Source organism: Oncorhynchus tshawytscha, linkage group LG10 (assembly GCF_018296145.1).
Source record: "Oncorhynchus tshawytscha isolate Ot180627B linkage group LG10, Otsh_v2.0, whole genome shotgun sequence".
Lineage (NCBI taxonomy): Eukaryota > Metazoa > Chordata > Actinopteri > Salmoniformes > Salmonidae > Oncorhynchus > Oncorhynchus tshawytscha.
The window spans coordinates 54,309,807-54,376,466 of record NC_056438.1 but is presented as its reverse complement, the minus strand read 5'-3'; the positions used below and the strand labels follow the sequence as shown (position 1 = coordinate 54,376,466).

Genomic DNA, 66,660 nt, shown 5'->3' with positions numbered 1-66,660 from the left:
GAACCCTTCACTTTTTCTACATTTTATGTTAGAGCCTTGTTCTAAAATCGATTTTAAATCGTTTTTCCCCCTCAATTTCACCTACACTCAATTCCCCATAATGACAAAGCAAAAACTGGTTTTGAGAAGGTTTTCATCAAGGATCTCTCAACTCTCTCTCATCTTTCCCTCGATCCTGACTAGTCTCACAGTCCTTGCCGCAGAAAAACATCCCTGCTGCATGATGCTACCTCCACCATACTTCACCGTAGGGAGGGTGTCAAGTTTCCTTCAGACGTGATAATTGGCATTCATGCCAAAGAGTTAAATCTTGATTTCATCAGACCAGAGAATCTTGTTTCATGGTCTGAGTTCTTTAGGTGACTTTTGGTGAACTCCAAGCAGGCTGTCATATGTCTTTTACTGAGGAGCGAGTGGCTTCCATCTGGCCACTATGACATAGAGGCCTGATTGGTGGAGTGCTGCAGAGATGTTTGTCCTTCTGCAAGGTTCTCCCATCTCCACAGAGGAATTCTGGGGCTCATTTAGTTTATTAATTCAACAATTTAAAAAAAACAAGCACACATAAAACTTAAAAGCCATACATGCACATGTATAAAATCATTGAGGATAACACAGTCTGAGACTTATTTCCATTGTGGTCCTCTTGAGACAAGATGGATGACAAGATCAAACACAGCATGGCAGTGAAATAATAAAACAAAAACATAGATGTTCTTCTATCTCATCATAGGGGTTATTCATATGGGCACAGAAGACATCAAACATTTTTAAAGCTGTCCAGAGAGGACATTGTTTTTATAGGCAGAGGCAACTCATTCCTTTCTGAGGCTCCAGCATTCAAGGAAATACCTTTCCCAGCATTACTCCTGAACCTGTATAAGCACACATTAGCAACACCTGATCTGGTGCTGTGATTGTGTGCATACCTAACACGAGGAAAGTAATCACTTAGATATCTGTGCGCAGGACCATAAATACTCCTGTAAACCAAACCTAGTCTAATCTGGGACACACTAGCCTCAACAGGCAGCCAGTTTAGTTCCTGAAAGCAGCTCCTGCCTATGTGAGTACGTGGACTCCCCTTCAATACTACCCTGATCAGCTTATTCTGGGACATCTGGAGCTTCCCCTTCATACGTTTAGATAAGCCCCCAAACCAGGAAGTACTAGCATAGTCAAAATGGCATTGAATGAGGGCTGTAGCTAGTGCTTTCATGGAGTCCTTATCAAGCAGCTTGGATTTTCCAAAAAGTTAGTCTTGGCATTAACCTTCCCTAGTACCTTATTGGCCATGCTCACACCTCCCAAGCTTCCTTCAAGGATACATCCCAAGTAGCTAACAGAGGTTTTAGTAGTCAGCACCTCACCCCCTAACTCCTCTGATTTCAGACGACCTACACAATTTAGGTCTGGATCCAAAAATAATTGCTTCAGTTTTCCCTAAGTGAACCATTAACCTTCTACTACTTGCTCCCTTCCTGATTAAATAGGACTTTACCCAGCCTAGAGGGATACTGCTTAACCCCAGTGCCTCCAGTTTGGAGATTAGAAGACAGTGGTTAACTGTATCAAAGGCCTTCTGTAGGTCGAGCAGTACCATTCCACACACTCTGTCAGAGTGATCATCGGGTTCTTGGTCCCCTCCCTGACAAGGGCCCTTCACCCCTGGTTGCTCAGTTTGGCTGGGCGGCCAGCTCTAGAATGAGTCTTGGGGTTTCCAAACTTCTTCCATTTACGAATGATGGAAGCCACTCTGTTCTTGGGGACTTTCAATGCTGCAGACATTTTTTGTTACCCTTCCCCAGATTTGTGCCTCAGCACAATCCTGTCTCTAACAATTCCTTCGACCTCATGGCTTGATTTTTTGCTCTGACATGCACTGTCAACTGTGGGACCTTGTATAGACAGGTGTGTGCCTTTCCAAATCATGTCCAGTCAATTGAATTTACCACAGGTGGACTCCAATCAAGTTGTAGAGACATCTCAAGGATGGTCAGTGGAAAGAGGATGTACCTGAGCTCAATTTCGAGTCTCATAGCAAAGTATCTGAATACTTATGTAAATAAGGCATTTCTGTTTTTAATTTTTAATAAATTTGCTAAAATTTCTAAACCTGTTTTCGCTATTTCATTATGGGGTATTGTGTGTAGAATAAGGCTGTAACGTGACAATGTGGAAAAAGTCAAAGGGTCTGATTGCTTTCTGAATGCATTGTAAATGTACTAAAATGTGAATCAAGTTGAAATTAAAATTTGATTGGGAATATCCATTGTTATAAATTATTCTGTCAATCCGTCATAGAAAACATAGAAATATTGATAATAGAATATACATTCCCATTCAAGTTGACCTTCGACAGCTTTCGGACAGCTTTCTGGTAGTAATTGGAGGTTAAATGTAATTTGAATGTCTATGGTGTACCAGCTAAATTGCAGGGGTCAATTATTTGAATACGTTCTATGAATTCTATATCTATGATTGAAATGACGCCCATGTCTCAACCGATGGTGGGCACAACAAACATTTCAGATGATGTAAAATAGGGTCTAAGCTACAACATATTTGAAAAATCTGAGTTGAAGTGATTTTAGATAATTGATCATAAAACAAAAAGAAAATTGACATTTTTATTAAACTTTTTTTTTTCAATAAATCATTAAACAGTTTGACAACCCTGTTTTGTAAACTTTCAAATGGGTCAAGTTGAGCACCTCTAGCTTCTGAATGTTTTGGCATTCAGGTCCAAAAATCATATGGAATGACCTGACTATCACATACTGTATGTATGGTTTCTCAAAGTATTTTGTGCACCACGTTTACTTTCCCCACCTCTCGCTATTCAGGACAAAAGCATGTACAATACATGTGTGTATGGTCTCCATTTATGCTGTGCTGGTTTAGAATTTGTATAGAAAGTAACTGAAATTAACTATCCATACAATGGATAATTCTGACTTATGTAGGCTTATTGGTATCAAGAAGAACTGAGCACGAACTTTACAGTTTCACACAGACTTGTCACCCTCCCTCCCCACCACAAACACACACAGGAAACCCTAGCTTTCCACACGCGCAAGTCACCTGTTAATATCTCAAATGATTGAAGAGTTTTTGCTGAGGGGTATTTCAGTGTGTGGATTGGGATACCACATTGATTCAAACTAGGTATGAACCTGAACAAAAACTAAAACAAATACAACTGATCACCCGGGCTGGCCTTAGCCACTACCGCTTACGGCCCCGCGCCTCTAAGGGGCCCGCGACCAAAAACAAGCACACTGTTGAGCGTTTGAATATAAGAATACACAAGGTGCAATTTCGACATTTGGTTGTGCATCAGTTTTTCCCTTATGTCAGTCGCAAACCACGTTTCCATCCACAGTTTTTATGCGAATAAAGTCATGCCGCATTAAAAAAAATGTGGCAAGTGTGATGGAAACACGAAGTGTCGGTACAATTTTATAAATGGTGACCGACAATTTGTTCGTTCGACATGGTGGGATCTCTTAGTGTCGGTACAATGTATTATGTGATGAATTGCGCTCAAAACAAGCGATGCTATGAAAAGATGCACAGTTTAGGCTACAGGGTGATGAAAGTGCACGGTTATTAGCTTGCTGCTCCTTTCCAATAAATACAGAGGGACTTTGTTTGTATGCTAGTGACATGATGATCGGTGCTTAGATGCCAATTAACAAATACAATTGATCTTTCTCTTCTCAATTTCATCATTTAACCTAACCTGTCCAGCAGTGTTGTAGTACTCTCGAGACCACGTATTGAGTGTCTTGGTCTTGTCTGTGTCTCGAATACATTTTGATTGGGTCTTGACTTTGTCTCGAACAATGAGGATTGGAGCATGAGGACTAGTAATTTCTCCCTGAGACCAGCGGAGGAGAAAACTCATACTTATTAACCCCTGTTCAGTCAACACATAAAACTGCTTTGCCAGGCCAAATACACGCTTCTTTCATGACACATTTATAAAGTATGGTTCATACTTTACTCATAACATTCCTGTACTTTATTTGTTGAAAGATACCCTCAAACCTTGCCACCCTTGTGGAAATTGTCTTACTCCACTAGTATGAGAGACTGAACAAAACATTTTTTTTCATGCACTTGCTAAGGGGAGACCGGAGGTTGCTTAGTGACAATTTGTTGAGTGGCTCTCTATTTCTCAGCATGCATTTTTTTTAAACCAATTTGAATGCCTAAAGAATCCATATCTACATTTGATTTTATTGTGGTGGCGATCTGACTTAATTACAATCATGGTCTTGACTGTCTCGCTTTAGGTGGTCTCAAACTCAACACTGCTGTCCAGTGTCCACTTGATAAGCGAACTGTTGTATAGAGTGCATGCGCAAACCAGCCTTTTATTGCAACAGTTTGTGTGACAAAATTATCGGTAGAGTGGAAAATGCAATGTACACAGAATTTTATTCGCAACAGTCAGCCAGATGGAAACACATCTCTTAGTGGGGAAATTCTCATATTTTTATGCAGGTTTTATAATATTCTCATGAAAATCTGTCGCGAATTGGATGGAAACCTAGGTAGAAACAGTCACTCAATTAGTTTACAGTATGTAAAAAAAAATGGTTGGTAGGTTAGTTTAACCAACCATCTAAACTTCGAATTACCGACCGGACATCCTATTAACATGTTGTAATGACCTGACTAGATCATAAAGGAACAATTGTCCAGACAGAGGTTTGAGTTTACGAATTGACGGTTTATTAAACCAACTTTACACAGGCTACTGTTTGGCCGTAGCCCACGCCAAATAAATGAAAGATAACCCACAAGCTAATCGTGACCTTCTCTTGTGAAGCGTAAGAGAGAGAACAAAGGCTAAACCTTGTTTTAACTTCCAATGCTCCATCCCCCTGCCCAACCCCCCTCCACGCCACTCCGCCAACCGCCAGGATGCCTGGCATCAGAACATTCCAGGCATTCCCGTGATTGGCAGATAGCAGGTTGATTGGCATGTCGGACCCTGCGAACACTGGGTACTGGTAAGTACAACACGATCACCTACTAGCCTAACACATAACACACAGCTGTCTGTGCGGGTCGCTTCAATGTGTATTATTGCAGGAATGGGAATAATTGCAGGAAATTTGCTGTAGAACTGCATGATATTTGTTATAAAATGCACAATCTTCTCTCAGCCCCATGGAAAAATATGTATAATTGCAGCAAACTTGCTTTAAAACAGAACATGTGGTCTCAACCGTCAAGTGTGATGGAAACACGAACTGTCGGTACAATTTTATAAATGGTGAAAGACCATTTATTCCTTCGACAACGACCACTAAAATGTTTTACCCAAAAGGTTAGGGCTGCATCCTTTGACCATTTACACCTACAGTAAATGTACATAAGGAAGTATAGTTAAACTTTGTTAGATGACACTTGCATTTGCTGCATACATTTTGGGACTATTGATAAGTAGGCTGGCTGCCCATTTATTCTTGAAGAATATAACTTAAAAATACCTCATGAGCTCATGAGCAATTGTCATACACCAACAGAACCCAAATTATAAGCTGGTTTTACTCCAATGTTTGTAAACAGATGTAATATAAACAAACACTATATAGCCTCAAAACATGGTTAAAATTTAAATGTCATGGATGGTCAGTCCTTGCATCCATAGCTCTGTCTATGAATTTGAGAGTGGTTACATTTCTCTAGCACCATCCCTCAGCTTTCTACCGAAACAGTGACTGGGAATGGCTTTGTTATTGTTTCAACTGCTGATTGACGCTTTAAAGGGGGTTCAGACAATGGGCCTGATTCACAAACAGAAAAGAAACGTAGAAAAACGTTTTAACATATTTTTTTTATCATTGACTTTCTAAACTTTTCAGAATGCTAAGGAAATGCTACCTGTCTATCAAGAAACATTGTCATTCTATGACTCCTATCCAAAGGTTGATGATATCAATGTGTATGGGTTTTTGTGCTACGTTTTCTCACAGTGTGGGGTTTGGGATACCACAGTGACTGAATATTCATGTCACGTTGTACAAAAACCCTCAACATAATTTCTATGTTCAGAACCTTAAAAGTCAACAAGGCAACCTGACTCTACTAGGCAAACAAATTGCGCTACAGTTTTGGTAAGTAGTTAGTTCATTATCATTGCAAACATGGCAATATATCTAGTTATTTGTTCAATTTGGTCTTAGCCTTAGTTTTACAACTTTGATTATGAAAGTGTGAAAATGTATTTTTAAAGCTTAAACATGTTCTCGGTTGCCTTCTTGACTCTGCAATTAGTCCCAAACTGTACTTGGAAGTGACATAACGCTGTAATTATACAAACCAGATGTAAGAGGTTTTTGTACGGACATGTTCCACAGTGCATCTAAACTGACATTTGGAAAAGCCATCAATCTCATTGTTGAACCCAGTAAGTAAATTCTCAATTTGCAATAATGAACATGTTAATTAGGTAATTTGTGAAAATCTAAAATATCTAGGGGATGAAAGTGTGTTAATTTGATACAAGTAGCCTATGTTACAAATGTTTTAGGAGAAAGCCTTATATTTGAGATGAGATTTGCAAACAGACTGTGAATGTGCAACAAAAGTTTTAGTTTTGGACCAAGCTCTCAGTTATCACACTATATGTTTTTGAATATTTCAAATGATTTATAACATTGCTGTGCTATTGCTGTATCGTACCATGTCTCATGTAAAATGGATTTATCTCAATGAGCCTGAGCTGGATAGATAATGGTGATGATAATCATTCAGTATTTCAGTATATTAACCACCTACATCTACCACACCAAATGGTTTTATCTTACAGAAAATGCATAATGCTGGAAGTTACAAGTTGATTTGTGATGTGGGGACAGTTTTAATTTTCTTTGTCTGATCATTTAAGTTACTGAAATACTTCAAGCAAACTGTCCATCAGATTATACAGAATTAAAAAGAAAATCTGAATATTAAAATAGATATCAGTTAGACTATTACTGGACTATTTAGATCAGGGAAGGACAACTGGCGGGCCCCCCTTTTGAAGGCTGCTCAAAAAAAAGTCACATTAGTAGAATACACAAAATGCAATTTCTAAATGTGGCTGTGAATCAGCAGTTTTTCTCTTGTTATGTCAGTCACTGATAGTCAGTCAATTAGCCATGTCCGCTAACATTTTTTAGATTGCTAAATTAGTTTCGTGGCCACCTATCTAAACTTTTTATCATGGTCGAATCACTGGCCGTGGGACCCTCATTGATTTTGTTACTCAGTCTCACATAGATATCAATCATATTAAAAACGTCAAATATTTCTCTACACCTTATGGCAAATGTGTAGATTTGCGGAAAATCGGCTGTAAAACATTTTATTTTCCTCTTTCACCCCATGGCAAAATGAGTAGAATAACATGACATTTGTTATAAAATTGCTAAATCATTTCTCCACCACATGGAAAAATGTGTTAAATTGCAGCCACTTGCTTTAAAACTGCAACATTTTCTCTACACCACATGGCAAAATGTGTAGAATTGCACAAACTGTACTCTAAAACTTGGAAAATGTATCTTGCTGTCACAAAGATTGTTTTGCTTGCAATGTGGGTACGCAGACCCACAAGCAACTGCGGTGCCATTATGATGAGTCCAGATTTTGTGTGGCCCCCATCAAAGTTGCCCATCCCTGATTTATATCATATATTTGTACCTGTTTTTTTAATATATTGTGTGACGTAACATTTTTTTTGTGTTTCTGCATATTTACCAACATGTTTAAATCAACCTAAACTTATTGTATTTTCCAGATGGAACTCCTGCCCGCCCAACACTGTCCATCCTCACCCCACACCACAAGATAGAGAATGATGACCAGCCTGAGGTGTGCCTGGCTACAGGCTTCTTTCCTAGGATTGAAAACATGAATCTCACCCTGGGGAATAATGTTACTGTCCCACGCAAAACAACCAAGGCAGCTTTATCTTCCACACGTACCTACTTCTTTGCCGGATTCTCCAAAGAGAATATCAAGCGTTGTGAGATGGATGGCGTCGTCAAGAAGCGTGTTGATGGTGGTTTTCCAGATGTGTCTAACGGTAATCATTTATATACAATAATATCTCACATTATTACTGTGGCTTTGAACAATGAATTAAATAAGTATATTCATCAATGAACATCTCAATCATTCATCGAGAATGGTAAAGATGGCTGTAAATGACACAACGAGAAATAACTTTTAATAATCACTTACTGGCTTTCAGATAAGACCACGGCTACAACTGCTTCTGACAATTGCGAACATGAACGCCTCAACAATGCTACTGCCACCAACTATACCGGTTGGTGATATTTTGCGACACTAAATAAAAACATGGTGTAAAGTCAATTGTTCTGCATGATGCACACATGTTTAAATTTCAGCATGTCTAAGTGTGCAAAACACTGAAATGACGCAACATTTGTTTTTTACAGATTATACCAAGATGAACTTCACATCCTTGGTTGTGTATGGTTTGAGAGTGCTGTTTGCCAAAGCCGTGGCATTTAATGTGCTATTTACTGTCAAGGCCCTGGTGTTCTAGGTAAGTGAAATTAACTCTGTTTTAGTTCAGATTGTTGACATAAATTGATTAAATGACAGCTGTAAAGAAAAAATATAATCTATAATAATTTGCTTAATTGCATTACAGAATAATTCGCAATTCTATTTACAGACCTATTTTCACTTGGACTCCTACTTTTCAGTTCTGCTTTGCATCCAGTTTGTGAAACCTGCCTTGTGGTTTTATCGAGAGCTTCAACAGTATTAGTATCTGACTTTTTCATTGTTGAATGCTGCAATTCCTCTGCTTACACTTTGGAAATACTAGATACTAAATACACATGTTATGCATGTGATTGTTCGGTATTAAACATTAGGTTACATTTTATATTCTATATCATTTTATATTGTGTTATGTTATTTCTATTGACTTGTATTATATCTTTAACTGCAAGTTGTCATCAAAGTGTATAAAGACGTCAAAAATGATTTCAAACAATAATGTAATTGTACATTGATCAAGTTGTGTACGTGGATACTTTGCAGTTGTTTCTAAATGCACAAAACCTGTCGATAGAGAGTTTAAACCACATTTTCAACAGTACATTGAAACCATATGAACAGCCAAACCAAATGAACAGATAAAGATCTATAAGACACCTTGACTTCCAAGAAATGGCTCCATCAGTTACTTTATTTGCATGCGTGCTCAAGAAGTAACAATAGCGAGAAACACGCATGATAGTGAGAAACACACACCTTATAATGGTTGATGAATTGTATTATGAAAATCATTTGCAATTACATGTGTGTCTGATATCAGTCAAACATTTTATAATCGTATATGGGAGCTGTAAATGTATTGAAATAAACAGACACTGCTTTTTTATTCTAATCTAAACCATTATGAACTTGAAAAGGTGGATGTCTATCAAATGACTAAAATGGTCGGAAAGTAGTAGTCAGACTCCGGTTTACCAGAAACATTTGCTTTGGACTAATCATTAGGCCTTCAGATTTAGTAGAGAAGTGCACATTTTAGAATATGAGATGATGTTGCCCTCTGCTGGTTGTAAATGTGTTTTTCTCCGTTGACATTGTGACCACTAAATCACCTGGGCTCAGTTTTTCAAAAGTTATCTGTCTGGATTTCGCCTATTGGATAGGATTAAATGCATAGAAATAGACTGACAGGAACGGGAATCCCCATTCAAGTCAACAATTTGTCTGTTCTATTCATTCTATTTCTATGCACTTAATCCTATCCGATAGGCCAAATCCAGAAAACTTTTGAAAAACTGGGCACTGAGTATTGCTTCACTGCGTGTATCTTAATTGTATTTTCTTGATTCTTCATGTCCTCCCTCCTTGTCTCCTTCTGGTTCCTTCTCCTCTAATGCGTTTTGAGAAGGAGGCATAGAGAGATGATGTGAGAAAAAATGTCATGCAGTATTGTGTTTTCAGTTGTGTATCTTCTATATATGATCAATTGAACCACCGTAATACATTTTGCTTGTGAATTTGAGCTTTTTGGTGTTCAAGTGTTTTATTAAATTAATAAATCCATCATATTTTTCATGTTATTGGTACATTTTGGTGGAGATGCACATGTAGTACACATCTAGATGCCCTATGAGCCCTGGTCAAAAGTACTTCACTATATAGGGAATAGGGTTCCATTTGGGACTCAGCCTGATCTTTTCTCCACCCACATGGTCGAGTAGCCAATAACTGGTCCTCAAAACTATGGTGTTGAATGTCTCAACCTTTCCTAGGTCTACCTGATCTCTTTCAACACTGAGACTGGCACACAAGACTAAGGTCTACCTCATGTAGGCCACAGGTGAGGCTTGGAATTTGTGGTCTCTTCTGTGGAGCAATGTAGGCCAGTAGGTCAAAAGTATGTACATTATATACCTGATATCCTGATCATTTCCTGCAAGACAAAGAAGTATGATAAAGAGAAGTATAAATGAGTCCTGAATGGAAGAACATGCCGGTATTCAGCAAAGAGCACACCAAGACTTAAAGGTACTTTATTTAATTACAGTTATCCAAAGATCATATAGCAAATATTACACATTCATTTGAAACACAGTTTAGAGGTGCAAGTGTATGTATGTAAGGCAATGTAAAACAATCAAATAATGGTGGATTGGTGACACTAACTGTATTTTTTTGGAGAGTTTTGCAGTGTGAGAGCTTTTCCTCAGCCAAGGACTTCATTTCTCAAAGGAACAGAAGAGCTGCAGTCATGTAAGTGCAACAAGAGATTTATGTAGTTATGTAGAGTTCTTGTAGGTGGAATATATGAAAATCACTAAGTGGATATTTACACTATCTTATACTTACATGTGCACATTGCAAGATATAATACTATAAATGATGCATTGAAAAAAATGCTGCATTGTGAAGTATTGTACAGTATCTTATGAACCACATTGATATTGCTCTGATTATCTGAAGTTTTTAAGTTTTTGTTTTTCAATTCTTGTATGTGACTAAAATACTGACTGAGATTGCTTGGTATATCTTGAATAATGTCTTTGACTTGACCCTAAAACTGTTTTGTTGACCCTGTAGTGAAGAAGAGGATTTGTGTACAGGAGTGTAGCACTGTGGTTGGCTGGCTCTAACAATAAGCTGATTTTTGGATCTGGAGTGAATGTCATTGTGCAATCCCGTAAGTATTACTTATTGTTTTCAATATTGTGTAATTTCTCAGCTATGTGTTGCAACAGTGGAGAATATAGCTCTCTCTGAAATTCATTTTACGTTATTGGGAATAAACTGTTTGTTAAAATCTGCTCTTCTGCACAATGCTTAATACTTACTACTTTTCAGTTTTAATTTCATAACATTTAGATTTTCCTTTTCCATGAGACTTTTCTTTTCTAAGCGGATTTGGAAATGGACCATTGTCAGTACAGAGTAATTGTCATGGTCTGTATCTCAGTGTGAATGCTCAGGGGGCAGGAAAGATACATTTTGGGAATGGAATCAAAATGATTGTGGAAACACGTAAGTTGAATATTTTTTTGCTTAATCCTAAAAAGTCAACAAAACTGTGTGTGTTCATACATTTTTCATATATATTTGTTTTAAATATATTTTCCCATTGGTTAAGATGAACTTAATAGTGAAAAGTGAATTCAAATAGTGACTAAAAATATGTAGTCAGGAAGTCAAGGCAAATCAGGTTATTAGTGAGCAAAAATATGCTGTGTCACAAGTGAAAAAAATGTATTTTGCACTGTTTGTAGAGAAAGCTGAGATTGTTTAACATCACTGAGACACTTGTTTTTAAACAAATACCGTAGATAAATAAATAGTGAGATACACATATCAGGTAACCAGTAGCCTAAGCTAACTACAGTGTTGGCTTTTGTGGATAAAGGGAAGAATATCTATATTCAATATTCAAATAACAACCTAAAGTTGTTTTGTTGAGTTATTTCAAGATATATCTGAGAATGAGTTAAAAAATGCATTGTCTCATGAAGTATTACAATATTGAATAGGTGCACAACAAACTGCTGTAATTGTACTGCAGTTTAACACTGTGTGACTACTGGATCAACAGGAAAATGTATATTTGGTAGTGGAACCAAACTGTTCATAAATACTGGTAGGTGATGTATCCATCATCATAATTTAAACGTATTTGTATCTTTTTAGCATTGATTTAATACCGAATCAGTTTGGATAGATTCCGATTGTAATTTTCAACTGTTTTCTGCTGAGATGAGGTGAACTATTCATTGTGTCAGGCTGTGTGAATGATACTATTGTTTTTGAGACAAGCACAAGGCTACTGGCACTAAGCGGTAAACCCAGTTTGCTTTAGAAAGAAGGTCAAAGAAGGTCTTTTTATCATATCATGCAGTCCTTATTCAGTATTTTCATGGTTTTGCATGTCTATAGGCATGTAAGAATGGAAAAGAGGCTTTCATATGGTGTTGCTCAGAGGTTTGCGTGAAGTTCTACACAGATATAAGGGCAGATATTAAGGTTTCATCATGACATTATGAAATAAGTATGTGTGTTGTAGCTTCATGATGATCGTAGGCTTAGATGATAAAAGTATGTCAATTGATACAGAGGAATGTAGCAAAATGCATAATAATATAAGTTCATATTTAAAGATCTTAATTTTTCAATTAATATTTTTAATTTTATCTATGAAAAGCTGATTTGGAAATGGTCATTTTTAGTGCAGAGTAATTGCCATGGTCTGTATCTCAGTGTGAATGCCCAGGTGGGAGGAAAGCTTATTTTTGGGAGTGGAACAAAAATGATTGTGGGGACACGTAAGTTTAATTTATTTATTGCTTAAATACTGAATGAAAGGCATTTTCAACAGCAGAAATATGGTATTATTTGGATTTAACCCCAAAAACTCAGAGTTAATACATTCTTAAAAAGTTTACAAAACATTCTGTGTTCATACAATGTTTTTTTGTTTTTTAAAATGTTTTTCCATTAGGTAACCAAAACCTAATAGTGAAAAGTTACTTAAAATAGTGACTTAAAAATGTCTACTCAGGAAGTCAGGGCAAATCAGATTTTTAGTGAGCAAGAATACACTGTGAGACAAAATTACTTTTGCATGTGGGACTCAACTGTTTGTCGAGAAAGGTGAGATTATTTCAAGTATAACATCACTGGGATTTGTCTTTAACAACTACCATAATTAAATACATAGTTTAGCTACTGTTACCTGATTTGTGTATCTCACTAACTACAGTGTTGGCATTGTGTGGATAAAGGGCAGAACATCTATTCAAATAACAACCTAAAGTTTGCTTGAGTGATTTCAAGATATATCTGAGAATGAGTTAAAAATGCATTGTCTCGTCTGAAGACTTACAGTATTATATAAATGCACAACAAACTGTTGTAATTGTACTGCAGTTTAATGCTGTGTGACTACTCTGACAGCAGGAAAACTTGTGTTTGGTAGGGGAACCAAACTTTTCATAAATACTGGTAGGTGATGAATCCATCATCATAATTTAAACTTATTTTTACATTTTTAGCATTTATTTAATACAGAATCAGTTTGGACAGGTTCAGATTGTAACTTTCAACTGTTTTATGCTGAGATGAGGTGACCTATGCATTTGGAGTTTTTATACTGGTGTGTCAGGCTGTGTGAATGATGCCGGTACAAAGATCATTTTTGGGAGAGGCACAAGGCTACTAGTATTAAGTGGTAAGTACAGTTTGCTTTAGAAAGAAGGTCAAACTGCCTTTTTGAATAATATCATGCGTCCTTGTTCAGTATTTTCATGGTTTTGCATGTCTATAGGCATGTAAGAAAGGAAAAGAGGCTTTCATATGGTGTTGCTCAGAGTTTTGTGTGAAGTTCTACACAGATATAAGGGCAGATATTAAGGTTTCATCATGGCATTGTGAAATAAGTTTGTGTGTGGTAACTTCATTGGGCTTAGCTGATAAAGAATGCCAATTCATACAGTAGAATGTAGCAAAATGCATTATAATATTACTGAAAAGCTGATTTGGAAAGGGTCCATTTTTAGTACAGAGTAATTGCCATGGTCTGTATCTCAGTGTGAATTCCCAGGGGGGAGTAAAGCTTATTTTTGGGAGTGGAACAAAAATGATTGTGGAAACACGTAAGTTTAATATATTTCTCGCTAAAATACTGAATTAAATGTATTCCCAACAGTAAAATATATGGTATTATTTGGATTTAACCCCAAAAACTCAGTTAGTTAATGTTCTCTTAAAAAGTTAATAAAACTCTGTGTTCCTACGTTTAACTTTTTTGGATGTTGTTTCCATTGGGTAACCAGAACTTAATAGTGAGAAGTTACTTAAAATAGTGACTTAAAATGTCTAGTCAGGAAGTCTGGGGAAATCAGGTTTTCAGTGAGCAAGAATACACTGTGTGACAAGAACAAGTGACAAAATTACTTTTGCACGTGGGACTCAACTGTTTGTCGAGAAAGGTGAGATTATTTAAAGTATAACGTCACTGGGACTTTTCCTTAACAACTACCGTAATTAAATACATAGTGAGATACACAAATCAGGTAACAGTAGCCTAAACTAACTACAGTGTTGGCTTTGTGTGGATAAAAGGCAGAACATCTATTCAAATAACAACCTAAAGTTTGTTTGTTGAGTGATTTCAAGATATATCTGAGAATGAGATAAAAATGCATTGTCTCGTCTGAAGACTTACAATATTATATAAGTGCACAACAAACTGCTGTAATTGTACTGCAGTTTAATGCTGTGTGACTACTGGGGCAGCAGGAAAACTTGTGTTTGGTAGTGGAGCCAAACTTTTCATAAATACTGGTAGGTGATGTGATCATAATCCATGATCATAATTTCAATTTATTTTTATATATTTTTGTACTGATTTTATACTGAATCAGTTTGGACAGGTTCAGATTGTATTTTTTAACTGTTTTCTGCTGAGATGAGGTGACCTATGCATTGGGAGTTTATATACTGGTGTGTTAGGCTGTGTGAATGATGGCAGTACAAAGATCATTTTTGGGAGAGGAACAAGGCTACTAGTACTAAGCAGTAAGTACAGTTTGCTTTAGAAAGAAAGTCAAAGTGCTTTTTTGAGTAAATTGTTCAGGATTTTCATGGTTTTGCATGTCTATAAGCATGTGAAAAAAAGAAGCTTTGATATGGTGTTGCTCAGAGGTTTGTGTGAAGTTCTACGTAGGAATAAGTACAGAAATGAAGGTTTAATTATGGCATTATGAAATAAGTGTGTGTGGTGTAGCTTCATGATGACTGTAGGCTTACATGATCAAGTATGCTAATTGATACAGAGAAATGGTCAAAATGCATTACAATATTGGTGGTACGAGTGGATTATTTACCATTTACTGTAATTTACCTTGTTAGAATGATTACATATTGGCAATTGGTCTACCCTCTAACACACTTACATGTTAGAGTATTTGGTAAGGTGTGTAGCTCAGTGTGACTGCCCAGGGGGGATACAAGCTTATTTTTGGAAGTGGAACTAAAGTGATTGTAGAGACACGTAAGTAAAATCTGTAACAGTGTACAGTTTATGTTGTGTGGATTCATGTTGTGCGACAACTGGAGGTGGTTTTGGCAAATTTATCTTTGGGACAGGCACCAGATTACTTATTGAATCCAGTAAGTTCATACATTTTCCCCCTTCACTCAGTCATCATTAATAAAATGCATTTAATATTTGAAAATTGTAGTGAAATATTAGTTTATACTAGGCCTATGTAAAAGAGGCTGAAATAGATTTGAATATACTGAAAGAAAGAGGTAGCTATTGCAACGATCAATAAGCAACAATCAATAAGCAAAATCCCTTCCCAACTGGCACACATTAAATAGATTCAATTGAATTTTAATGAAAGCAAATTGTGCCCGGGATATTTTTCAAAACAAAATAACTACCCCAAAAACATAGATTATGTCAAAATATGCTTCAATATGTTGTGCTTCAATTAGAATCAGATAGTCAGTCAATCAAAATGGTGTGTTTAAAAATCACTCCATGACTAATTGCTATGGTATATACCACTGTGTGTCATATGGGAATAAATTCATACTTGGTCAAGGAACAAAGCTGATCATTCACTCAAGTAAGTGAAAATTCATTAAATTCATTAATAATATGACATTAATCATAGTTGTGTCATTTAAGAATACAATAACATAAGCAAAATACAAAAACTAACCATATAACAGTGTATTCACTGTATGTGAATATTGATTATGATGCGTTAGAAGCTCTGCTGTTGGGTTCTGCTGTTTTTGTTAAGCCTTTAGTTAGTGTGTGAATACTGGAACACAAAAGCTGATCTTTGGAAGTGGAACAACAGTTTTTGTGCAATCAAGTAAGATTTAAAACAGATATTAATACAGTAGCTCATACTTATACCAATCCTTCACCTTAAAATGATGTTCCAGTCTGACCACGTATATGTGTTGTAAAATGATAGTATTACTCCCAAAGAATTCTAAATGCAATATCTTACATTTTCCCTTGAGATAGTTATAGAAATAAGCTTCCCAAATGTTCTCCAAAGAGGACCTCTACAAGTGGCATTGATCATTATCCTGATGAAATGCTGCAGAATATGGTTTAATAGATATCTTACATCATTGCAAGTAGATTACAGATCTGCAATTTAGATAAAGACAAAATAATCATACTTTGGTCTATTGTCAAGGTATTATTTCAGTGAATCATCCACTTATTAGAAGACATTCTAGGTTTATGCTATGTGGGTTCTTGATGTGTGACTAGTGGAGCCTACAAAATCATCTTTGGAACAGGCACAAAAGTAATAGTTAACTCAAGTAAGTTCATTTTCAATATTGTGTTAAAGATCGTTTGGACAATTCACATCATGAGGTAATTAATTGAAATGCAAAACAGACATTTAGACCTTAAAAGTTATCCAAAAAGTGTCAAATTAGTCTTTAAGTTGTCTTTCTGTTGAGTGATTCACACAGCTTCAATTGACTATATACAAGGTATTGTTTCAGTGAACAAATCAATTCCCTAGCAGATGAGAACAATATTTTGCTAAGAGGTTTATGTAATGTGGGTTCTTGTTGTGTGAATACGGGTGGATTCAAAATCATCTTTGGGACAGGCACAAAATTAATAGTGAACTCAAGTAAGTGATATATTTTTTTATCAGTCCATAGTTTTGTGAACTAATGCATAACAAGTTAGTGTATGCAAACTGATAGAATTATTCAACCAAAATGTAAAGACAATTTGTGTCCGAAGTTGTGACCATGAGTAATTGCTAAGGAATATAACACTGTGTGACAAGCACCAACAAGGTCATATTCGGTCAAGGAATAAGGCTGACTATTAACTCACGTAAGTGCAAATCAATTTAAAGGACTGGATTAATCATGGTTGTGCAACCTTTCACATTATAAAAACAATATAATGTTAGTATTTATTAGTGGTATTTGGAAGTAGAACAACAGTGTTACGGATAACCAGATTCTCAACTTCAGAAAGACAAAATAATCAGGCAAAATCATTATTGGGGGGGAAAAAATCTAAACTGTGTAAGTTTCAGTGTATTTTCCAGTGAAATGCTCTTAGCCGTAGAAGAAGAACTTGTAGTTTGCTAAAAGGTTTATGTAATGTGGGTTCATGTTGTGTGACTACTGGTGGAGTCAACAAAATCATCTTTGGGAAAGGCACAAAATTAAAAGTTGATTCAAGTAAGTTCATTAAATTAATCACATTAGTGACTAAATCCTTAAAGTGGCCTATTTACATAGATTTACACATGCAGATACCAATTACAGTACAGTAACATGTTACATAGTACTACAGATTTGATATCTGTTCGTTTTTTTGTGCTAATTAATAATGTGCTATTTGTTTTTATTCCAACTATCAGTAGTCAGTCAGAGTTGGGGGCCGATTATACTTCATTCCAGTCAATTCAGGTGGTAAAATAAAATGTCAGATCAATAATTTAAAAATCATATTTGAAAATAAATATCCCTTTTAATTTATTGAATTGTAATTGTCATTAATTTCCTTAATTGACTGAATTGACCTCATTCTTGTAGGCAAAGCCCCTGTACAGTTTATGTCATATGGATTCATACTGTGTGACTACTGGAGGTGGTAACAAGATTGTCTTTGGGACAGGCACAAGATTAATAATTGAATCCAGTAAGTGAATTCTTTTTGGTGTCATTGTGCCAATAATCACTGTCTAAAAGTTGTACAAGATTCAACAGATTTAACACAAGTTAGGATAAATACCTGGCTATTGCATGATCGAGGTTAATAAAAAATTAAAAAATCCATAATGTTGTAAACTAATGTAAAACAAGTCCATGTATGCAAACTGAGAGATTTAATCAACCAAAATCTAAAGACCATTTGTGTCCAAAGTTGTGTTGTGTCCATGAGTAATTGCTAAGATGTCTAACACTGTGTGACAAATGCGAACAAACTCATATTCGGTCAAGGAATATAGTTGACTATTGACTCACGTAAGTGCAAATGCAATTTAGTAAAATATTGGATTAATCATGGTTGTGCAACCTTTCACATCATTAAAACTATTTTATATGAATATTTATTAGTGATATTTGGAAGTAGAACAACACTGTTACGGATAACCAGATTCTCAACTTCAGATAAAGACAAAATAATCACCCAAATAGTATTTGAATGTAACAAAAGCACTGTAGTTCCAGCTTGGTTTAGTTGTATATTGTTGCAGCTCACTAAGATCTGTCTTGTTATTGTGTAAGAAAAGGTCCTTCATAGATATTGTTCAAGGCAGATGCATTGTGTGACTCTGTCAAGCAGTAAAGTTATCTTTGGAACAGGGACCAAACTAATTATTGAAACCAGTAAGTATTACATCATTTGTCTAGTGCCCCAAACATGCAGAAAATAAGTAGTCCAATTAACCAAGTCATTGTTTAATCTGAAAACAACATCATATGAGTGATTAGTAACAGTAAGGCTCATATTATGAAGTAGTTACTGGGAAATACTGTGATTACAAGTCAGATGTTAAGTTTAAGGAGCTGTAAATCAAAGTACTTTTGCTTTATAGTTTATGTGCTGTTGGTTCATGTTGTGTGACTACTGGAGGTAGCACTGGTAAAATGATATTTGGGACAGGCACACAATTAATAGTTGACTCAAGTAAGTTCATTTTTAATATTGTTTTAATATTGGGGAAAACAATTCAAATTCATGAAAAAGATGAGTCTGAGTTGATATACCATAAAATAGCCTACTCTATGGTATCGCATCCACATAGCATATTGATTGAATGTCCAATATTGCTCATACACTGTAATTGGAACAAAAGTTACTTGTATTTCTAGCTTTGTTTTTAAATTGACATATTGGTGAAGCTGACTAAGATCTGGGCTGTTGCTGTGTCCGAAAATTTGGATCAGTGACCAAACTGATTATTAAACCAGTTACATTGAGAATAGCTTTTGACCACAAAACATGTAGAAATAAAATAGTTTGTGTCTTATCCCTTTGGTCCAACAAGCCAGATCATTGTTTAATCGTATTGATATTGTTGCATAGTTTCTCATATAATGAGGCAGTTTATGGTAAATAATGTGATTACACAGAAACAGACAAACAATGTTGGCAATAAAGATGAATAATTTATATCATATCCATATCTTTAAAGAGACATTTTCAAAGTGATCCAAATGTATATGAAATTTAAAAAAAAATCCAAGTCCATCGTATGTGTTAAACTGATCCGCACAGTATTTGTCCTAATGTTTTCAGTCTGATTCACAGTGTACTAATTTCCCACTATTTAGAAGATGAATTAGTCTTATGCTAAATGTTTTATGTATTGTGAGTTCATGTTGTGTGACTAGTGGTGGATTCAACCAAATCATCTTTGGAACAGGCACAAAACTCATAGTTGATTCGAGTAAGTTTGTATTTCAAAATGATTTGGGGGAGGGGGGCAAAAATCTAAACTGTGTAAGAGTTTCAGTGTATTTTCCAGTTAAATGCTCTTAGCCTTATAAGATTAACTAGTCTCTTGTTAAAGGTTTATGTAATGTGGGTTCATGTTGTGTGACTACTAGTGGAGTCAACAAAATCATCTTTGGGAAAGGCACAAAATTAATAATTGACTCAAGTAAGTTCATTAAATTAATCAAAAATCATACTTTTATGATTTAAATTATTAAATGGTCATTTACTGTCATTTCCTGAATTGACTGAATTGACCCAATTCTTGTAAGCATAGACCCTGTACAGTTTATGTCATGTGGAATCATGCTGTGTGACTACTGGAGGTGGTGACAAGATTATCTTTGGGAAAGGCACAAGATTAATAATTCAATCCAGTAAATTAATACGTTTTTTTTGTGCATTGTGCCAATAATCACAGTCTGAATGTTAGATTAGATTCAATAGATTTAACAGAATATTTGAACTTCTTGTGGCTATTGAATGATTACTTAGATTTTTTTTAGTGAGTTTGTAGTCTTGAAAACTAAAGTAAAAAAAGTTCATGCATACAAACTGATAGATTTAGTCAACCAAAATGTAAAGACCATGTATGTACATGAGTAATTGTTAAGGTGTCAAGCACTGTGTGACAAGTGGGAGCAAAGTCATATTCGGTCAAGGAACAAAGCTGACCATTGACTCACGTAAGTGCAAATGCAATGTAAAAGATTGGATTAATCATGGTTGTGCAATTTAACAAGTGTGTAACCCTTCACATTATGAAAATGATATTATATGAACAGGTATTAGTGATATTTGGAAGTAGAACAACAGTGTTTACAGATTCTCAACGTATCTATTGTTGCAGCTCACTAAGATCTGTCTTGTTATTGTGTAAGAAAAGGTCCTTCATAGATATTGTTCAAGGCAGAAGCATTGTCTGAGTTAAACAAGCAGAAAGGTAATCTTTGGAACAGGGACCAAACTAGTTATTGAAACCAGTAAGTATTACATCAATAGCTCCCCAAACATACAGAAAAATTGTTTTTAGTGACATTGCCATGTCTCTTTGGTACAACAAAGAAAGTCATTGTCTCATCTTACTGATATGGTAACAGAGGCTCACAACAAGAAGTACTTACTGGAATAAAAAATATTACAAAAAATCTGACTTATATCCAGAGATCAAAGTCATTTTGCTGCAAAGTAGTTTATGTAATGTAGGTTCGTGTTGTGTGACTACTGGTGGCTTCGATAAAATCATCTTTGGGACAGGCACAAAATTAATCGTTGACTCAAGTAAGTTTGTTTTTTATATCAATTTAATGTTGAGGTAAAAAATAATCTAAACTGTGTACAAGTTCAGTATATTTGTCAGTGTAGTATTTTCACCATTATTAACATTTGAACTAGAGTAGTCTTTTGTCAAAAGGTTTATGTAATGTGGGTTCTAGTTGTGTGACTACTGATGGCCGAAAAATCATCTTTGGATCAGGCACAAAATTAATAGTTGACTCAAGTAAGTTCATTAAATTCATTATTCATGTAATGTAAGGGGAATGGGTCAAAGTTGAGTGTCAACTCAAATATATTAACTTTACTGCACATACATTGTCAATTATTTTAGGATCGCTGTCAATTTATAATATTTGTAAATATTACTGGGATATAATGTACAAATCAAATGTTGAGTTGAAGGATCCATAAATCAAGGTACTTTTGCTTTATAGTTTATGTGCTGTTGGTTCATGTTGTGTGACTACTGGTGGTGGCAACGGTAAAATGATCTTTGGGACAGGCACACAATTAATAGTTGACTCAAGTAAGTCCATTTAATTAAATGTTTATGTAATGTTGGTAGAATGGAACGAAGTTTAATGTCAATTTAAGCAAGTGCATAAACAAGATAGTGGTGTTAATCGTCATAAATGTAGTGTGTTTTATGAAACAAATAATATTAAATATTGCTTTAGGTAAGGTTGAGAATTAGTTAATTAGGTTGATCTCGTCAACTCTTAAAAAATACATTTTCTGTAGATCAATCAATAAACAATATTTGAATTGTCAATCTTCTAAACTAATATTGGATGTAGATGGAAGAGTGATTCAATATCTAATTGGTTTAATCCGGAGACTTACTTTTTATAAACCTAACATTATTTAAACAATTTAATCTTTATTACAGTATCCATGCTGCATACAATTACTTTTTGGTTAAGGCACTAGCATTGTGTGACTGACTCTGGACTGAAGAAGGTCATTTTTGGAACAGGAATTGAATTGATCATTGAAACCAGTGAGTAACTCCTGACCTTGGTCGATTCTGTCAATCACAGATGACATAATACTTCAGGCTAATGATTTATGGCAATGTTAAATGAACTCAATGTGTTTTAAAGGGAAATGATCAACAACCTAAATTAGTTTGATTGAAAAACAGTAGCCTACTTCACAAACATTTTAAAGTAAGATATTTATGAGTGGTCCCAATCCCAGTGTTTCTGTTATGTATTATGTTACTGTATGAATGTTGGGACACGAAGACTGATCTTTGGCAGTGGAACAACACTGTCAATGCAATCTAGGAAGGAACTAAATTTCACTCACCAAATTTCTGAAAATACTTTTACTTTACAGAAATAAATAGTTGAATCTGATCTGTTTCTTACAATAAGAATCAAATACTATCATACTTTCTAAATCCTTGTCTGTGACAAGCCCTGGATTTTAAACATATTACACTAAATTGGTGAAAATGGTTATTGGTCAGGCTTGTTGTATTGTGTGACTGCATCTGGAATCCAGAAAATCCTATTTGGATCTGGAACTAAACTGATCATTGAGACAAGTGAGTGTTTCTAGCTGATTATACACAGGAGACACTGTATATACTTTCTATTATAAAAAATAACACAAGTTATACCCCACTACTATAATATGTTATAATACTGTATATTTACAGTGCAGACATCTAAATAATCAATGTAATCCAACCAAGCCACCATGATTATGTTGTCTCCTTTGTAATACAATTTTGTTTAAATTAGATAGTACCAGTAATTGCTAAGATATGCAACAATGTGTGACTTATGGAGACAACAAAGTTAAATTTGGACTTGGCACAAAGATTGTGTTTTTTCCCAGTAAGTATTCCAAATATATTCCAAGTACATAACATTTTCAAAAAGGATTGCAAAAAAACCTCAAAGTTGCCAGTGTTTTTTGATCGGCCATGTGTGAATGATGGAATATGGAATCTGATCTTTGGAAGTGGAACACTATATATAGAATCTAGTAAGACAATCTTTTACCATTTCCATCAAAAGAATATCAATTTGTTTGAAGTCTTGTTTGTTACACAAACATTCAGTATGATTTAGATATGGTTCATGTAAATGTCCTCATATACACTAGAAAGTATGCAATCCTCAAATTCAAAACAATCAACTCTCAACATTCCTTGCTTTCTAATGTAATATGATGTACGATGTCTGTTAAGACATTTTTTTCATGCATGAAATGTTTCTAAACAAATTGACAAACAAAATAGTATAGTGATATATTTACCCACTGTCCAAACATATTCATAATAAAACCATGTAGTAACAAATTATATGGAAATGATTCTGTAGATGCATTTATGGATGTTTTAGAAACTATCACACAATTCTAATCTGAAGTAGATTATGAAGCAGGTTATTGTTGAGGTCTAATTCAATGTGTGATTACTAACAACCAGAAAGTCATATTTGGAGCAGGAACTAAATTGGTAATTGAAACAAGTGAGTATTTATATATATATATATATACACACATTCATTTGACAGCAGAAACAAACCTTTATTGGGTTTATTTGTAATGATGCAGTGGGTATTGAACATTTCAAATGATGTGAATGATGGATAGAACTAAATCTACTTTGGGCAGGTTACTAAAGTTATTGTTCAGCCAGGTTGAAATGATATTATCTTTATCAGAAATTAGTGAGAGTATTGACAATCTTGATAAAATATATATGGAAAATAAATCTTATTGTAGGCCTATAATCAAATGGTCAGTCAAATCATGTCAACAGGTAGGGTTCTTGTAATGAGACCATTGGCTGTGTGAATACTGGATATAAGATAACATTTGGAGTTGGAACCCAACTAATTATACAATCAAGTAAGTTCATGAAAATGTTTCAAACAATCAATTCACTTTTATTACATTCAATAAATTGATTTACAGATCATTAAATTGTTAATGTTGTTCGAAAGTGGTGCTGTAACTACTGAGCTCTGGTGTCAACCCCAGCATTTTCAGATGTTACAATTCTGGGGGTGCAGTTGAGCTAAAATCTACACTATGTGTACTTCAGCCAGTAAAATAAGTCAAACAAGCTTTGTTACTTCATATAATACAATCAAAGAGAAACGTCTATATTTGTACCATGAGAAAACATGTCAATATGGCATTCTTGATTAAGTCATCTTTTTTTGTTATGAATTTACATAAAAAAGGCTGTAATAGGCTCAGAACATAGCTGGTAGTGAATATCATTACATCTATATTAGTTATTATATTCTTCATTCAACCTCAATTTGTTGAGTACAAACAATGAGCAGCTTTTCAACATAGACAATGTACAGTTTATGTTGTGTGGATTCATGTTGTGTGACAACTGGAGGTAGTTCTGGCAAGGTTATATTTGGGACAGGCACCAGATTACTTATTGAATCCAGTAAGTTCATACACTTTTCCCCCTTCACTCAATTATCAGTATCAAAATGCATTTAATATTCGGTGGATTTAAAATTTTAGTGAAATATTAGGTTATTGTAATTAATATATTATGCTAAAGAGTGAGAAATATATTTTAGTATATAATGAAAGACAGAGGTAGCTATTGCAACGATCAATAAGTCCACCATCTTCACCATAGTTAGCTACGGTAGGATATGGATATATAACAGTGTGTGACTGTGGGACAGAAGTTGGTGTTTGGAAAAGAAATAAAGTAAAACTGTATCAACAGGTAAGCAAAATCGCTTCCCAACTGGCACACATTAAATAGATTCAATTACATTTTTATGATAGTAAATTGTGCCTGGGATATTTTTAAAAACCAATAAACGACCACAAAACATATATTTTGTTAAAATGTGTTTCAATATGTTGCTTTAATAAGAGTCAGATAGTCAGTCAAAAGTGTGTGTTTTAAAGTTCTCCATGAGCAATTGCTATGGTATCTACCACTGTGTGTAATATGGGAATAAATTCATACTTGGTCAAGGAACAAAGCTGATCATTCACTCAAGTAAGTAAAATACATGTTAAAAGATGAATAATTCTGTTGTTGGATCATTTAATTAAGAATACAATAACATAGAATAATACAATAACAAATCATATAACAGTGTATTTACTGTATGTGAATATTGATTAGAAGCTCTGCTGTTGTGGGTCTGCTGTTTTTGTGAAGCCTTTAGTTAGTGTGTGAATACTGGAACACGAACGCTGATCTTTGGAAGTGGAACAACAGTTTTTGTGCAATCAAGTAAGATTTAAAACATACATTAATACTGTTGCTCATATTTGACTAATCCTTCAATTTAAAAGGATATCTCAGTCTGACCTCGTACCTGTATGTATTGTGAACTGGTATTATTACCCCGAAATAATTCTAATTGCAGAATATTACATTTTCCGTTGTAAGAACGATCTGAATAAGCTTTCCAAATAGTATCCAAAAAGGACCTCTAGAAGTGGCATTGGTTATTATTCTGTGGACATTAATCCATTGATCATTATCTTGATATAATGCTGCAGAATATGGTTTAATAGATATCTTACATCATTGCAAGTAGATTACAGATCTGCAATTTAGATAAAGACAAAATAATCATACTTTCGACTATTGTCAAGGTATTACTTCAGTGAATCATCCACTTATTAGAAGACATTCTAGGTTTATGCTATGTGGGTTCTTGATGTGTGACTGGTGCAGCCAACAAAATCATCTTTGGGACAGGCACAAAAGTAATAGTTAACTCAAGTAAGTTCATTTTCAATATTGTGTTAAAGAACTTTAGGACAACTCACACCATGAGGTAGTTTGAATTGAAATGAAATGTTTTAAACAGACATTTATGTTTAAAAAGTTTTTTGAAAAGGTGCAAAATGAGTCTTTATAAATCAACTGTATTTATGTTGAATGATCTACACAGTTTTAATTGATTATACTCAAGGTATTATTTCAGTGAAGAAATCAAGTCCCAAGCAGATGAGGACATTGTTTTTGCTAAGCGATTTATGTAATGCACATTCAACATTACCTAGATGGAAAGAAAGTTACTTGTAGTTCTTGCTTTGTATATAAAATGACATGTTGTTGAAGCTGACTAAGATCTGGGCTGTTGCTGTGTCAGGGAAGGTCCTTCATAGTTTTTGTTCAAGTAAAAAAGGAGGCAAATATGAGGCAATAAGGATGGATATACAATTTATTTTAGATCCTTATCTTAAAAGAGCCATTTTCAAAGTAACCCAAATGTGTACAATATCTACCAAATCCAAATATACATGACATAGACCAGAAGAGTAATAAACAAGAACAACATACGATATTATATTAAATTCAAAATACAAATAAAATAGGAGTTATACATAGGAATGACACTATTTACACACTTCATATATACACCCAAATAGTATCTGAGAGATTTAATCAACCAAAATCTAAAGACCATTTGTGTCCAAAGTTGTGTTGTGTCCATGAGTAATTGCTAAGATGTCTAACACTGTGTGACAAATGCGAACAAACTCATATTCGGTCAAGGAATAAAGTTGACTATTGACTCACGTAAGTGCAAATGCAATTTAGTAAAATATTGGATTAATCATGGTTGTGCAACCTTTCACATCATTAAAACTATTTTATATGAATATTTATTAGTGATATTTGGAAGTAGAACAACACTGTTACAGATAACCAGATTCTCAACTTCAGATAAAGACAAAATAATCACCCAAATAGTATTTGAATGTAACAAAAGCACTGTAGTTCCAGCTTGGTTTAGTTGTATATTGTTGCAGCTCACTAAGACCTGTCTTGTTATTGTGTAAGAAAAGGTCCTTCATAGATATTGTTCAAGGCAGATGCATTGTGTGACTCAAGCAAGTGGGAAAGTAATCTTTGGAACAGGGACCAAACTAGTTATTGAAACCAGTAAGTATTACATCAATAATTTGTCTTTTTTTCATCTTATTAATATGGTAACATAAAGGCTCACAACAAGATGTACTTACTGGGAAATAATGTGATTCCAAATCAAATGTTGAGTTAAAGGATCCATATATCAAAGTTACTTTGCTTTATAGTTAATGTACCGTGGGTTCATGTTGTGTGACTACTGTTAGCAATGATAAAATCATCTTTGGAACAGGCACAAAATTAATAGTTGACTCAAGTAAGTTCACTTTTTATATCAATTTAACTTTGAGGGAAAAAATCTAAACTGTGTACAAGTTCAGTAAGTTTTTCAATGTAGTATTTTCACCATTGTTAAAATAGGAAAATGTTTATGCAATGTGGGTTCTAGTTGTGTGACTGATGGCTGAAAAATCATCTTTGGATCAGGCACAACATTTATAGTTGACTCAAGTAAGTTAATTTAATTCAATATTTATGTAATGTAAGGGGAATGGAACAAAGTTGAGTGTGAACTCAAGTAAAGTCACATTACTGCACATACATTGTCAATTATTTTAGGATTGCTGCCAATTTATAATATTTGTAAATATTACTGGGAAATAATGTACAAATCAAATGTTGAGTTGAAGGATCCATAAATCAAAGTACTTTTGCTTTATAGTTTATGTGCTGTTGGTTCATGTTGTGTGACTACTGGTGGTGGCCAAAGTAAAATTATCTTTGGGACAGGCACACAATTAATAGTTGACTCAAGTAAGTTCATTTTTAATATTGTTTTAATATTGTTTTATATAGTTTCAGTGTGTTTTTCCAGCTAAATTTCACCATTATTAGAGGATGAACTAGTCTTTTGCCAAAAGGTTCATGTAATGTGAGTTCTAGTTGTGTGACTGATGGCCTAAAAATAATGTTTGGATCAGGTACAAAATTAATTGTTGACTCAAGTAAGTCCATTTAATTAAAGCATTTAAGTAATGTTGGGAAAATGGAACAAAGTTTAATGTCAATTTAAGCAAGTGCAGAAATAAGGTAGGGGTGTTAATCGTCTTAAATGTAGTGCATGTTATGAATGTCTGACAGTAATTGCAAGAACATAACACAATTAAGAGTGGCGAACATGGTCTCTCTGTGCTCGTTTTTGTTGAGCCTGTTTTTAGTGTGTGAATGATGGAGTGGGAAAGCTCATCTTTGGCAGTGGAACATCACTATCTGTAGAGACAAGTAAGAAACAAAACATATTATATCTTACCTTACGTGGGGTTGAAATGTATTTATTTCCTCAACTCTTGAAAAATACCAATACTGTAGATCAATCAGTCAACATAATTACTATGACAATTAAAATAATCTTCTTAACAAATTTTGGACGGAGACTGAAGAGTGATTCAATATCTAATTGGTTTAATCGAGTTACATTTTTATATACCTAAGATTCTTGAAACAATTGAAGCATTACTACAGTATGTATGCTGCAAACAAGTCATTTTTGGTTAAGGCCCAAGCATTGTGTGACTGACTCTGGAATAAGGAAGGTCATTTTTGGAACAGGAATTGAATTGATCATTGAAACCAGTGAGTAATTCCTGACCTTGGTTGATTCACAAAAGATTTATGGCAATGTTAAGTGAATTCAATGTGTCTGAAAGAAAAATATCAACAACCCAAATTATTTTGACTTAAAAACAGTATCCTACTTCACAAATATGTTCAAGTTAAACATTGATGAGTGGCCCCAACCCACTATAGTGAAAAAGGGTTTCTGTTGTGTCATATATTACTGTGTGAATGATGGGACTCAAAGACTGATCTTTGGAAGTGGAACCACACTGTCAATACAATCTAGTAAGGAACCTAATTTCACTCAACATTTACAATTTCTGAATTATCTTTACTTAACAGAAGTAATATTTTTCTTATAACAGCAATCAAATACAACCATGGTTTCCAAATCAATTATCAAATCTAAGATTTAGATTATGTGAAAAGACGTTCATTTGAAACTGATTACACTAAATTGGTGGAAATTGTTATTGGTCACACAATATCATAGTGTGACTCCATCGGGAATCCAGAAAGTCCCACTTGGATCTGGAACTAAACTGTTAATTGAGATACGTTCATTAAAACAATCAGCACTCAATTCCTTGTTTTCTAATGTAATACGATGTCTGTTAAGAAATATTTTCTTGCGTTGAATGTTTCTAAACAAATTGACCAACTAAATAGTATAGTGATACATTTCCCCACGGTCCAAACATATTTATAGTAAAACATTTAGTGACCATTTATTACGGACATTATTCTGTTGATGCATTTATGGATGTTCTATAAGCTATCACACAATTACAACCTGGAGTAGGTTGTGGAGTAGGTTATTGTTGAGTAATAATTCAATGTGTGAATGCTAACAACCAGAAAGTCATATTTGGAGAAGGAAGTAAATTGATAATTGAAACAAGTGAGTATTTAAAAAAGGTACGTATGTAAATGAATTTGACAGCAGCCACAAACCTTTATTTGGTTTATTTGGTATGATGTAGTGGGTATTCAAACGTCCACATTATGTGACTGATGGACGGAACTAAATCTACTTTGGTTTGGGCTCAAAAGTTATTGTTCAGCCAGGTTGAAATGATATTATCTTTATCACAAATTAGTCAAGCATTGAAAGTATTAACAATCTTGACAAAATGTATATGGAAAATAAATCTTATTGTAGGCCTATAATCAAATGGTCAGTCAAATCATGTCAACAGGTAGGGTTCTTGTAATGAGGCCATTGGCTGTGTGAATACTGGATATAAGATAATATTTGGTGTTGGAACCCATCTAATTGTACAAGCAAGTAAGTTGATGAAAATTTACAAAAAAATACTTTATTACATTCAACAAATTGATATACAGAGCTTCAAATTGTTCATTTTGTTCGAAGTGGGTGCTGTAAACCAAAGCATTTTCAGATGTATTTCAATTTTGGGGGTGCAGTTGAGCTAATTATACAGTATGTGTACTTCAGCCAGTAAAATATATCATTCAAGCTTTGTTACTTCATATAATACAATCAAATAGAAAGGTATATTTTTTTGTCATGAGAAAACATTTCAATATTGCATTCCTGATTATGTAGTGATTATATTTTTATGAATTTGCCTAAAACAGGCTATAATAGACTCAGAACATAGCTGGTAGTGAATATCATTACATCTATATTAGTTATTATATTCTTCATTCAACCTCAATTTGTTGAATACAAACAATGAGCAGCTTTTCAACATAGACAGTGTACAGTTTATGTTGTGTGGATTCATGTTGTGTGACAAATGGAGTTGGTTCTAGCAAGCTTATCTTTGGGACAGGCACCAGATTACTTATTGAATCCAGTAAGTTCATACATTTTCCCCCGTCTCTCAATTATCAGTGTAAAAATACATTTAATATTCGGTGGATTTAACATTTTAGTGAAATATTAGGTTATTGCAATTCATATATTATGCAAAAGAGGGAGAAATGCACTTTTGTATATGCTGAAAGACAGAGGTAGCTATTGCAATGATCAATAAGTCCACCATGAACACCATAGTTAGCTGTGGTAGGCTGTTTCTGTATGGATATATAACCGTGTGTGACTGTGGGACAGAAGTTAGTGTTTGGAAAAGGAATCAAGTTAACTGTATCAACAGGTAAGCTATATTCCCTCCCAACTTGTATACATTAAAAAGATTCAATTACATTTTTATGATAGTAAATTGTACCCGAGATAAAAACATATATTATGTCAAGATGTGTTTCAATATGTTGTGCTTTAATAAGAGTCAGATAGTCAATCAAAAGTATGTGTTTTCTCCATGATTAATTGCTAGGGTATCTAACACTGCGTCATATGGGAATAAATTCATACTTGGTCAAGGAACAAAGCTGATCATTCACTCAAGTAAGTGAAAAAACATTAAAATATTACTCATAGTTGGATCATTTAGTTAAGAATACAATAACATAGAAGAATACAATAACAAACTATATAACAGTGTATTCACTGTATGTGAATATTGATTAGGATGAGTTAGAAGCTCTGCTGTTGGGGGTCTGCTGTTTCTGTTAAGCCTTTAGTTAGTGTGTGAATGCTGGCGGACAAAAGCTGATCTTTGGAAGTGGAACAACAGTTTTTGTGCAATCAAGTAAGATTTAAAACAGATATTAATACTGTAGCTCATACTTATACCAATCCTTCACCTTAAAATGATGTCTCAGTCTGACCACTTACCTGTATGTGTTGTAAACTGGTATTGTTACTTCTAAAGTATTCTAATTGCATTATCTTACATTTTCCCTTGTAAGAATGAGATGAACAAGCCTTCCAAATGTTCTCCAAAGAGGATCTCTGGAAGTGGCATTGGTTATTATTCTATGGAACTTAATCCATTGATAATTATCTTGATAGAATGCTGTAGAATATGGTTTAATAGATATCTTACATCATTAGAAGTAGATAACAGATCCACAAATCAGATAAAGACAAAATAATCATGCATTGGACTATTTTCAAGGTATTACTTCAGTGAATCGTCCACTTATTAGAAGACATTCTAGGTTTATGCTATGTGGGTTCTTGATGTGTGACTAGTGGAGCCAACAAAATCATCTTTGGGACAGGCACAAAAGTAATAGTTAACTCAAGTAAGTTCATTTTCAATATTGAGTTAAATAACTTTAGGACAACTCACACCATGAGGTAGTTTGAATTGAAATGAAATGTTTTAAACAGACATTTATGTTTAAAAAGTGATTTGAAAAAGTGCAAAATGAGTCTTTATAAATCAACAGTATTTCTGTTGAATGATCCACACAGTTTTAATCGATTATATTCAAGGTATTATTTCAGTGAAGAAATTAAGTCTCTAGCAGATGAGAACACTGTTTTTGCTAAGCGATTTATGTAATGCACATTCAACATTACTTAGATGGAAAGAAAGTTACTTGTAGTTTTTGCTTTGTATATAAAATGACATATTGTTGAGCTGACTAAGATCTGGGCTGTTGCTGTGTCAGGGAAGGTCCTTCATAGTTTTTGTTCAAGTCAAAAAGGAGGCAAATATTAGGCAATAAGGATGGATATACCATTTATTTTAGATTCATATCTTAAAAGAGCAATTTTCAAAGTGACCCAAATGTGTACAATATCTACCAAATCCAAATATACATGACATAGACCAGAAGAGTAATAAACAAGAACAAGATAAGATATTATATTCAATTAAAAAAAAAAAAAAAATAAGAGTTATATATAGGAAAGACACCAAGACACAACAAAAACACTATTTACAATTTCATATTCTTATATACAGTACAGTTCAAATAGATCTTTAGAAAGATGAAAGGCACTGTGATACAAGATTTGGTGTTACAGTACTTTACTGTAATACCTGTTTTCTGTGCCAATTAACTCTGAGATATTTGTTTTTATTCCAACAAGGATGAATTAAAATCGGAGTTGTGGCTGAATACATTTCATAATAATCAATTCAGGGAAAACAGTTTAGTTTATGTAATGTGAATTCATACTGTGTGACTGTTGGAGGTGGTTCCAAGATTACCTTTGGGACAGGCACAAGATTAATACTCAAATCCAGTAAGTTAATTATTTTCTGTGCATTGTGCCAATATTCACCGTTTAAATGTACTAGATTGAACAGATTTAAGTTAGGATAAATACATGGGTATTGAATGATCGAGGTAAATTTTGTTTTTAATGAGTCTGTAGTGCTCTGCACTAATGTAAAACAAGTGAATTTAAGCAAACTGATAGAATTCGTCAGCCAAATACAAGCTGGTTCTTCATGAGTAATTGATAAGTGATCTAACAATGTGTGACAAGTGCGAAAAAAACGTATATTCGGTCAAGGAATAAAGGTGACTATTGACTCACGTAAGTGTGCAACATAACATTATAAAAACATAAACAGAACTACTAATGTTGATCATACTGGAATTGGAACAACAATATTTACGTATAACCAGTTCTTCAACTTAAAATCAAGACAAAATAATCACCCAAATAGTATTTGAATGTAACAAAAGCACTGTAGTTCCAGCTTGGTTTAGTTGTATATTGTTGCAGCTCACTAAGATCTGTCTTGTTATTGTGTAAGAAAAGGTCCTTCATAGATATTGTTCAAGGCAGATGCATTGTGTGACTCAAACAAGTAGCAAAGTCATCTTTGGAACAGGGACCAAACTAGTTATTGAAACCAGTAAGTATTACATCAATAATTTGTCTTTAATTTGTCCCTTCGGTCCAACACACCAAGTCATTTTTTCATCTTATTAATATGGTAACATAAAGGCTCACAACAAGATGTACTTACTGGGAAATAATGTGATTCCAAATCAAATGTTGAGTTGAAGGATCCATAAATCAAAGTATTTTATAGTTAATGTACTGTGGGATCATGTTGTGTGACTACTGGTGGCAATGTTAAACTTATCTTTGGGAGAGGCACACAATTAATAGTTGACTCAAGTAAGTTCATTTTTTATCTTGCTCTAATATTGTTGAAATCAATTACTGTGTACAAGTTTCAGTGTGTTTTTCCGTTAAAGTTTAGCATTATTAGAGGATGAACTAGTCTATTGCCAGAAGGTTAATGCAATGTGAGTTCTAGTCGTGTGATTGCTGCTGGCCTAAAAATGATCTTTGGATCAGGCACAACATTGATAGTCAACTCAAGTAAGTTAATTTAATAAAACATATACGTAATGTTGGGGAAATGGAACAAAGTTGAAATGTCAACTCAAGTTAATGCACAAACTGCACGTACAAATGCACAAGCTACAAATACACATACATTGTCAATCCTTTTTAGGATAGATACCAATTGATAGTATTTGCAAACATTACTGCATCAGTTATCCATAACACCACAGACTATGTAGTAGCTAGTAATCTACATGAGAAAAACTGCATAGGTTTAATATAGAAACAGAAGCTACTCTGCTGACGTACATTTCTAAGTTATGGTAACTCAGATAATCAATTTGAGTTGAGAAAAACGAAGCAATTTATACTTTCAAGTTTAAATATACGAAACATGACAGTGATAGTTCTTGCTCAGCCTGTTTTTAGTGTGTGTATGCTGGAGGAGGAAAGTTCATCTTTGGCAGTGGAACATCACTGTTTGTAAAAACAAGTAAGAATCCATGTTGAAATGTCTTTATTTAGGCTTTGATTGAAAATACCTACAGTAGGGTTGCAGAAGACAACTAAAGCAGCAATTTATTCTTAGCATTAAATACGCAAATACAAAGAGTGGATGTTAAAATGATGTCTGAGAAAAATAGTTTTTCTATTCCAACAAGTTCAGTGTCATTTGAAATATATTCTTAATTCATCAATCCTGACAATCCATATTCCTAATCATGTATTTGCTTACTGGTAAATATCAAACATTGTGTGACTTTGGAGTCAACAGAGTTGTGTTTGGGCATGGGACAACGTTGACGGTCAATTCATGCAAGTGCATAAATAAGTTAGTGGTGTGGATCATCATAAATGTATTGCGTTTTAAGAATGGCTTTCAGTATTCACACAAAAAAGACACTATGAAATAGCAATAACACAATTAAGAGTAGTTTCTACTTGGTAACTCTTATCTCTCTGTGATCATTTTTGTTGAGCCTGTTTTTAGTGTGTGAATGATGGAGTGAGAAAGCTCATCTTTGGGAGTGGAACATCACTATCTGTAGAGACAAGTAAGACAAAAAATATGAAATCAATCAACAGTTTAATTTTTTTGTTGTTGTCCTATTTGCCTCCTTTTTGCCTTGATAACTAATTATGAAGGACCTTCACTGACAGAGCAACAGCCCAGATCTTAGTCAGCTTCAACAACATGTCATTTTATATACAAAGCAAGAACTGAACTACAAGTAACTTTCATCTCATCTTAGTCATGTTGAACTTTCAATCAATAGGCTATGTTGATGCGATACCAATGAGTAGGCTATTATACACATTGGACATAGGCTGAAGAGTGATTATATATGCAATTGGTTTGATTCAGATATTTCATTTTGATATACTTAACGTTATTACAGTATACAGGCTGCAAACAATACATTTTTAGTTAAGCCCCAATCATTGTGTGACTGACTCAGGACTGGGGAAGGTCATTTTTGGAGCAGGAATTGAATTGATCATTGAAACCAGTGAGTAATTCCTGACGTTGGTAGATTCTGTCAATCACAGATGACATAATATTTTAGGCTGATGATTTATGGCAATGATAATTGAACTCAATGTGTTGGAAGGGAAAATATCAATAACCCAAAAACAGTATCCCACTTCACAACCATTTTTAAGTTAAATATTTATGAGTGGTCCTAACCCCTTTAGTGAAACAGTGTTTATGTTATGTCATATGTTACTGTGTGAATGATGGGACGGGAAGACTGATCTTTGGAAGGGGAACCACACTGTCAATACAATATAGTAAGGAACTTAATTTAACTCACTATTTCAATTTTCTGAAATCTTTACTTAGAAGAAGCAAATTGTTGAATCTGATACTTACATTTTTTTAAACCTTTATTTAACTAGGCAAGTCAGTTTAGAACATTCTTATTTTCAATGGCAGCCTAGGGAACAGTGGGTGAACTGCCTTGGTCAGGAGCAGAACAATAGATTTTTACCTTGTCAGCTCAGGGATTCGATCTTGCAACCTTTTGGTTACTAGCCCAACGCTCTAACCACTAGGCTACCTGCTGCCCCAGGTTTCCCCAGGTAGCCTAATAGGAATCAAATAGAACCATAGTTTCTAGATTCTCTTCATTTTAATCTGAATTAATAGTTACTAAATTGGTGAAAATTGTTATTGGTCAGGCTTGTTGTATAGTGTGGAACCCAGAAATTCCTATTTTGATCTGGAACTAAACTATTCATTGAGACAAGTGAATGTTTCTAGCTGATTATACACGGGAGATACTGTATATACCTTTCTATTGTAAAAAAGAACACAAATTATACCCCACTACTATAATATGTGTTTATACTGTATATTTACAGTGCAGACACCCAAATAATCAATGTAATCCAAGCAAACTGCCATTATTTTGTGTTATAAACTGTAGATCAGTTATATTATCTCCTTTGTAATACATTGTTGTTAAAATTGCAGAATAACTTCTACCAGTCATTTCTAAGAGGTGCAACACTGTGACTTGTGGAGACAAACACATATATTTTGACTTGGCACAAAGATGATATGTACAAAAAAGGAATGCAAAAACTATCTTTCACTTCTTCCAACAAGAGAAAGTCAATACTTTAAAATGCTTGTTTGATACACAATCCGTCAACAGTATTTAGATATGATTGATGTAAATGTCCTCGTGGGCTCAATTCCTTGCTTTCTAAAGCAATTCAGTGTTTTCATTAAAAGTTTCAAGAAATGTTCAAACTAAATAGGCCTCTGATCTGATATATTTACCCAATGTCTAAACACTTATAACAATACATTTAGTAAGCATTTATATGGAAATGATGCTGCAGATGCATTTATGGATGCTCTTACAATTACAACCTGGAGTAGGTTCTTGGTGAGTACTAATTCAATGTGTGAATGATAACAACTGGAAAGTCATATTTGGAGCAGGAACTAAATTGATCATCGAAAAAAGTGAGTCTTTTTTAAATTAAACATTCATTTGACAGCAGCAACAAACCTTTTGTTTGTTTATTACTTATTAAAAAACATAAGTATTACAACTTTTTCAATGTGTGAATGATAGATGGGTCAAAATCTACTTTGGGATGGGCTGATTGTAATATACAGTTGTATTACTTTTATCATAATTTGGTAAAGCAATGAGCATGTTAACTTGACAAAACAGATATTGAAAATGCATCTTAATGATCAAATGTTCAATCATGTCATGTTAACAGATTAGGTTTTTGTAATGAGGCCATTGTCTGTGTGAATGCTGGATATAAGATCATATTTGGAGTTGGAACCCAACTAATTGTACAAGCAAGTAAGTTGAAAAAAAATGAATTGATGCTAGTACCTTCACTAATTTCATTTGTCGAAAAGGGTTTTCACATGAGCATTTTTTTACTTTTAATTGATTTGTGATAAGTTAAAAGGATACTAAAAAAAGAAAATAAGATAAAGATCAAAACTTGTTAAAATGACCAAATGAAACTATTATCAAGTATAATGACAATATATGATGTACAATTATGTACAATTAATATCTATTATGTACAATTAATAACTTTGAAACTTTAATTGTAGGCGAGAACAAAGCCTTTAAGCCTTTGAGTGTAAACTGAAATATTCAACCCTTGACCGATTAATGAATCAATTAGTGAAGAACCTCATCCAAATATATGCATGTTTGAGAATGGCAGAGCACAGTGCTTTAATGGGAAAAGCTGTTCCATTCACATTGTACAAGAGGGTTTATGTACTGGAGAAAAGTATTGTGTGAATTCTGTAAATGACAAAATAACCTTTGGGAGCGGCACAAAATTGATAATTGATTCAAGTAAGTTAGTTTATTTTACTAGTAATACTTTTATAGTACTTGGTATTTCAAAATATCAACATTATTTTAATTGTCAATCTTCTAAACAAATATTGGATGCAGACTAAAGATTGATTCAATATCGAATTGGTTTAATTAAGTCAAGGAATAAAGCTGATCATTAACTCAAGTAAGTAAAAACACATTTTAAATGGTAAGATCAATCATAGTTGAGTCATTTAAGAATACAATATGAAGAATACAAAAACTAACCATATAACAGTGTATTCACTGTATGTGAATATTGATTATGATGCATTAGAAGCTCTGCTGTTGAGGGTCTCCTGTTTTTGTTAAGCCTTTAGTTAGTGTGTGAATACTGGCGGACAAAAGCTGATCTTTGGAAGTGGAACAACAGTTTTTGTGGAATCAAGTAAGATTTAAAAGAATATATTAATACTGTTGCTCATACTTATACCAATCCTTCAATTTAAAATTGTCTCAGTCTGACTACTTACAGTACATATATGTGTTGTAAACTGGTATAATTAAGCCCAAGGAGTTCTAAATGCTATGTCTTACAGCTTCCTAAATGTTCTCCAAAGAGGACCTCTGGAAGTGGCATTGATTATTTTTCTGTGAACATTAATCCAAATCAAATCAAATGTTATTGGTCGCATACACATATTTAGCAGATGTTATTGTGGGTGTAATGAAATGCTTGTCCTAGCTCCAACAGTGACTTAATATCTAACAATACACTCACAAAAATTAAATAATGGAATTAATAAATATGTAAATAATGTGTCATCATTATGATGAAATGCTGCAGAATATGATTTAATAGATACCTTACATCATTGCAAGTAGATTACAGATCTGCAATTCAGATAAAGACAAAATAATCATACTTTGGTCTATTTTCAAGGTATTATTTCAGTGAATCGTCCACTTATTAGAAGACATTCTAGGTTTATGCTATGTGGGTTCTTGATGTGTGACTCTTGGAGCCAACAACATCATCTTTGGGACAGGCACAAAAGTAATAGTTAACTCAAGTAAGTTCATTTTCAACATTGTGTTAAAGATCGTTTGGACAAATTAAATCATTAGGTAATTAATTGAAATGCAAAATGATTCAGATTTGAAAAGTGATCCAAAAGTGTAAAATCAGTCTTTAAAAATGGTACCAAAATCAAACTTTCTGTTGAGTGTCCACATAGTTGTAACTGACTATATACAAGGTATTGTTTCAGCGAAGAAATCAATTCAATAGCAGATGAGGACATTATTTTGCTAAGAGGTTTATGTAATGTGGGTTCTTGTTGTGTGAATACGAATGGATTCAAAATCATCTTTGGGACAGGCACAAAATTAATAGTGAACTCAAGTAAGTTCATTTTCAATTCAAATCCATTTAGGAGGGTAGTCTGAACTGAGGTGAAGTACCCTAAAATAGCCTATTCTATGGTATCGCATCAACATAAACCTTCAATCAATAGGCTAACATGACTTAGATGTGATGACAGTTTTATACTTAAAATTACATGTGGTTGAAGCTGACAGAAAAGATCTGTGTCAGAAAAGGTAGTTATTCATAGTTATTGTTCAAGGCGAAAAGGAGGCAACTAGGACAAATATGAGGCAATATGGATGAATATACAATTGATGTCAAATCCATATCTTAAAGAGCCATTTAAAAGTGACCCAAATGTGTATACAATCATGTCAAACTGATCCACACAGTGTTACCATTTACAGTCTGTTTCGCAGTGATTCAACAAAATCCTTTTTGGAACAGGCACTAAATTTACCGCTGATTTGAGTTAAGTTCATAAAAAAATGATCTAAACTGTCAAAAGAGTTTCAGTGTTTTTTTTTCAGTGTAATGCTCTTAGCCTTAGAACATGAACTAGCATTTTGCTAAAAGGTTTATGTAATGTGGGTTCATGTTGTGTGACTGCTGATGGATTCAACAAAATCATCTTTGGGACAGGCACAAAATTAATAGTTTACTCAAGTAAGTTCATAAATTTAAAAAATAAATAATATATATATATATATAGGTGGCCTGTTTACATAGTATTTACACAGGCAGACACCAATTACAGTGTAGTAACATGTTGTTGCATGATACTTCAGCTGTTACACCTGTTATTTGTTTGAGCCAATTGATACTGTGCTATCATCTTTTATTTAAACCATGAGTAGCCAGAATCAGATGTGGGGCCCATTTCATTTCGGGCAATTGAGGTACTAAAATAAAATTCCATATCAAGAGTTGAAAAATCGTAAATTGAAAACTAATGTCCCTTTTAAAGGATTGGATTGTAACTTACTTACATCTCCTGAATTGGTCAAATTGACTCTAACTTGTCAACATAGAGCCTGTACAGTTTATGTAATGTGAATTCATACTGTGTGACTACTGGAGGTGGTTACAAGATTGTCTTTGGGACAGGCACAAGATTAATAATTAAATCCAGTAAGTAAAAAAAAAAGTTCTAAATATTGTACTAGATTCAACAGATCACAAGATGTTAAGATAAATACATGGCTATTGAATGATCCAGGTAATGCAATTTTTGAATGAGTCCTATAGTGTTGTGCACTAACGTAAACCAAGTCAATGTATGCAATCTGATATATTTATATAAGTAGTACTCTATGAGTAATTGCTAAGGGATCTAACACTGTGTGACAAGTGTGAACAAACTCATATTCGGTCAAGGAATAAAGCTGACTGTTGACACACGTAAGTGCAAATGCAATTTAAAAGATTAGATTAATCATGGTTCTGCAACATAACATTATGAAAATGTATGAATATTGGAATGAACGGAGCAACAGTATATAAAACAAGATTAACTAGTCTTTTGTCACAAGGCTTATGTAATGTGGGTTCTAGTTGTGTGGCTACTGATGGCCTAAAAATCATCTTTGGATCAGGCACAAAATTAATTGTTGACTCAAGTTAGTTCAATTATTTCAATATTAATGTAGTGTTGGAGAAATGGAACAAACTTGACTGACGATTAACATACAAATGCACAGACTACACATTGTCACATATTTTAGCTGCCAATTTATAATATGTGCCAAAAACAGATAGTAATACTGTATCTCATATATCCATAACCCCACGAACTACTCATATGTAGCATCTGGTAATCTGCACTGTAAAAACTGCAATGCTTCAACGTAAAAACAGAAGTTACCTGGCTGTCTAAATGTTTAAGTTGTCAATTCGGGGAACCAAGTTAAGTTGACAAAACTAGGTCATAAAATACTAGCGACATTATAATATACAAGTTCATCCAACTTAACATTAAGTCAAGTTCAACTAGCTAAAACATTTACAGTGATAGTTTTTGCTCAGCCTGTTTTTAGTGTGTGTATGTTGGAGTAGAAAAGATCATCTTTGGCAGTGGAACATCGCTGTTTGTAGAAAGAAGTAAGGAACCATGTTGAAATGCAATTTAGTTGATGTGGCTTTGATTTGAAAGACTTACCGTAGGATTGCGTAAGACAACTGAAGCATTAAATAGGCAATTACAAGTTGAGTGTCATTTGAAATATAGACTTAATTCTCACATCGTGACACTCCAAATTCCTAATCATGTATTTGCTTAGATAACAAACACTGTGTGACTGTTGGGGTCAGAGTTGTTTTTGGGCATGGAACAAAGTTGACGGTCAATCCAAGTAAGTGCATAAACAAGATAGTGATGTGGATGATCATAAACATATTGCATTTAATGAATGACTGTCAGTATTTGCACAAAAAAATAAGCTATCAATTATCGATAACTCCATTAAGAGTAGTCGCTCCATGGTCGCTCTGTGATTGTTTTTGTTGAACTATTTTTAGAGTGGGAATGTTGGAGTGGGAAAGCTCGTCTTTGGGAGTGGAACATGATTATTTGTAGAGACAAGTAAGGCATCAAATCTAGGCTTAGGTATTAGGATTAATTGATTTGCTAGCTTGATCGCATTGACCGTGGCGCAACTGTAGATAGTGGAGGTCAACATCCTGTTGACTGTCATAATACATGTCTGGTGCCAACAATTGCTGAGACACCAAATGTACTTTAATCAAGAGTGAGCAAAGTCATCAAATTAGTTTGTTTAAAAAATCCATTAAAAAATGACTGCATTATCTTACAATTAAAACATTGATGAGTGTAACCAACCCCAAACATTGTGAAATGGTGTTTCGGTTATGCCATATGTTACTGTGTGAATGATGGAACTCGAGGATTGAACTTTGGAACTGGAACAACACTGTCAATACAATCTAGTAAGGAGACAAATGTCATATATTTCACATTTATGGAAATGTTCATTGAGAAGAAACACTGGCTCGAAGTCCATGTACATCTATATTTAGTGGAATTTGCCATTTTCCTTGAAATAGGAATCTAATACAACCATGCTTCCCAAATCCATGTCCATCTCAAAAATGTTGATTCTGTGACAAAGCCATGTGTTTTTAACTGATTACTAAATTGGGGAAGATGGTTATTGGTCAGGCTTGTTGTATTGTGTGACTGCGTCTGGAACCCAGAAATTCCTATTTGGATCTGGAACTAAACTGATCATTGAGACAAGTGAGTGCTTCTAGCTGATTATACACATAATATATTTGATATGCTTTGTCTTGTCAAAAAATATCACCAATTATAGTATCCCACTACTAACATGTATGTTTTACATGTTTAAAGTCTAGACACCCAAAGATGAATCAATGTACTCTTAATTGGACAATATTCCAAACAAACTACTATAATTAGTAAGTCACTAATCCTTTGTGATACAGTTTGTTTAAATGACATAATAACTTGAACCAGTAATTGCTAAGAGATGCAACATTGTGACTTATGAAGCCAACTCATTTATATTTGGACTTGGCACAAAGATTACTGTTTATTTCAGTAAGTATTCCAAACAGAATCAACTGAACATCAAAAAGATATACAAAAATGGAATGTAAAAATGCACAAAGGTGGTCAGTGTTTTTTTGATTGGCCATACTTACTGTGTGAATGATGGAACGTGGAAGCTGATCTTTGGAGGTGGAACACATCTAAATGTAGAATCTAGTAAGACTATCTTTCACCTCTTTCGCAAAGAGGCTGATGATTCTTAAAAGCCATGTTTGTTACGTAAACATTTAGGATAATAGTATTTGCACATGGTTGACGTAAATGTCTTCATAGACACTCTAGAAAGCGTGCAATCTCAACATCTTCTAAAGGAGATATATGAACAGGGAAAAGTAAGAATCAAAACAATCAACACTCAATTCGTTGCTCTCTAAAGCGATACAAAGAATGATATCTGTTAAGAAATACAACTTTTCATTAAATATGTTTAAAAAAAATAGTCAAACAAAATAGAATAGTGATCTGAACTATCACACAATTATAACCTGGAATAGATTGTGGAGTAGGTTATTGTTGAGTACTAATACAATGTGTGAATGGTAACAACCGTAAAGTCATATTTGGAGCAGGAACAAAATTGATGATTGAAACAAGTGAGTATTTTTTCTAATAATATGAATTTGGCAGCAGCAACAAACCTTTTGTTGGTTCATTTGTTGTGATGCAGCTGTCATGTAGTGAACTTTCAAATTATGTGAACAATGGATGGAATAAAATCTACTTTGGTGCGGGCATAAAAGTTATTATTCAGCCAGGTTGTAACTGACAAACAAAATAGGATAGTGATCTGATATTTTTACCCACTGTCCAAGCAAATTTAGTATAATACTTTTAGTAGCCATTTATCTGGAAATGATTCTATAGATGCATTTATTGATGTTCGATAAACTATCATACAATTATAACCTGGAGTAAACTGTGGAGTAAGTTATTGTTGAATACTAATTCAATGTGTGAATGTTAATAACTGGAAAGTAATATTTGGAGCAGGAACTAAACTGATAATTGAATCAAGTGAGTATTTTTCAAATAAGTATAATTTGACAGCAGCAACAAACAATTTGTTAGTTTATTTGTTATGATTCATTTAGTTTTCACATTTTCAAATTATGTGAATGATATATGGAACAAAGTCTACTTTGGGCTGGGAACTTGTTCAGCCAGGTTAAAATTGTATGACATTTATCAGAAATAAATGAAGCAGTGAGAGTATTGACAATCTTGATAAAATATATATGGAAAATAAATCTTACTGTATATGGAAAATAAATCTTACTGCCTATGATCAAATGGTTAGTCAAATCATGTCAACAGGTAAGGTTTTTGTCATGAGGCCATTGCCTGTGTGAATACTGGAAATAAGATCATATTTGGAGTCGGAACCCAACTAATTATACAAGCAAGTAAGTTGATGAAAAGTATGCAAAATTACTTGTTTCAAACATTTTATAAGGTTCAATAAATTGTGATTTAGGATTTTCACATGAACTGTTTCTCTTAATGAATGCATTAGGTTAAAAGGATAGGGAAAATAGAGATCTCCAAATCATAAGAAAAAAAACCATGTTAAAATGACAAAGTAAAACATATAATGGAATTAGCCTTTTTGTCTTTGAGTATGAACACAAATATTCAATACTACTTTTAAGTGTAAAACATAGCTTACTAAGTTAGTGAACCACCTCATACAGCATTTCTACATGTTTGAGAATGTGTTTTTATGGGAAACATTATCCCATTGGTGTTGTTAAGGAAGGTTTATGCAATGGGGCAAAGTGTTGTGTGAATTCTGGATATGGCAAAATAACATTTGGGAGCGGCACAAAATTGATAATAGATTCAAGTAAGTTAATTGACTAGAAATACTATTATTTTATATTTCAAGATGCGATATTTCAATAAAGGCAGTTCCTTATTGTGGGATAACTGTGTTACTCTTACTATGCAATTATAAAGTAATCACTAAATTACTATTTAACAACATGTTAATGATATGATATGCTGTTACTAGTGCACTTACATTGTTACTACAGAAGTGTTACCAAATCCAGTTGAAAAAACTATTAGAAGATTAATCATCACTATTGATCGAATGAGGTTTCTTGTTCACATCTCTAAACTACTAGATCTTTAAATCATCAATTTTCAGTTTGGAATTTCCGTTAAACAGCTATCATTGTTGGGTTGTTTTTGCAACCAGAGATATCATTGTGTGAATAACAACTTAAACAAAATAACATTCGGATCTGGAACAAAAGTTGTCGTCTTGTCGAGTAAGTGCAATATCAACATAGCAATAAGTAATACTAGCTACTGTATATTTGTACTGTCTAAACCCATTCATATTTAATATTATATCACTAGATATCAGTAGACTACACACTGCACAGCATTGTAAGCAACAAATGTATATATCAATGAACAATTTAACTATTCACGTAGACCTCCAACCATTAACCAATACGCATCAGACCCAAATCATTATTATCATGTTCCTGATAGTAATACCTTGAAGTCACAGAGAAAGTATACATGAAAAGTATACACGAAGTTTGAGTTATTTTGACAAATACTAATGCTAAATCTCTCTGAACTTTACAAATACTATAATACAATTATTATATTAATATTAGTGTAATTCGCACATTTTCTTCTGTAGGGCATATCTGATAAGTATCTTTAAAATATTAAGTTGCAGTTAAGTATTTAAGTTTTTGCAAACTGACATATCATTGTGTGAATACCAACAATATCAAAATCATATTTGGATTTGGTACAAAACTTGTTGTGCTGTCAAGTAAGTGTATATTAAAATAAGTATAACATTTTAAGTAATAAACCTTAATATGTTTAGTTTTATATGACATTTCATCAGACTACAGTGTCGTTGTCAATAGATTTAAACATTTAAATAAATATTGTTGTTTTGCAATCACACCACTTCAAAATATGATACTTTTTTAGATACAAAACTGTTTTTATATGTTAAATCTTTGAAAATCTCTTTATTACATTTTACTACAGTTTTCTTTGATGAAGCTAGACAAAGAAACAATTATTGCTCACATTTAATGCACTGTGTGACTGGAACAGGAATCAATAAACATATTTTTGGAACTGGAGTAAAGATCCCTATTGAGGCCAGTACTACATTTCAAACATCCTATGTAAAACCTTACTCTTAGGTGATAATGTTGGGGAAATGGAACAAAGTTGAATGTCAACTCAAGTAAATGCACAAACTACACATGCACATACTTTAGGCAATTATTTTAGGATAGCTGCCAATGTATGTTATTTGCAAACATTGCTGCATCAAATAGCCATAACACCACAGACTATGTAGTATCTAGTAATCTGCACCGTAAAAACTTAATTGGTTCAAAATAAAAATAGAAGTTATACAGAAGTTATATGTGTTTAAGTCATGGCAACTCAGAGAATAAAGTTGAGTTGGAAAAACTAGATAATTCATATTTTTAAGTTGAAATATACATAAAAATAACAGTCATAGTTTTGCCCCACCTATTTGCTCAGCCTCCTCTGGGAGGAGGAAAATATTTGGCAGTGGAACATCGCTGTTTGTAGAAACAAATAAGAAATCATGTTGAAATGTATTTAATTAGTTGATGTGGCTTTGGTTTGAAAGACCATACAGTAGGGTTGCAGAAGACAACTAAAGCAACATTGCATACCTGGCATAAAATAGGCAATTGCAAAGGGTGGATGTTAAAATTATATCTGAGAAACCAGTTGATACTAGTTTTTATATTCTGAGAAGTTTAGTGTCATTTAAAATATATACTAAATTCACCAATCCTGACAGTCTAAAATCCTAATCAGGTATTTGCTTACATATCAAACACTGTGTGACTGTCGGAGTCAACAGAGTTGTGTTTGGGCAGGGAACGAAGTTGACGGTCAATTCAAGTAAGTGCATAAACAAGATAGTGGTGTAGATCATCATAAATGTATTGCATTTTAAGAATGGTTGTCAGTATCAATTATATCATTAAAAGTGATCACTCCATGGTAACTCTGGTCTCTCTGTGATCGTTTTTGCTGAGACAGTTTTTAGTGTGTGAATGTTGGAGTGGGAAAGCTCATCTTTGGGAGTGGAACATCACTATTTGTAGAGACAAGTAAGAAACATTGTGGGGTTCAGATTTGTTGATTTAATAGGTTGGTCTCAAGTTTTGAAAAATAATTATACTGCAGCTCAATCAATCAACAATATTTTAATTGTCAACCTTCGAAACAAATATTGGACGTAGACTGAAGTGATTCAATATCTAATTGGTTTAACCCAGAGACTTCATTTTTATATACCTAACTTTACTGAAACAATTGAAGCTTTATTACAGTATGCATGCTGCAAAAAAAATCATTTTTGGTTAAGGCCCAAGCAATGTGGGACTGACTCTGGACTGAGGAAGGTCATTTTTGGAAAAGGAATTCAATTGATCATTGAAACCAGTGAGTAACTCCTGACCTTTTGTTGATTCTGTTAATCACAGATGACATAATACTTCAGGGGGATGATTTATGGCAATGTTAAGTGGACTCATTGTGTTGGAAGGGAAAATATCAATGATCCAAATTAGTTTGATTAAAAGCAGTATCCCACATGACAAATGTGTTTTAAAGTTAGACATTGATGAGTGGTCCCATCCCCTACATTGAATCAGTGTTTCTGTTATGTCATATGTTACTGTGTGAATGATGGGACACGAAGACTGATCTTTGGAAGGGGAACTACTCTGTCAGTACAATCTAGTAAGGAACGAAATTTCACTCACCATTTCACATTTCGGAAAATTGGAATCAAACACAACCGTTGTTTCCAAATCAATGTCCAAGTCAAAGATTTTGGTTCTGTGGAAACTAAATTGGGGGAGATGGTTATATTTACCTTGTCTTGTCAAAAATAACATAAATTATTCTATCCCACTAGTATAACACATGTTGATAGCATTTGCCTCCACTCAAAAATGAATGTAATATTTGAAAATAATCCAACCAAACTACTATTATTTTGTACTATAATTTGTAAATCACTAATGTGAACTCATTTGTAGTACATTTTGTTTAAATGAGAAAATACACTAACTTGCGGCAGTAATTGCTAAGAGATGCAACACAGTGTGACTTACGGAACCAACAAACTTATATTTGGACTTGGCACAAAGATGACAGTTTATTCCAGTAAGTATTAAAAATAAATTCCAAGTACATAAAAAAATGCATTCAAAATGGCTTGTTTGTTACAAAAACATTCATCATTATTTAGATATGGTTACCGTAAATGTCCTCATAGACACTCTATAAAACAGGCCATCTTTAAAATCAAAACAATGGAAACTTAAATTCTTGTTTTCTAATGTAATACGGTGGATGATGTCTGTTAAGAAATTATTTCTTGAATTAATATTTCTAAACAAATTGACAAACAAAATATGATAGTGATCAAATATATTTACTCTATTGTCCAAACACATTTAAAAAATACATTTAGTACCCATTTACATGGACATTATTCTGTAGATGCATTTATGGATGTTCTATAAGCTATCACACAATTTTAACCTGGAATAGGTTGTGGGGTATGTTATTGCTGAGTACTAATACAATGTGTGAATGCTAACAACCGGAAAGTCATATTTGGAGTAGGAACTAAATTGATCATTGAAATAAGTGAGTATTTTATATATATATATATTGATTTGACAGCAGCAACAAACCTTTATAAGGTTTACTTGTTAAGATGCATTGGGCCTTCACATTTTCAAATTATGGATGAATGATGGATGGAACAAAGTCTACTTTCGGCAGGACACACCATTTATTTTTCAGCCAGGTTAAAATGTAATAACCTTTATCAGAAATAAGTTAAGCAGTGAGAGTTTTGACAATCTTGACAATCTTGCCAAACTTGATATGGAAAATACATCTTATTGTAGGCCTATAATCAAATGGTCAGTCAAATCATGTTAACGGGTAGGGTTCTTGTAATGAGGCCATTGTCTGTGTGAATACTGGATATAAGATAACATTTGGAGTTGGAACCCAACTAAATATACAAGCAAGTAAGTTGATTAAAAATTCGAAGAAAATACTTTGTTCAAACATTTTATTAGGTTCAATAGATTGTGGGTTAGGATTTTCACGTTAGCGGTTTGACTCTTAATTGATACATTAGGTTAAAATGATAGTGAATATAGAGATGTCCAAATTTTAATAAAATACATGTTGAAATTATGAAGTAAAACATATAATGGAATATTTTGACAAAATAACAACTGTTAGTTACACTTGACAGGTTTAAAACTTCAATTGTATGTTAGGACCACACCTTTACATATTTTAGTATTAACACAAATCTTCAATACTACTTCAAAGTGCTAAATATTGCTTAACAATTTTGAGAACTACCTCGTACAACTACCTCGTACATTTGTGAACTACCTCGTACATTTTGAGAATGTGAGAACTCATGTTTTCATGAGGAAAGTTATCCCATTGGATATGGCATAATAACCTTTGTCAGTGTCACAAAATTGATAATAGAACAAAACTTGCTCTCTCGAACAAAACTTGTTGTCTTTTTGAGTAAGTACTATATCTACATAGTAGTAACTAATACTAGATGCGTTTGTACTGTATTGTTTGACCAGATTCATATTTGATACTATATCACTAGATATCAGTATCACACATCATTGTTACCAACACATTTCTAGAACTGAATCTATTGCCATTCAACTATTCATGTTGGCCACCTACCATTCACCAATACATATCTGACCCAAATCAATGTTATCATGTTGCTGATAATGAAATGTGAAATCTCTTTTAAAATGGCTAATTCTAATTATGACGTAATGATATATTAATATACTTTTAATTGTAGTATGTTCTTCTCCAGAGCATATCTAATAAGTAGATCTTCAAAACATTAGATTTCTAATAAATTCTTTGCCGGGCTTTTTGGGGTCAGGTTTTTATAACCTGACCTATCATTGTGTGAATAACAACAACTTCAAAATCATATTTGGATCTGGAACAAAAGTTGTTGTCCTGTCACGTAAGTGTTTATTAAAATAAGAATTACATTTGAAATAATATAACTTTACATGTTTCGTTATGACAGTGTCATTGTCAAAAGATTTAAGCTTGCAAATAGATATTCTCGATCTCAATCGCACCACTTAAAAATATGATTATTTTTTACAACTATTTTATATGTAAAATCTGTGAAAGTCTATATTCTATTTCTACTACAGTTTTCATTTGATGTAGTTAGCTAAAGAAATGGTTATTGCTCACAGTTAATGCACTGTGTTAGTGGAACAGGAATCAATCAACTTTATTTTTGGAGCAGGAATAAAGATCACTATTTTTTTAAACATATTTTTATTTTATTTAACCTTTATTTAACCAGGTAGGCAAGTTGAGAACAAGTTCTCATTTACAATTGCGACCTGGCCAAGATAAAGCAAAGCAGTTCGACACATACAACGACACAGAGTTACACATGGAGTAAAACAAACATACAGTCAATAATACAGTAGAAAAATAAGTCTATATACAATGTGAGCAAGTGAGGTGAGATAAGGGAGGTAAAGGCAAAAAAAAGGCCATGGTGGCAAAGTAAATACAATATAGCAAGTTAAACACTGGAATGGTTGATTTGCAGTGGTAGAATGTGCAAATGAGAAAAATAAATAAATACAGTAGGGAAAAAGGTAGCTGTTTGGGCTAAATTATAGATGGGCTATGTACAGGTGCAGTAATCTGTGAGCTGCTCTGACAGCTGATGCTTAAAGCTAGTGAGGGAGATGAGTGTTTCCAGTTTCAGAGATTATTGAAGTTCGTTCCAGTCATTGGCAGCAGAGAACTGGAAGGAGAGGCGCCAGTATGTACTATATTTCAAACATCCTATGTAAAGCCTTAATTTTAGGTGATTTTACTGGCCCAGTATTATTACAAATGGCAATCAAAGTACTCCTTGCATAGAATTCCAAAGTTTTGTATTTCCAATATCAGAGGAACAAGTTGTAGTTCACTGAAGGCCGAATTGTATAATGAGATCATGTTGAATGACTTGAATGTTCATTCAAATCTCCCATTAAACCAATGCATGATTAACACAATATCCTATGTATGTGCTTCTATCTATAAGTTAATGATGCAGTCATATAGGAACAGATGGTGAATAGTAAAAACTGGAGATTGCTACACGAATGTCACTTCATAAAGAAACCTGCCAAAGAAGTCAGGTGTTAAAGCAATACACCCGACACTGACCTTGTTAATGATTTATGAGGTGTTTGTAAATTGTTGTTCGGGGTATATAATTCGCCAAAATAATTTGGTTATTTTTCCATAAGAAATTTGTTACAGAAACAAAAACAGTTTTTCGTGGGAAGGTCTATGTCTGTGTGACTAGTAGTATTACACTCTTTCTTCAAACAAACAAATCACAAAGAAACATTCATTATTATAGCGCACATTGGAATTGTCAAATGTGACAGCTAGCTTGATAACTGTCACATTATGGAGTGGAACTACAGGTGGTTCAACTAAATGCCACATCAGCATGTTCACAGCATAAAGCTAAAATTGTTCTTCTAGATATTTGTCTGGACCTACACATTCTTGCAAACTAGAAATAATGGTTTTTAGTTGTAGAGTAAGAACTTGGTTGACTAGCCAGCTACCACTATTTTGCCAATATCAGGCTGTCCATGTTGTATTTAAAAAAAAAAAGATTATATCAGTTAATGTTTGAAAGCGCTTATATATAGGTAAAGGCCCAGTGCAGTCAAAAACTCGATTTTTCTAGGTTTTATATATCTTTCCACACTATGAGGTTGGAGTAATACTGTGAAATTGTGAAAATGATGATAATGCCCTTTTAGTGCAGTTTGAAAAGACCGCCTGAAATTCCAGCCTGTTTTGGTGGGATGTAGTTTTGGCCTGACTGGTGACATCACCAGGTGGTAAATTAGTAAAAAGACCAATAAGAAAGAGAGTTCCAAACTTCTCCACCAATAACAGACAGTTTTCAGTTTTCCCCTCCCGACTCAGAACACTCCCAGATAGTCCTAGCTAGATTCTTGCTTGAGAAACTGCACTTTGCTAAGAAACTATTTATGTTTCTTTTTGACCACTTTAACATTCTTGATTGTTACCCAGAAGTGATTTGATATCGAGATAAAAACGGCTGCATTGGACCTTTAATTGATGTAACATAATTCTTTATTTGAAATGCTCTGCATTTAATTTATTCATTATAGGTTAAATGAATAGAAGAATAGAAAATAAGATAAAGATCAAAACTTGTTAAAATGACCAAATGAAACTAGTAGACTATAATGACATTATAAGAAGTTAAGAACTATTGCGTACAGTTCATGAGTTCAAAAATGTAGTTGTGGGTGAGAACAAAGCCATTAAGTCTTTGATTGTGAGCAGAAGTATTCAAACCTTGAACGATTAATGAATCAATTAGTCAACAACTTCATTAGAAATTATGAGAATGGCAGAGCCCAGGAGTTCTTTCATGGGAAAAGCTATTTAATTCACATGTTAGAGGGGGGTTTATGTAATGGGGAAAAGTGTTGTGTGAATTCTGGATATAACAAAGTAACCTTTGGGAGCGGAACAAAATTAATAATTGATTCAAGTAAGTCCATTTACTAGTAATACTTTATTATTATTCGATATTTCAAGATTTGGTATTTCAATAAAGGCAGTTCCTTGTTGTGGGGTAAACAAAATATTGTTGGGTTGTTTCTGCAATCCGACATATCAGTGTGTGAATAACAACTTCAACAAAATAATTTTTGGTCGTGGAACAAAATGTGTTGTTCTGTCGAGTAAGTGCAGTATCTACATAGTATTATGTAATACTATTTACATTTGTACTACGTTGTTTAAACAATTCATATTTGATAATTTAACGGAGACTATACACTATACAACATTGCAAGCAACACATTTCTATAACTCCATTAACAATTCAGCTATTCATGTAGGCCGCTTATCATTAACCAACATGCATCCGACTCAGATTATTTTTTGATCATGTTATTGATAGCCAATTAAGGATGTGTGAAACTATACATGAAGTCTGAGCAGATCTAAACTTATTTTGACCGATACTCAATCAGTAATGTGAGAACCTCAGTCTTGAAATGCTAAATCTCTGAACTTTGCAAATTCTAAGAGGAAACTGTACATACAATTTTAAGTAAAATCGAGTTGTTTGTTTTTGTAATGAGGCCAATGTCTGTGTGACAAGTGGATTCAAAATATCATTTGGAAATGGCATCCAACTAATTTTGCATTCAAGTAAGTTTATAATGTGTCTACGATAGTAGTAGCAGCTGTACCTGTAGTAGTAGCAGCACTAAATATTATAGAAAATATATCTTAAAAATGATGTATTGGTAACTTGGTAACATTTTACATTTAACTTGCTACTATATCTGTGAAGTAGGGTTGTAGTACCTATAATGATTATTGGTAGACATTTACACCTCATCGTTATTATACGAATTACAATACATATAATTACAAAACACACCATATTAACAAATTGGTTTCACCTTCCATTGTTATGTTTTAGTATGAGAATAAGTTATTGTGTGAATGAGTATCAGAAGATCACATTTGGTTCAGGAACCAAAATGTTAATTATGACAAGTATGTGTAAAATGCCAGATCTTATCCAATTTGTAAGCTATTAGTTTTGGGTAAAAAGTATTTCTAAGAAAATGAAAAAATCATCTGAAAATGGTGTAACAGTAGATCACAGTACAGTACTTTAGATAAACATTATAAACATATTGCTCACTGGCTAAAATGACAAATAAATATTGTCAATTGCAATCTTGCCACAAAAAATAGCCATTACTTGAAATACTAAACTACTTCGTATGTACATTCAGTGAATTGAACATTTTTACATATAATTTAGAATTGATCAAAAATTGAATGTATATATTAATCTTTATTTAAATTACGCTACAGATTTAATTTGATGTAGCTAGGTAATGATAAATGGTATTGCTCACAGCTAATGCACTGTGAGTGACTGGAACAGGAATCAATAAACTTGTTTTTGGAACTGCGGTAAAGATCACTATTGAGGCCAGTTAGTACTACATTTGAAAGATCCTATGTAAAATCTTACTCTTACGTGATTTAAATGATTCAGTATTATTACAAACAAAGTATTTCTGCTTAGGTCACCAAAGGTTTGTAATGTCTGTCTGTATCCTAATTTGAAATCATGGGGCATGACATGAATTGTCAGTAAATTCTCCCATTAAATCAATGCACGATTAATTCAATATCCTAACTTTTGTGCGTTTATCTATAAGTTAAGATGCAGCCCCTAGTGGTCATATAGGAACAGATAAAGTGTAAAAACTGGAGATAGCTACCTTGAATGCCACTTCATAAAGAAACCTGACAACTAGGCCAGGAGTTAAAGACATAAATCTGACACTGACCTTGTTAAGGGTGTACCGTATATGTTTGATATAAATGATGTGCGGGGTATATAATTCGCCAACATGATTTGGTTATTTTCCCGTAAGAAATCTGTTACAGAAACGAAAACAGGTTTTTGTGGGTAGGTCCATGTCTGGGACAATCTTTGGGTAAGGGATTACACTTTTTCTTAAAAAAACGAATGAAAAGGATAATGTAGCGTACATTAGAACAGCCAATGTGACAGCTAGCTTGATAACTGTCTCATTATGGAGTGGAACTACAGGTGGTTCAATTAAATGTGGAATCAGCATATTCACAGCATAAGGCTAAAGTAGTTATTCTAAACATTCTTGCAAATGAGAGATAATGGTTTTGAGTTGTATAATCGGAACTTGGTTGACTGGCCAACTACCACCATTTTGCCAATATCAGTGTCCATGTTGTATTTTTTGAAAAATTGTTAGATCAGTTAATTTTTTAAATGCTTAGACATAGTTAACCGATGTAACATCATTCTTTATTCGACATGCTTTGCATTGTCATGATGCCACTATTTTGAATCCAACCAAGGTATTAGAAATGGAGGCCCAAGTTCTTAAATGTTTATTTTTATGTTTTACAGGAGAGAAACATGACCCATCTTACTACAGCTTGAAGTCAAGTAATACCACAGCTTGCCTGGCTACAGATTTCAGCGCACACAATGCTACTGCGCACTTGGAATCCTTCAACAAGACAGAGGCCACCAGAGTGAAGGGGGACAGCTACTACAGCCAGGTTGCCCTTGGAGAAAATTGCACTGAAGGTACGTTTCAGATGATGCCAAATCACAGCATATTACCGTATGTATGTGCACTCATTGTGAACATCACTTGTGTAGATTAATATGACAATTACAAATGTTGCCACTAACCATACTGTATGATATACTTAACGATTTATTTTCTCTATTTGCCAGGAGGTGGTTCAGAGAAATGTGAAGCAAACTGGTATTTTGACACAGGTACATATCAGAGCATTTACTCTCTTCATTTGTGATATGATCAAACGTCTCAAAAAAAAATATCACCCTATTTGGCACTTGTTGCTTATAACATAAGATATTGATCACTATGGTATTTCCATTTCTAGATGCAAAGATCAACTTCCTATCCCTGACCATTCTGGGCCTGAGAATTCTGTTCCTGAAGACCATCGTTTTCAACGTGCTGATGACGCTTCGACTGTGGATGAGTTAGAGTGAGTTCATAGTTGCACAGTTTCTCTTTACAACTCAACCTGCAAGGCATAACATGGTTTTGTGATTGAATATTTTTATGGAAAGGTATATTGGGAACAAGACAATGCCTTGTTTTCCAAAACTGATATTTAGCATGACACTTAACTCTGAGCATGTGTATATGTATATCATGCACTAATTTGTTTGTTTTATTTATATATTTTCAGAAGATGTCCATCAGTCCCTCAAAGACAACACAAGAAATCCTTCCCAGAAGAACTATTGAATTGAATTGTAATTACATTCTCATTGTAGGAAGTAGATTGCACTCATTGGAATCTCTTGATTGTCTGTTATGTCAAATACATCACTATCCTCCCAGACAGACATTGGTTCAAATTAAGAATCCAGCACTGATTTGCAGAAATTATGTCTGTTGAAGGATTTGTAAACATGTTCTTCAAGTCATAAATATGATGTATTATAATTTGCTTATCTGTATATATATATTTCTCTCCAACTGTTGTGACTTGTGATAGTACATCAAAATGTTTTTGATTCTGCTCTCTCTTTGCTTGAAATGTCATGAACTTCAATTTGTAATATTCTTTAGAGTAAAAATATATACCTAAATGTAACGGAAATATATAAGAAACTGTTCCTTTTTGTATATTGATTTATTAAAAAACAGTATTTGTAAAGTGTTTTGTTTTGATGAAAATATTAATTAAATAAATACATTATATGGAGTTATTTGTTTTGCCTAAAGTTTGTAATGTATATTCAAAGTTGATTACATTTATATTACATTTATAACATACTATATTGGTTATATTATTACTATATTAGTATTCACAAAATTTCTCCAAGTCATTTCCTTCATTCCTTCATGATGAGTATACCTCCTAATTCCTATTAATCAGGCAACACATGTCTGAATGTGTTAGAGACCCACCTAATGTGCTAATCTAATTCATTGATAAGCTATTATAAATTCTTTATAAATACGCTTTTATTGCTTTTAACATGTTACTCTAGTCTAGATGTTTATAAATGCAAGAATACCCATTTATTAACAGCACATACACTACGTATTTATATTGACAAATGTGTACATAATAAACAAGTTATTTTGCAATTATAGGATTATAATAACATTTAGATACTTTTATGAATCAAATGGTTTTATTGTTGAATTTGTAGACGAAGAACTAAACCCCATGTTGATTTGATCATTATACAGTATGTGTCAGGTTTTCCAGGGTATACCAACAAAGGCGGTATGAATGGAAAGTTAAACACATTGCTGGCAGCTTCCTCTGCTAAGCCTTTAAGCTTAATAAATATATCCACAACCCAAATCCCCACCACCTGTTTTCCATTAAAAAAAACACGTACATTTCCTTTGTTTTGTTTTACATTGTCAAATCACATTTAATTTTATTAGTCACATGCGCTGAATGCAACAGGTGTATACCTTACAGTGAAATGCTTACTTACTAGCCCCTAACTAACAATGCAGTTTAAAAAAATACGGATAAGAATAAGAAATAAAAGTAACAAGTAATTAAAGTGCAGCAGTAAAATAACAACTGCAAGACTATATACAGGGGGGTACCGGTACAGAGTCAATGTGCGGGGGCACCGGTTAGTTGAGGTAATATGTACATGTAGGTAGGGTTATTAAAGTGACTATGCATAGATGATGACAACAGAGAGTAGCAGTGGTGTAAAAGAGGGGGGGTCAATGCAAAAAGTCTGGGTAGTCATTTGATTAGATGTTCAGGAGTCTTATGGCTTGGGGGTAGAAGCTGTTCAGGAGCATCTTGGACCTAGACTTGGTGCTCCAGTACCGCTTGCCGTGCGGTAGCAGAGAGACCCGTCTATGACTAGGCTGGTTGGAGTCTTTGACCATTTTTAGGGCCTTCCTCTGACACCGCCTGGTATAGAGGTCCTGGATGGCAGGAAGCTTGGCCCCAGTAATGTACTGGGCCATGCGCACTACCCATGCGCACTACCCTTTGTAGTGCCTTGCGGTCGGAGGCCGAGCAGTTGCCGTACCGAACTGTGATGCAACCAGGATGTTCTCGATAGTACAGCTGTAGAACCTTTTGAGGATATGAGGACCCATGCCAAATCTTTTCAGTCTCCTGAGGGGGAATAGGTTTTGCCGTGCCCTCTTCATGACTGTTTTGGTGTGCTTGGACCATGTTGGTGATGTGGACAACTTGATGCTCTCAACCTGCTTCACTGCAGCCCTGTCGATGAGAATGGGGGCGTGCTCGGTTCTCTTTTTCCTGTAGTCCACAATCATCTCACGTTGAGGAGAGGTAGTTGTCCTGGCACCACATGGCCAGGTCTCTGACCTCCTCTATATAGGCTGTCTAGTAGTTGTCGGTGATCAGGCCTACCACTGTTGTGTCAACGGCAAACTTAATGATCGTGTTGGAGTTGTGCCTGGCCATGCAGTCATGAGTGAACAGGGAGTACAGGAGGGGACTGAGCACGCACCCCTGAGGGTCCCCTGTGTTGAGGATCAGCATGGGGGATGTGTTGTTACCTACCCTTACCACCTGGGGGTGGCCCGTCAAGAAGTCAAGGATCCAGTTGCAGAGGGAGGTGTTTAGTCCCAGGGTCCTTAGCTTATTAATGAGCTTTGAGGGCACTATGGTGCTGAACGCTGAGCTGTAGTCAATGAAAAGCATTCTCACATACAGTTGAAGTCGGAAGTTTACATACAGTTTAGCCAAATACATTTAAACTCAGTTTTCACAATTCCTGACACTTAATCCTCGTAAAAATTCCCTGTCTTAGGTCAGTTAGGATCACTACTTTATTTTAAAGAATGTGAAATGTCAGATTAATAGTAGAGTGAATAATTTATTTCAGCTTTTATTTCTTTCATCACATTCCCAGTGGGTCAGAAGTTTACATACACTCAAGGTTTGTAGGCCCCCTTGCTCGCACATGCTTTTTCAGTTCTGCCCACAAATCTATAGGATTGATGTCAGGGCTTTGTGATGGCCACTCCAATACCTTGACTTTGTTGTCCTTAAGCCATTTTGCCACAACTTTGGGAAGTATGCTTGGGGCCATTGTCCATTTGGAAGACCTATTTGTGACCAATCTTTAACTGATGTCTTGAGATGTTGCTGTAATACATCCACGTAATTTTCCTCCCTCATGGTGCCATCTATTTTATGAAGTGCACCAGTCCCTCCCGCAGCAAAGCACCCCTACAACATGATGCTGCCACCCCCGTGCTTCACGGTTGGGATGGTGTTCTTCGGCTTGCAAGCCTCCCCCTTTTCCTTCAAACATAACAATGGTCATTATGGCCAAACAGTTCTATCAGCCCAGAGGACATTTCTCCAAAAAGTATGATCTTTGTCCCCATGTGCAGTTGCAAACCATAGTCTGGCTTTTTTATGGTGGTTTTGGAGCAGTGGCTTCTTCCTTGCTGAGAGGCCTGCTGTTCTGAGATTGATTTGCTCTTTTCGCACCAAAGTACGTTCCTCTCTAGAAGACAGAATGCGTCTCCTTCCTAGGGGTATGACGACTGCGTGGTCCCATGGTGTTTATACTTGCGTACTATTGTTTGTACAGATGAACGTGGTACCTTCAGGCATTTTGAAATAGCTCCCAAGGATGAACCAGACTTGTGGAGGTCCACAATTTTTTTTCTGAGGTCTTGGCTGATTTCTTTTGATTTTGCCATGATATCAAGCAGAGAGGCACTGAGTTTGAAGGTAGGCCTTGAAATACATCCACAGGTACACCTCCAATTGACTCAAATTATGTCAAGTAGCCTATCAGAAGCTTCTAAAGCCATGACATAATTTTCTGGAATTTTCCGAGCTATTTAATGGCACAGTCAACTTAGTGTATGTAAACTTCTGACCCACTGGAATTGTGATACATTGATTATAAGTGAAATAATCTGTCTGTAAATAATTGGTGGGAAAATGACTTGTGTCATGCACAAAGTAGATGTCCTAACTGACTTGCCAAAACTGTAGTTTGTTAACAAGACATTTGTGGAGTGGTTGAAAAACAAGTTTTAATGACTCCAACATAAGTGTATGTAAACTTCCGACTTCAACTGTAGGTGTTCCTTTTGTCCAGGTGGGAAAGGGCAGTGTGGAGTGCAATAGAGATAGTTTTTTTTGATTAACCAGATAGTACACTGCAAAATTTGAGTCTGTATATTTAACTAATATGAGGACATTTACTAGTCTCTAGACTGTTTGTATTTGTACATATTATGGATCCCCATTGGCAGCAGCTGCTCTTCCTGGGGTCCAGCAAAATTTGACAGTTATATACAATAAAAAAACAGATTTCACAGCACATGAAGTATGTGCCCTCATGCCACTACTATCACATATCTACAACACAAAATCCATTTGTACGTGTCTTCATAGTGCGTATACCTCCTATAGTCTGTTCTGGACTGAAAAACAGCTTCTATCTCAAGGCCATCAGACTGTTAAACAGCCACTACCAACATTGAGTGGCTGTTGCCAACATACTGACTCAACTCCAGCCACTTTAATAATGGGAAAATTGATGTCAAAATGTATCACTAGCCACTTTAAACATCTTTATGTAATACATGTATCACTAGCCACTTTAAACAATGCCACTTTTATATGTTACATACCCTACATTACTCATCTCATATGTATATACTGTACTGGATACCATCTACTGCATCTTGCCGTTCTGTACCATCACTCATTCATATATTTTTTGTGTACATATTCTTCATCCCTTTACACGTGTGTGTATAAGGTAGTTGTTGTGAAATTGTTAGGTTAGATTATTCGTTGGTTATTACTGCATTGTCGGAACTAGAAGCACAAGCATTTCACTACACTCACATTAACATCTGCAAACCATGTGTATGTGACAAATAAAATTTGATTTGATTTGACTTGGGGACTGTGAAGAGACCACTGGTGGAATGTTTTGTTGGGTATGCATGGGTGTCTGAGCTGTGTACTAATAGTTTAAACAGACAGCTCGGTTGGTTCAACATGACAATACTTCTCACAAATACAAGTTGTACTAATATGCATGTCAATCTCTCCTGGCTCAAAGTAGAGGGGAGATTGATATGCATATTATTAATGTTAGCTCTCTGTGTACATTTAAGGGTCAGCCGTCCTGCCCTGTTCTGGGCCAATTATAATTTTCCTAAGTTCCTCTTTGTGGAACCTGACCACACGACTGGACAGCAGTCCAGGAGCGACAAAACTAGGGCCTGTCGGACCTGCCTTTTTCCTGCCTTTTTGATAGCATTTTTAGGAAAGCAGAGAGCAGCACTTTATTATGGACAGACCTCTCCCGATCTTAGCTACAGTTGCATCAATATATTTTGACCATGACAGTATACAATCCAGGGTTACACCAAGCAGTTTAGTCTCCTCAACTTGTTACATTTCCACATTATATACTGCAAGATTTAGTTAAGGTTTAAGGTTTAGTGAATGATGTGTCCCAAATATAATGCTTTTAGTTTTTGAAATATTTAGGACAAACTTATTTCTTGCCACCCATTCTGAAACTGTCTGCAGCTCTTTGTTAAATGTTGCAGTTGTTTCACTTGCTGTGGTAGCTGACATGTATAGTGTTGCGTCATAAGCATATATAGACACACAGGCTTTACTCAGAGCCAGTGGCAGGTCATTAGTAAAGATTTTTTTTAAATAAAGGTGCCTAGATTGCTGCCCTGGGGAATGCCTGACTCTACCTGGATTATATTGGAGAGGCTTCCATTAAAGAATACCCTTTGTGATTTCATAATTCATAAATCAAAGCCCTCTGTAACATACTTGCATACAGAATTACCAGTGTTTTCCAGTTTTGCTTCCAGAATTATATTCAGCATTATTCATACTGTAGTTCAATATACATTGCCTTGCAAAAGTATTCAGAACCCTTACATTTCTTCCCATTTTATTGTGTTACAAAAGTGCAATTAAAATTGATTGTATTGTAATTTTTTGCCAACAATATACACAAAATACTCTGTAATGTCAATGTACAAGACATATTCTAGTATAGTCTTTGCATAATTATTTAGCTCCCTGAGTCAATACGTGTTAGAAACACCTTTGGCATCGATTACAGTTTTGAGTCTTTAAGAGTTTTGCACTCCTAGACTGTGCAATATTTGCACATTGTTCTTTAAAAAAATATTCAAGCTCTGTCAAGATGTTGGGGATCATGGCTAAACAGCTATTTTCAAGTCTTTCCATAGATTCTTAAACATATTTAAGACAATACTGTAACTTGGGCACTTAGAAACGTTCACTGTCTTCTTGGTACGCAACTCCATTGTAGATTTGGCCTGGTGTTAGGTGAATTCACCTTATTGTCCTGCTGAAAGGTGTATTCCTCTCCCAGTCCCTGGTCTAAAGCAGACTGAAGCAGGTTTTCCTCTAGGATTTGCCCTGTCAAGCATACCCCTACCATGATTCAGCCACCACCATGCTTAGAAATAAGGAGGCTGTTATTCAAACATAGTTTGAAATGTTCTTCCTTTGCCAAATTTTTTGTTGCTGTAGTATTACTTTAGTGTCATGCTGCATACAAGCTGAATGTTTTGGAATGTTTAAATTCTGTATATTGTATTCTTCTTTCACTCTGTCACTTAAGTCATTATTTTGGAGTCACTACAACGTTGTTTTCTCCCATCACAGCCATTGAACTCTGTGGCTGTTTGAAATCACCATTAGCCTCATGGTAACAGTCCTGAGCAGTTTCATTCCTGTCCTGCAGTTCAGTTCAGCATGACGACTGTATCTTTGATCTTTGATGTGTATTAATACGTAATCCACAGCATAATTATTATCTTGACCATGCTTAAAGATATATTAAATGTCCGATTTGTTTTTGTGACCCATCTACCAATCACTGCCGTTCTTCAGGAGGCTTTCAAAAAGCTCCCTGGTTTTTGTAGTTGAATCTGTGCTTGAAATTCAATAATTGACTAAGGAACCTTACAGATGTTGTGTGTATGGGGTACAGAGGAAGGGTTAGTCATTCAACAATCATGTCAACCCCCTATTATTTCACACAAAGTGAGTCCATGTAACTTACAGTTTTATGTGTTTTGTTAAGTCCAATGTTTATTCTGAACTAATTTGGGCTTGCCTAAACAAAGGGTCTGGATACTTACAGTATGCAATGACTATATGTTGGTTATTAATTTTTTATCTACCTTAAAAAATATACACATTTTCTTTGACTTTGACATAACATTGTATTTTGTGTGGATTATTGACATTTTTTTTCTCAATCAAATCCATTTTAATCCCAATTTGTAACTGTAAGGGAGCAATGCAGAAGATGAGAAGCAGGTACAGGGAGTGAAGGTTTATTAGCTGACGGACATGAAACGGAACAGGAACAGCATCTGGACAGGAACACATAACAAACACAATACCGAATAATGCGGACACAGGGAACACAACCAAGGAACAGACAGATGTACAGGGGGTAATCAACAAAGTGAAGGAGTCCAGGTGAGTCCCGGTGAGTCCAATGAGCGCAGCTGCACACTACCTGACACCCTAGACCCACTCCAATTTTCTTACCGCCCAAATAGGTCCACAGACGATGCAATCGCAACCACACTGCACACTGCCCTAACTCATCTGGACAAGAGGAATACCTATGTGAGAATGCTGTTCATCGACTACAGCTCAGCATTTAACACCATAGTACCCTCCAAACTCATCATTAAGCTCGATCCCGCCCTGTGCAACTGGGTACTGGACTTGACGGGCCGCCCCCAGGTGGTGAGGGTAGGTAACAACATCTCCACCCCACTGATCCTCAACACTGGGGCCCCACAAGGGTGCGTTCTGAGCCCTCTCCTGTACTCCCTGTTCACCCACGACTGCGTGGCCATGCACGCCTCCAACTCAATCATCAAGTTTGCGGACGACACTACAATGGTAGGCTTGATTACCAACAATGACGAGACGGCCTACAGGGAGGAGGTGAGGGCCGTCAGAGTGTGGTGTCAGGAAAATAACCTCACACTCAACATCAACAAAACAAAGGAGATGATTGTGGACTTCAGGAAACACCAGAGGGAGCACCCCCCTATCCACATCAACGGGACAGTAGTGGAGAGGGTAGTAAGTTTTAAGTTCCTTGGCGTACACATCACGGACAAACTGAATTGGTCCACCCACACAGACAGTGTCGTGAAGAAGGCGCAGCAGCGCCTCTTCAACCTCAGGAGGCTGAAGAAATTCAGCTTGTCACCAAAAGCACTCACAAACTTCTACAGATGCACAATCGAGAGCATCCTGTCGGGCTGTATCACCGCCTGGTACGGCAACTGCTCCGCCCACAACCTTAAGGCTCTCCAGAGGGTAGTGAGGTCTGCACAACGCATCACCGGGGGCAAACTACCTGCCCACCACCTGATGTCACAGGAAGGCCATAAAGATCATCAAGGACAACAACCACCCGAGCCACTGCCTGTTCACCCCGCTATCATCCAGAAGGCGAGGTCAGTACAGGTGCATCAAAGCAGGGACCGAGAGACGGAAAAACAGCTTCTATCTCAAGGCCATCAGACTGTTAAAACAGCCACCACTAACATTGAGTGGCTGCTGCCAACACACTGACTCAACTCCAGCCACTTTAATAATGGAAATTGATGGAAAAATATATCACTAGCCACTTTAAACAATGCTACTTAATATAATGTTTACATACCCTACATTACTCATCTCATATGTATATGTACAGTGGGGCAAAAAGGTATTTAGTCAGCCACTTAAAAAGATGAGAGAGGCCTGTAATGTTCATCATAGGTACACTTCAACTATGACAGACAAAATGAGAAAAAAAATCCAGAAAATCACATTGTATGATTTTTTATTAATTTATTTGCAAATCATGGTGGAAAATAAGTATTTGGTCACCTACAAACAAGCAAGATTTCTGGCTCTCACAGACCTGTAACTTCTTCTTTAAGAGGCTCCTCTGTCCTCCACTCGTTACCTGTATTAATGGCACCTGTTTGAACTTGTTATCAGTATAAAAGACAACCTCAAACAGTCACACTCCAAACTCCACTATGGCCAAGACCAAAGAGTCGTCAAAGGACACCAGAAACAAAATTGTAGACCTGCACCAGGCTGGGAAGACTGAATCTGCAATAGGTAAGCAGCTTGGTTTGAAGAAATCAACTGTGGGAGCAATTATTAGGAAATGGAAGACATACAAGACCACTGATAATCTCCCTCGATCTGGGGCTCCACGCAAGATCCTCCTCGTGGGGTTAAAATGATCACAAGAACGGTGAGCAAAAATCCCAGAACCACACGGGGGGACCTAGTGAATGACCTGCAGAGAGCTGGGACCAAAGTAACAAAGCCTACCATCAGTAACACACCACGCCGCCAGGGACTCAAATCCTGCAGTGCCAGACGTGTCAACCTGCTTAAGCCAGTACATGTCCAGGCCCGTCTGAAGTTTGCTAGAGAGCATTTGGATGATCCAGAAGAAGATTGGGAGAATGTCATATGGTCAGATGAAACCAAAATATAACTAGGGCGTGGAAGTCCGACGAGCAGGCTTAGGCACCCCCGGTTCCATCGGCTGCGGCCCACGGGTCCGACGTCACCCACAAAACAAAAAGAACTCCCCGATGCCTCTTGTAGTGGTGTCCGCATTCTGTAAGGGAGCGATGCAGGAGATGAGAAGCAGGTACAGGGAGTGAAGGTTTATTAGCTGACGGACATGAAACAGAACAGCGCCAGGGAGGGGGAGCGGGTCTGAATACTTTTTGCAAGGCGCTATATGTACCGATAATCTGCTAAATTCATGTATATTGAATAGTTTCTAGTTGAAGCAGGTCAGACGATTTCCCTCATCCTATGGCCTCCAGTTTACCGACTGGGCTGTGTATCAAGTGGCACAAGTTTTTCTTAACTGTATCTTAAGACAAGCTTTTTCTCATTCTTTTGATTCAAAGTTTATATGTTTTCTGCAATTTCATTAATCCCTTTAATCATCTATTTAATATTCCACAGCACAATGTAACTACTGATTGATTGATTTATTAATTTGGGAATAATGCTCTGAGCACAACCCAACATAAATTTCCCTTGTCTCCAAGGTGGTCCCCGATGGATTACACACAAAACAGACAGAAACAGAAAACAACAGTAATCCCTACAGTACAAAACAGCCAAGTAGCTGTCAGGAAAATGGAGGTGAATGCATTGAAGGTAAGAGTCTGATGGGTGTATCACTACTGCAATGCCAAATCACAGTACATTTCAGTATGTGCGCTAAGTGTGTATATGAATATGTCAATTATAAATGTTGCAGCTAACCATACAACATACTTAACTATTTCTTTTTTCTATTTGCCAGGAGGTGGTTCAGAGAAATGTGAAGCAAACTGGTATTTTGACACAGGTACATATCAGAGCATTTACTCTCTCATTTGTGATATGATCAAACGTCTCAAAAAAATATCACCTTATTTGGCACTTGTTGCTTATAATATAAGACATTGATCACTATGGTATTTCCATTTCTAGATGCAAAGATCAATTTCCTATCCCTGACCATTCTGGGCCTTGAGAATTCTGTTCCTGAAGACCATCGTTTTCAACGTGCTGATGACTCTTCGACTGTGGATGAGTTAGAGTGAGTTCATAGTTGCACAGTTTCTCTTTACAACTCAATCTGCAAGGCATAACATGGCTTTGTGATTTAATATTTTAATGGAAAGGTATATTGTGAACAAGACAATGCCTTGTAGATGTGTATTTGTATGTCATGCATTAATATGTTTGTTTATTTTCTATTTTCAGAAGATATACATCAGTCCCTCAAAGACAACACAATAAATCTTTCCCAGAAGAACTATTGATTTGACTACTGACCACGTATCATCATGCTTTGCCAGAATAAAATCAAAATATTGATGAACTGTAAATACTTCAGTCAATTGCATTGTAATTACATTCTGGATGTATGAAGTTTTACTCATACGAATTTCTTAATTATTTGGACTACCAACTAAATGACACATATTGGTGGAAACAAAGAATCTGAAGAATTCTACTAAATATTCATGAAATAAATTAATTATGTGGAATATTTTTTCACCTGAAGACTTCAAATCTCACTCAAGTCTGTCTTCTCCCACACACAAAGAAGAAAGTGGCAAAAGCCTTGATTTTATATTCAAACTGTTATACCTGTTTGT

At 34.8% G+C, this 66,660-nt stretch overlaps 1 protein-coding gene and 1 gene segment (V, D, J or C); both read left to right on the top strand.

Moving 5' to 3' along the window:
* Window positions 1-6,204: 6,204 nt before the first annotated feature.
* Window positions 6,205-11,553, top strand: LOC112259605. 3 transcript variants are annotated; one of them, XR_006084329.1, is made up of 7 exons: window positions 6,205-6,427; window positions 7,805-8,092; window positions 8,261-8,338; window positions 8,472-8,581; window positions 10,317-10,797; window positions 11,125-11,224; window positions 11,498-11,553. XR_006084329.1 is itself a non-coding variant. In XM_042328764.1 (5 exons), exons 1-4 carry the CDS (start codon window positions 6,367-6,369, stop codon window positions 8,579-8,581), a joined length of 537 nt encoding a protein of 178 aa, XP_042184698.1. In that variant the 5' UTR covers window positions 6,255-6,366; the 3' UTR covers window positions 8,745-10,112. The 3 variants fall into 3 exon arrangements, 2 of the variants coding, with proteins under 2 accessions (XP_042184698.1, XP_024290004.2); XM_042328764.1 differs by lacking the exons at window positions 10,317-10,797; window positions 11,125-11,224; window positions 11,498-11,553 and adding an exon at window positions 8,745-10,112 and having other exon boundaries at window positions 6,255-6,427; XM_024434236.2 differs by lacking the exons at window positions 10,317-10,797; window positions 11,125-11,224; window positions 11,498-11,553 and adding an exon at window positions 8,714-10,112 and having other exon boundaries at window positions 6,264-6,427.
* Window positions 11,518-56,155, top strand: LOC112247724. The segment is given in 5 exon segments: window positions 11,518-11,562; window positions 54,810-54,992; window positions 55,146-55,190; window positions 55,319-55,426; window positions 55,634-56,155. Coding segments are annotated over 4 exon segments (351 nt in total).
* The last annotated feature ends 10,505 nt before the right edge of the window (window positions 56,156-66,660 follow it).

What these genes read in the sequence shown, in the direction of transcription:
- LOC112259605 (XM_042328764.1), top strand. Translation starts at nt 6,367, where the DNA reads ATGTTCCACAGTGCATCTAAACTGACATTTGGAAAAGCCATCAATCTC. An exon ending in CAATCTCATTGTTGAACCCA is followed by an intron (nt 6,428 to 7,804) that starts GTAAGTAAATTC and finishes TGTATTTTCCAG; the next exon opens with ATGGAACTCCTGCCCGCCCA. An exon ending in TTTTCCAGATGTGTCTAACG is followed by an intron (nt 8,093 to 8,260) that starts GTAATCATTTAT and finishes ACTGGCTTTCAG; the next exon opens with ATAAGACCACGGCTACAACT.